At 45.6% G+C, this 67613-nt stretch overlaps 6 protein-coding genes across 6 annotated transcripts; 2 read left to right on the top strand and 4 right to left on the bottom strand.

The window, feature by feature from the left end:
- Positions 1 to 10962: 10962 nt before the first annotated feature.
- Positions 10963 to 12419, bottom strand: PtA15_7A262 (uncharacterized protein; the record flags this gene model as incomplete). The annotated part of the gene is made up of 7 exons (XM_053170851.1): positions 10963 to 11013; positions 11093 to 11356; positions 11452 to 11489; positions 11594 to 11735; positions 11816 to 11880; positions 11971 to 12112; positions 12201 to 12419. The coding sequence occupies 7 exons, from the start codon at positions 12417 to 12419 to the stop codon at positions 10963 to 10965; spliced, it is 921 nt and encodes a 306-aa protein (XP_053022091.1).
- An 11873-nt stretch (positions 12420 to 24292) lies between these two features.
- On the bottom strand, positions 24293 to 24555 carry PtA15_7A261 (uncharacterized protein; the record flags this gene model as incomplete). Its single annotated transcript, XM_053170850.1, has 2 exons — positions 24293 to 24331; positions 24406 to 24555. 2 exons carry the CDS (start codon positions 24553 to 24555, stop codon positions 24293 to 24295), a joined length of 189 nt encoding a protein of 62 aa, XP_053022090.1.
- Positions 24556 to 25522: 967 nt separating this feature from the next.
- Positions 25523 to 27652, top strand: PtA15_7A260 (uncharacterized protein; the record flags this gene model as incomplete). Its single annotated transcript, XM_053170849.1, has 2 exons — positions 25523 to 25960; positions 27626 to 27652. 2 exons carry the CDS (start codon positions 25523 to 25525, stop codon positions 27650 to 27652), a joined length of 465 nt encoding a protein of 154 aa, XP_053022089.1.
- A 9124-nt stretch (positions 27653 to 36776) lies between these two features.
- On the bottom strand, positions 36777 to 37493 carry PtA15_7A259 (uncharacterized protein; the record flags this gene model as incomplete). The annotated part of the gene is made up of 1 exon (XM_053170847.1): positions 36777 to 37493. The coding sequence occupies one exon, from the start codon at positions 37491 to 37493 to the stop codon at positions 36777 to 36779; it is 717 nt and encodes a 238-aa protein (XP_053022088.1).
- Positions 37494 to 39112: 1619 nt separating this feature from the next.
- Positions 39113 to 44847, top strand: PtA15_7A258 (uncharacterized protein; the record flags this gene model as incomplete). The annotated part of the gene is made up of 22 exons (XM_053170846.1): positions 39113 to 39150; positions 39226 to 39556; positions 39631 to 39993; positions 40062 to 40177; positions 40257 to 40356; positions 40417 to 40491; positions 40570 to 40707; positions 40769 to 41028; positions 41087 to 41235; positions 41310 to 41864; positions 41946 to 42230; positions 42294 to 42721; positions 42810 to 43059; positions 43124 to 43231; positions 43311 to 43558; positions 43619 to 43705; positions 43770 to 43838; positions 43906 to 44040; positions 44110 to 44212; positions 44277 to 44500; positions 44568 to 44704; positions 44787 to 44847. The coding sequence occupies 22 exons, from the start codon at positions 39113 to 39115 to the stop codon at positions 44845 to 44847; spliced, it is 4260 nt and encodes a 1419-aa protein (XP_053022087.1).
- A 5163-nt stretch (positions 44848 to 50010) lies between these two features.
- Positions 50011 to 52940, bottom strand: PtA15_7A257 (uncharacterized protein; the record flags this gene model as incomplete). The annotated part of the gene is made up of 4 exons (XM_053170845.1): positions 50011 to 50663; positions 50736 to 52041; positions 52123 to 52434; positions 52515 to 52940. 4 exons carry the CDS (start codon positions 52938 to 52940, stop codon positions 50011 to 50013), a joined length of 2697 nt encoding a protein of 898 aa, XP_053022086.1.
- Positions 52941 to 67613: the final 14673 nt, after the last annotated feature.

Genomic DNA, 67613 nt, shown 5'->3' with positions numbered 1-67613 from the left:
TGCCGGCTACGGTTGATTGTGTGTGTTTTTAGGGGAAGGAAAAGGGAATTGAGCTACTCCGGCGAGAGGCTCATAACCTGTTGGGAGTGGAGCTCGCAATAATGGATGATTTTACGATCATAGAGAGGAAATCAGACTATGTACTGTAGCTACATAACCTGTGACAGGTGGCGCAGTCAAGAACTACCACTGTGTCACAACACTTTTTGTGGGTGCCAGCAGCTGCGCCCTCCAGATCAAGATGTTATGTGACATTCAATCCACAGTGACTTTGCCTCTGCCTGCTGAATGAATTTCATGTAACAGCTTTAGGACAGTGCAACCTGATTACATGAAATGAACCATTTTTGCACACGGTGAGGGAAACCCCATAGACGCTCTGATGGCAGCTGGCACCCATGGTGTGTCATGGAGATGCATCCAATGGAACCTGTAGAAAGTGCGGTCATAGCAGGCCACTGAGGCGTCTTTTCCCATGCGGGGTCAATGGGGTGCCACGGTTCCCGCCACTTGCTCTGCAGTGTAACTCTGGACCCAGCCTGATCTAGGCAAAGGAGGCAAATTGTAACAAACAGATGCAGAAATTTATTCAAGTTCAAGTTCCCAGGACCATCAAAGTTTACTTTCAATAGGGAAAACTTGAGAAATACACCATTCTTGTTTGAGGAATTCCTTACTTTTACTTTATTCTATGTTCATCCTCATACTTTCCTTGTGTTGGAATCATAAGAACCCTATTAAGAGGAGTACCCCGGTGAGTAGTAATTTTGTACACTCACCAAGACCAAATCATAATGAATATTCATTTACTCTTTATATGTGAACTACAGAGACTAGACAGATCACAAGAATCTTTGTGCTCTTGTTCCAATCAATGACACAATCATTGTCAAGACTTACAACCTAGGCAATATTCAATCACCAGGTACAACGTAAGTAAAACTTCAGATCTCAGCATTAGTTAGTCAAAGAGCCAATTTCTCTTTATTCTTTCTTTGTAAAAAACCAGATTGAATAACATTAGCAACAACCAGAGCTACCATAAAAATGGTGAACACTTGCCAAGATTCTTGTAAGTATTTTGCTATATGTTTGTTGTAGTCAAAACAATAAAGATGTTAACATCTTGATATAACTTTATCCAGTTCAAGACTCAAGGACCAAATAAGTTTATCAACCTTTGATAACTCAAAACAGCAAAACTGAGAAGTAAACTCTTACTCAATATTTTATTCAAGTAAAGTTACTTTTTTTAAAACCTTTTCTTTTACTTAAAGGCATGCTGGTATGATACTGATGCAACATGAGTTGTTTACTTTTATTAAGACAGATTTTATCTAGTCTTATTATCAGATTCAATCTTTGCTCAAACTTTGGTAATTAGCATAGTAATCAATCAGCAGATTTCATCTGCCTTTTGGTAGAAAACTCTTCTCTTATTTTTATCAGAAGATCACAGGAACATTGTAATTTATTTATTTGTCATTATACTGATAAAGAAATAGTACTTATTTCTGGAAAATTCTTTAGCTGTTTGTTAGAATATAAATAATATCTTGTAACCACCAGGAAGCTCTTTTCCGTGTGGCAAAATCTTTGTATCACTGCCAATTAAATCATGTGAATATCTTGAAAAGGAATCAACCTCAAGTTATCCAAATAAAGCCCCACCATAACTTAACGCTCCCTAACAGCCTCACAAAATATTATATCAAACTCAAATCTAAGCGGGAATAGACCTCCTGTCGAGAAATTCTGCTAGCAAGTCTCTAGTTTTCCGTTATCCCATATACCTTGGGCTTACACAAAGCCTCCTACGTCTCAACTGCAGAGTGGGTGGTAACCTCCCTGCATATCTGCAGCCCGGCTACAGATCCCACCTTCTTACACCACAAAGCACACCCAACCGTGTTCTGATGTGGGAGCTATGCACCAACCTGTCTGAAAACGTGTGGTTCAGCCCACACAAATCCAAACTTGTTTTTGAGTGGTGATGTATGACAATGGGGATGGCAATTGGGCAGGAGCCCCAATGCACCAGGAAAAAAAGTAGTCACTTGATGGCAAGTGACAATGACATGATGCAGCTTTGCTTTCAGCTCCAACACTGCTCCAATGCTGCTCCTCTCCACCAGCACATCTAGGGCTCACATGACAGGTTTCAGGAGCAAAGCACTCAATGTGACAAAACCAGATGATGCTCAGCTTTTGCCCTGGCCCAGGTGATGCTCAGCTTTTACCCTGGCTCAGCTGATGCTCATCTTTTGCCCTGGTCCAGGTGATGCTCAGCTTTGGCACCGGCCACCTGATGATCATCTTTGGCCCTGGCACAGCTGATGCTCAGCCTTGGCCATGGCTCAGTTGATGCTCAGCTTTGGCCCTTGCCTAGATGATTTTCGTCTCTGGTACTTTCCAAGCTGATACCCATCTTTATCCCTGGCCTGGCTCAGCTGATACTCAGCAAGCTGAGCATCAGCTGGCTAGCTGGCCCAGGACTGGGTCAAAGCTGAGAATCAGCTGGGCCAACTAAGAAAAGGCTGAGAAACAACTGGTAAAAAGCTGAGCATCAGCTTCGCCAGGAATAGTAAAAAGCTGAGCATCAGCTGGGCAAGGACTGGTCAAAGGCTTTATTCCAATGATGAGAGTGAGCTGCATGAAAAAGCTGAGTATGACCTGGGCAAAAAAGCTGAGTATGAGCTGGGTATCAAAGCTGAGCCTCAGCTGGACAGAACTGAGGATCAGTTGGGCTCATCAAAAACTGAACAGGACCTCCTTGGTAAATTTACGAAGTTGAGGAGATGGTTGGGAAATTGGGGTAGATAGTGGATAGATATTGGATAGATGGTGGGTAACTGGCTGGAGCTGGCATTATGTCACTTGTCATCAACTGACTATTTTATTTTGCTGGTGATGGGCCCCCTGAACCCAGCCATCTTTAGGCCAGGTTTGGGTTGGCTTTTGGGGAAAACTTGCAATATCAGCCCAACCCAACAGACCCACAAACTCAAGCTTAACTAAGCCTGCACAGGGGGGAAGTGGGAGCAAGCAGCAGAGATGTTGACATCAGTGGAGGCCTATGCCTTATGTCAAAATTCCCTGCATTATAAGTTTTTTCTTTGGTCTGAAAGCCCTCTATTTTGCCTTTCTCACCCTGTAGCTGCTTTGTTTTTCACATCCACTCAATTTGCTTCACAGACAAACAAAGTACTGTGTCTTGTTGCTGTTTTGATTTTATGTAGTTTTCTTATCACTGCTCATCATTTTCATAATGAATATTGAAAACCATCAGTTTTTGTCCTGATATCACTTTTTTGTCATGCCCAGGTTGCTTGATCCACTCACTACAAGAAAAATTCAAGCAAGTGCCACCAGTTGACACATGATAACTCTAAGGCCCCGTTATTCATTGGGAGGAACTTCTCCCTCTTGATGACCGCTTGACTGGTCATCAAAAACAAAAATAGATAACTTAACCTCTTTAAACTGGTCTCTGGTGGATTTCACCCTTTCAATGACCGGTGTGAGAATAAAAGCTGGTTAGTCGGTGGAAATGTCCGCTGACTGCCTTCTTCAAGAATATTAGTGTCCGGGCTGTGTGATTGTCGGTGACTTGGCTCCGCACTGCTACTATCCGCTAGCCTTCAGCGCTCCTCACTGAGCCTGATCTATAGCGTAATGATCCGCAAGTGAATAAAGCTCTGCACTCCGTAGGGAATAACGATTTGGACCCGGGTACCGGGTAGGTTTTTTTCCCAAAGCAGGGACCAAGTACCGCACCTGGCACCGCCTGGCGGGTACCGGCGGTACTTTGTGCCTTTTTTCACATACTTGGCGTACGGGACTGGGGACACCAATTCCCCAAAGTCCAGCTTGCCAAGAGGTATGTCTCTTGGCGAGCTGGTCAAGTCCAGCTTGCCTAGATGAATACCCACCTCTCGGCGGACTGGGCTTTGACCAGCTCACCGGGAAGAACCCAGCGAGCTGGTGTAAAAATTCAGCTCGCCAGGAGGTGTGTATTCCTCTCGGCGAGCTGGACTTTGACCAGCTCTCCAAGAGACACACCCCTTGGCGAGCTGGACTTTGACCAGCTCGCCAAGAGACACACCCCATGGCGAGATGGATTTCTCGCCGAGAGGTGTAGATTTCTCTCGCCGAGCTGGTCAAAGTCCAGCTCGCCGGGAGGGACGCATTCCTCTTAGCGAGCTGGTACAAATCCATCTCGCGGAGAGGTGTGAATTTCTCTTGGCGAGATGGTCAAAGTCCGGCTCGCCGGGTGCGATGTATTAGGCACGGGCTCCAGCCCCTGCCGCATTGGGAGGCACTTGAGTGGGTACCTCAAGCGGTACCCGGGTACCCCCCCCACTTTTCACGAAAAAACAGGCACCCGGCACCGCCCGGCGGGTGCGTGGCGGGTGCCGGCGGTACCCGCCAGGCGGTGCCGGGTACCTAGAAACGGGTCCAAATCGTTATTCCCTAGCACTCCGTAAGCACAGAATCTGCAAGTAACTCTGGAAGTGGAGGACTTCCCGCCAATCTGGAAACCCAGATTTTCCCAGATTTTGCAGGGAAATCTGGGAAGATTGAGCCCAGATTTCCCCGCAAAATCTGGAAAAATCTGGGTTCCCAGATTGACGGGAAGTCCTCCAGTAAAGATAAGGTCACAAATATATCTCCTAATTCGCTAGTATGTTTGTAAGTTGGAAGTACAATAATGAGTAATCTGTAAGATGATAGGATAATAGGATAAGGAAAGAGAAGAGAAAATCTATGAGCCCCCTTTTCCCGTCATTCACTCCATGCACATTGTCGTTCCCACCCAATCCCGCACGTCGGACACTTTCCCGCACTAGTCCTCCAGCTCTACCCACTCTTCCGCATGTCACTCTCCCAGACTCCGCTCATCTCCAACGCTTGACCTCCCACCGTCCTCTGTCTAGCCCCCGCCAGTCAGTCTCTCACCACCGCCTCCACCCCGGTTCCACCCGCTTTGGCTGTCGTGGCTCACCCGCTGACGCACCACTGCTACCAGTCCAGGTGTGTAGTCCGCTGCAGTCCAGCCCTGTCTTTTCCACTCTGATCCAAATACCCGATCCAAAATCCGTGGTCCGCAATCCGTGCATTCCGGTCCGCGCATGACTTTCCGTAAGCTCTCCTAGCGTGCTTTTCTGACATCATCCTCAGTGCTTATGTCACCGGAATGCACTCTGCCTGAGCCGCTCTGTGCATTCCCGCCCGCGCTATCCCCAAGTGGACATTCTACCACGCTTGCCTATATAAATCACCATGCCAGTCAACCGGTAATTGAAGCATTGAATTCCTCTTGATCAATCTCAATGACAGGTCAACAAGATCAAACAGTTGATCTCAATTACCGGTCAAACTAGCAATCAAAGGCTTTGGGATGGCCTGTTCAAATGATCATCCAGATGAGCATGGCCTGTTCAACTGGTCATCTAGAGGAACCTAACCTCTTGATGACCGGTTGACTGGTCATCAAGAAGGAATATATAACACCTGGATGACTTGTGTGACCCGTAATCTATTAGAAGGTGTATGTATCCTACTTCTCAATGACCGGTTGACTGGTCATCAAGATCATCGAGAGGTTGTGTACACATTGAGCACCAGTCAAACCTCTCAATGACCGGTGGCAAGGGTGTATGATATGTATGTATGTACCAGGTCTGAGCTGCCAATATATTGAGGGGCAGTAATGTAATTACAGGGAATTGGATATGTTGCTTTGCCAAACACCATCAGTATTTCACCAATATAATTGTGAAATATATTGCTGATTATATAGGTGCCAAATGGGGCCTAAATAATCTTGTGAGGGAAAACCTTTGTCATAGGTTGCCTTTGGCCAACCTTCCATTCACAGTGACTGTGCAAAAAAATGATTTTTGCTTGAGCATAGCTAGAATGGAATTTACACAGTAGTATGTCACAGGTCAACTCTAACTTAGCTAATTCCCTCCTCAGGGGAGCAAAGCCACCTCCAAAGGAGGGACTTCGGGGCTATGTGGACCCCGCAGCCTGAGAGAATTATGACTTTTGGTGGGGACATTTTTAGAATCACTCTCCCTCATGAGCCTCTGCACCATTTTTGAAATTGTTTACATTTCTGGGATGGCCCAAGCTGTCCCTATCTTTCTAATATTTTTTCCCATCCTCAGCACCTCTTATTGAGCTGTAATCAGAGTTGTAACATCATGGATTCCAGATTCTGTACAGTGCAACATGTGTGATACGGGATAAAGCCAACTAGATGAAGTTGCAAAAAAAGACATTTGAATGTCATTACATATCCCTAAAAATAGGACAATAGGTGGAAAGATTCTCCTTGATGTTCTGCATCTTTTGTTCCCCTACAACTCAATCACATGATGTGATGTGATGAAGCTAGACAGGATTGAAAAAGGCCAAGTTCCTGATTCTCTCAGGCCGCGGGGTCCACTGAGTGTATAAGACCCTCCTTTGGAGGGTCCCTGCAGGACAGAGTCCCCTCCACAAAGAGAGGGACTTAGTTAAGTTAGTTTCAACTGGTGGCACTTGCTTGAATTTTTGTTCTAGTGACTTGTGCCAGTGTAAAAAATTTCAAACTGTGATTTTATAAGGATCATTAAAAACTCACAAGATTATTTACTCCTTTAGAGTTTGGGTAGGATGAACAGCTTAGCCTACATGTAGCTCTTCAATAAACCCTGAACAGACATCCTTAAAGTTGGGAGGAAAGCTTGTGATTGCAGTTCAAAGTTTTCCTCCCACCAAAAGGGTGGAAGCCCACACTTGCTCATTCAACTTTGGCTGATGTTTTTCCTGTTTGTTTTATTGAGTGGCACACTCCCAGGAACATAGTGTAGAGATGAATATTTGGTACCTGTTGGGGGGCACCATGCACTGCTTGGCAGGTACCCCTTGCACCCACCACACACACATGCGGTACTTGGTTTTGGCTGGAAAGCAGTGAGGAAGCCAGGTGCCACCCACAAGTACCCCCCACCCCACGGGGGAATACAAGACCGGGAACCGGTAGATCCAGCTCAGAGGTGGAGTTCTCCCAGCAAGCTGGAAAAATTCAGCTTTCTAGGAGTATTCCTCTTGTCAAGCTGGATACACATGTATCCAGCTTGGCAAGGGGACTCCTCTCCATCTCACCGGGTGGAACTCCCTCGCCAAGCTGGATAATAGGGGGTTTCAAACCACCTCCAGGAATCCTTCCATGTTGGGATTTCCAGGAAGAATTCCCCCCCGCCACACTTGATGGCCAGTACAAAACAGCCATTGAGAAGCTTTGAGTCATATCAACGGCCAGTTTGTACTGGTCATTGAGCAGCTTAAGTCCTCTTTCTGACCCGTTTTTACAGGTCATCAGGAGGGTTTGATTCCTCCCAATGACCAAACAGACCAGCCATTGATGATCTTGAGCTATTGGAATGACTGGTCACCATTCATCAAGAAGCTTGTGTCATCTCAATAACCAGTTTGTACTAGTCATCAAGCAACTTGGGTCCTTGAGAAACTTGAGTCCTTGTGATTGACGGGTCAGACCGGTTGTTAAGAGGGTTTGAGTTCCCATTCTTGATGACCAGTTTTTACTGGTCATCAAGAATGACCGTCCAGACTGTTCATTGAGGAGCTTGAGTTCTCTTGATGAAAGGTCAGGCTGGTCATTAAGAAGCTTGAGTCATCTTGATGACCAGCACTAACACTGGCCATCAAGCACCTTGAGTCCTTGAGATGACCGTTCAGACCGGTCATTGAGAGGGTTTGAGTCCTCCCAATGACTGTGTGGTGGGAAGATGGCAAGAAAGAAAGTCCCAGGGGGTTCAGTTCTGTTCAAGGCTAAGGTCAAATATGGTACTGTTTCTTTGTTTTGGACTTGTTTTTCCTGATTTCCTGGACCTTGTGGATGCAGGAGACATTCCAGGAGGTGTTTATTTTTTGGAAAGTGCTACCTGGAAGACTTCCTGGAGGTGGTTTGAAACCCCCTATTATGTATCTAGCTTGCCGGGAGGACCAATCCCTTTCCAAGATGGATACAAGTATCCACCTTGCTGGGAGAATTTATTGCAGTGAGCTGGATACATGTGTATCCAGCTCACGGAGGGGACTCCTCCTGACTCCTCCTGGGGAGCTGGCCAGCTTTCCAAGGGTACTCCTCCCAGGGAGCTGTATACATTTGTATCCAGCTCACGGAGGGGACTCCTCTTGGGGAGCTGGCCAGCTTTCCAAGGGGACTCCTCACAGGGAGCTGTGTACATTTGTATCCAGCTCACCAAGATGAATCCTCCCAGAAATGTATTCAGCTTGCCAAGAGGAATCCTCCCAGGGAGCTGGATACATTTGTATCCAGCTTGCCAAGAGGAATCCTCCCAGGGAGCTGGATACATTTGTATCCAGCTCGCCAAGAGGAATCCTCCCAGCAAGCTGAATATTTCCAGCTTGCTGGGAGAACTCCATCACTAAGCTGGATTGACTCCTTCCGGCAACACTGAAACAGATACTGTACCTGCAATGTATAGGCATGTATCTTTTCATGTATCTGTATCCCAATGAAAATTATTTTCTGACCTATTCAAATTAGGGCTCATTCAATCCAACAAAGATGTTTTTTAGCTTTGCAAGTTGGCTGAAAACCCCATGATACTTTCTGTGTAAAGTATTTGTTTCAGCGTTGCTTCCGGGGAGCTGGATACATATGCATCCAGCTCAGTGCCAAAGGGGGTACCTGGGGTACCTGCCAAAAGTATTGCCGGTACCTGTTGGAATTTCACATCTCTCCCTCTCTTCTTTCCCTTTCCATTGCCTGTCACTCATTCCCTTATCCTTCCAGATGCATATTCATCTCCACCTTCTGTCTCACACCTTGTCCCACATTTGTAAGAGCTTAAATATCCAGACAGACTAGGAATGAAAATCTATCAGTTCCTGCGCCTGTTCCCTGAGACCTGAGAGTCTCTTGTAGTGAGGGGCCTTTTTCCCCTTCACAGCTAATCAGCTTAGCCCTCCCAGGCTTCCTTGTTTTGTTCCTGGCCTTGAGCTTTCCTCTTGTCTTTCCCCAGCCTCAGCTAAAAATTAATCAGTACCTGACAAGTGGTGCTGGTTTTGGCAAAAAAACTAGCAGGTACCCAAGTTTCATCTCTAACATAGTGTACTTTTTGGCACAACCAGCGGTGGGTAGTTACATTACCAATAACGGTAAACTAACAGTTTTTCAGCCTTTATTGTTACAGTTACTTGTAAAAATGGCGCACTACGTTATTGCGCCACTGCTTGTACCATTTTTTTCTGTTTGTTACGTTATCCAGGCCCACGGCGCACCAGATAACAAGCTGATTTCAGCGTCAAAACGGCCCTTGAGGGCTCATTATTGTGTTATCCAAGCAATAATGTAGTGTAATGGTGTTGGAAAAAGACCTGTTATGCTATCCATATGCCACTTAAACGGCCTGTTACTTGCAACGTAACAGGGCGCTGTGGATAACGCAGGTAGTTACTTTACACAAATAGCGCGGATAACACAACGTAATGTAACTACCCACCGTTGGCACAAAACTCGTATTACGGAGTGTGCTTTGGAATAGAGATGGCACTTGGGTACCCGTTTGCGGGTACCCGGCACCCGCCAGCAGGTACCCGGAACACCCGCTCAGCACCCGCCGGCGGGTGTTCAGTTTTTGGGCAGGAAAAAAACGGGTACCCATCCGGGTACCCGCCCATCTTGGTGGGCCAGATGGATCGGAGGGATCTCTCCGTTTGAAGAGGTGGGACTGGGAGGTGTACATACCACCTCAAGCGGAGCAATCCCTCCGCCCAGAGGTGTGTACACCTCCTCGACCGGAGGAGTCCCTCCGGTCGAAAATCTTGTGCACCTCTTTGACTGGAGGGATCCCTCCGGTCAAGGAGGTACTATACCCCCGGGACTCCGGGAGGAATCCCCGCGTCGGTACTTAAGTCCATGAGCATGAGGAATGCGGACTGAGCGCATGCAGACCGCAGGGCAAAGAGAAGAGAGGCCCAAGCGTCTGCATGATCAGTGACGAGTGATGTCTACTTGTGTCGAACTCCGATGAATAGAGTTCCCTCCCTCACCGTACCACCTTCCTGATCCATATTTGTGTCCTCAGTTATTTTGTAACCAACCGAGAAATAACTCCTGTTTCAAATACCATCCCACCCACCCGGCTTTGTATGAGGGGATGGGGGGGGGCACAGAATTGTAAGGGCGGAGTGGTTTTGCCGCGCGCTCCCCACTCAATTTAATACACAAGCAAATATCTATTGCAGTTACTTCTCTAGCCTATTGAGTAGATTCTTCGAATCAGAATTACCCAACTTTCTCCCTTGACTCGGGTCGATTGAGTGAATCAGAGATTCACCTATACACCCTAGAGGAGCCGGTGAGATATAATTAGTATGTCTCAGAATTCCCTCCTTGACACGAGTACTAGAAGTAAGTACCACAAATGCAGAATGGATGGATTATGCAGCCCTGGTTAAAGAAAAATATATGGTTATTTAGAAGTGAAAGAAGTGCGATTTTGTTATACAACAAACATAGCAAGACAGAAATATTGAGGTAAACAAAAAAAAGGCAGGTTTGCAATATTGGCTGACAGACATTTACACATCTCTCTTAAGAGATCTTACTGCGCCAAAAAAAGAAAAGGAAATAAAACGAGTGGCTGGTTGGCGAAGTGAAAAGGAATAACATGATATGCACAATAAATATATGTGCACATTAGTAATAAAGACAGTAGTTGAGAGAAATAGGGGTGAGGGTGCTCTATATCAGAGAAGAAAGGACTCGAGATTCAAGTGTACAAAAGTGATCCACAAGTGACTAAAGGAATCCAACTCATGCAAAAAACCTCAAAGTAAGGGAAATCTGCTCTTAGTCGAGAATCATTTCCCCAAAAAAAAGAATGGACGTGATGCCACCATGAGATCCACGCTCGTTTAAGATTTGTTGGCCTTGTTAGGATTGTTGCGCGGGATAACATCGGGGAACTGGAAGACAGAAGCCCCGAAGGACGCTCAGCTATCTAATGAAGGAAATGGTCGGGGGGATAAAGAAACAGAGACGGACACGTTGTTGGATAGCTTTCTGCATTTCGGGCCAGATTTGATCGCTACTGTCGCCAAAGAAATGGACAAGTTTCTTGCGTTTACGGAGATCGTGATGTCCGGAAATCACGAATTGGGGGTCGTAGTAATCAAGCAGGGGTTGGTTCTGTAGGTGGAAGGACTTCAGCCGCTCCGCAAACACTTCAACCGTATCGTCCTTCCGCTTTGTCAATAATTCGCCTGTGAAGTCATCCTTTCCCTCGATCAAAGGCGGGTTATACGTTGTCTTTTTCATTTAATAGTGCAAAGGTACATAAGTTGATCTTTCTCTTGCAGACGCATGTCATGGAATGAAGGCGGCATGATTGGTAATGGACTCACATTGTAGACTCTACCAGTGGGCGCATGGATCCATCGACCTGATGCAAAGAAACAGCCGACGGAAAATTTAACGAACGATGGATCCGACAAATAGTCCCTAACATAACACAATGAGAGGCAAAGACAGAGGGGAAAAGCTGACTAGTGATGCGCTTCATGATGATTTCATCAGGGACTTCCAAGGACACGACCAAGTTCAATTGGTCATCGAGCTCTTTGGCTAGGAATTCGTCGAGCTTCACAGCTTGCGACCGGGTTCGTGGCAGGCCATCAAGAATCCAATTCTGGGAGATCCGATCACTCAGAGTTGATTAAACCAAGATTTCAAGAAAGATATATCTGGCGTCGGATTGGACTCACGTACTCTGTGCTTCAATTTCTTGATCTCGGGCTTCACAAGCTCAAGCATAATATCATCAGGCAGCAGAGCTATTTTACATATTCCAAAAAAAAGGTCAGAAGAAGGGAAAATGAGAGGGAGGAATATACGATGTGTAAAGATTGTTTGTATATACTGACCGCCTTTACAGATGTATTCTTCAGCTATCTTACCCACCTCTGTCTGATTATCAACGTTCCACCTCAACAGGTCGCCAGTACCAATCATATTGATATCATATGTTTCCATTAGCTTTGTACAATGGGTTCCTTTACCCGACCCCTGTAGCAATACAAAACCGCGAAAATTCAGGATGGATAAAGTGTTAGTGGATGGGGCCAATTATAAATGTTTGGCAGAGGGGACTGACCGGTGCACCGAGTAAAATCATCCTAATTCTCGAGCTGGGATCCGAGTTCGAAGGGAGTGAGGGTTGGACGAATCGAGACTGATGATACTCAACCGACTCATAGTAGAACTGTCTCTTGAATAATCGGCCAGTGTGGTTTGTCGCGGGTTCGGAGAACGAAAGTCCGGGGTTGAATTGTCGCAAAGTTCGGTGAATGGTCGGTAGCCTGTTTGCCAGCATGGTTGAGGATATATGTTGTGTGCGCCGCCGGCGGTTCTCTTATGTCGGATGGAAACGGGTGTTGATGGAGATGAAGGAAAGTGATGGGCAAGGCATGGCTTCAAAGTTCATAGATAAGTACCCCGCACAGCCCCGCACTCGGGGGTTTTCAAAGCTGCTCCCCGGGCGGCGACGCCTGTTGTGCCGACCGCTCCCACCCGGGGGTTCAGGTGGGGGGGCCTCTGTGGCCAACATGACTTCCCCCAAGGATACTTGAGTTCTCTGCCAACATCTCAATCCCGCTGTTCCAGTTTGCAACCTTCCAGCCAACTCGCAAGATATGGACCAAGAATTGGCCAAAGCTTGTAATTACAATGCACATCCGGAGTACGCAAAGCATCACAATACTAAGGTGATTTTATTGGTTGTGTTTATTTTATTAGATACATTGCTTAGAGCTGATGGACCATTGCTTTCTGTTGTAACCTGACATGTCAGGTTACAGTCTGTGACACTTGCCAGCCCTCGAGACCATATTTGAGCCGGGAACAAGCTGCAGAGCTTGTTCCTCATCGAATATATCAGTTTATCCGGGTTCATCCACATCAGGTTATGAGCCTGTAAATCTCGCTCTACCGTTTTTTTTCTCTCTTCTTCATCAAAAGGTAGTTTTGAATAAAACGTAATCGACCTGAATCATATCTCTTCATCATCCTACATCACTATCGGTATCCCAGCGAAGGGTATAATTGTCCGATACATATATATACTCTTTCTCTTCATCCGTCCTGCTCTGCCGTTTTCGGGTTCCTTGACTTTGTTTGTCTGTTAGTCTGAGTTCATCCATCCGATCCCCATACTTCATCTGATTAGGCTATACAAGCACATAACGATAAAGCTAGCAGCACGCCAAAACTGTGATAGGCTGCCCCCTGGCACGGAGCAGCGGCTTAGACGTTATCTTGTTGATCCAACATCTTCTCATCTTCAAACTTTCCGGAGAACTCAGGCGATCAGATAAGTGATCTCAGGTTACTTGTCTATTTCAGTTCTAGGCTCCGGAATTTTTTTTTCTTTTTATAACTTTGCCAGTTTTTTTTTTCTTTTTCTCTTCTTTACTTGTTTATGTCCGACCCCTGACCTCCTCCTCAACCTTCAGCATCTCAACGACAAACATCTTCTTCATCTGCGTGGTCCGGAAGATCGATCACCGAACTCGAGGGACAAGACCTCATCGACACGGTCACAGCATCTATTGAGAATACTCCCAACCGACTAGCTCAAATTTTTGGGGCACACGACGACATCCCCAAGTCTGTTACCCAGCAAAACCCCCTCGCTACATCGTCTCTTCACCCATACTCTCCCGGTGACGTTACTGTCATCAACCAACGCATCCCGGGCGCCTGGCAACAAGCGCGACCGGCAACACCTGGATATCGTTACTACCCAGCACTTCCTAATCTCCCAATCACCAACAACGATCCGGAGAATATTCCCCTCAGCGATCGACACTACGCTCCTCTCCCCAGATCCACTTTTTGAAATCCGCTTTTTCCTCCTCTGGCTCCCCCCCCTCCTCCCCCTCCCCCTTCTTTTGCTTCACCTATCGAATCCTCCGACTCCGATCCCTCCTCTCGCAACATTACTGTTCCTCCTTCACCACCCTCCCCCCATCATCCGCCTCCTACTTCGTTCGTCATGGATCAACCACCACACCTCTCCGCGGCCCGCAGAGCAGCTGATCTTGCAGAAGCAAAAGCGCAACTCGAAGAATCAAAAATTGTCGGACAGGCTATCCAGGCGGCGACCAGCAAGATACCCGATGAAGTCGTTCTGGCGGTGGACGGTGCCAATTTCGAAGCTTGGAGCCGCGAACTTGGCGAAAAAGGAGGCATTCATCTGAACGACAAAGAGTTTTTTGTCAAAGCTAACGCGAACTCTGTTCTTGAGAAGATCGGTCGAGCAATCTTCTTGGCCATGATCCACGATTCTCTTTGGTCCGATGTACATGACTCTCCCACCTGTCATGGCATGTACAAAATGGTTTTCAAGAAGTTCAAGTCTGTCAGTCGAGCGGCACAACTGGACGTTTTCTATCGATTCATCGAATTCAAGAGCTCTGCGAATCCGACTTCCGCCGGGATTGCCTCAAAACTTAAAGATCTAGCGAAGGATTGGAAGAATCTCAAAATAGAGTTGACGACCGACGTCTTCATGGGCTTTATTCTACAAAGCAGCATCGGGCGGGACTCGGCTCTTGGACAAGATTTCGACAGACGTGTGGAGCTTGAACTTCAATCCACGGCCGACAATGCGACGCCGACGTTTGATAAACTGGTTCAACTGCTGGCGGCCTGCAAGCTTCAGGACGATCACACGAGACCATCATCAAAGCTGGTTCCGTCCGACAGACACTCCCCGGCACTTCTGCAGGCCTCTTCTGTCTTGCCTCCTTTTGATCAAGCGGCTTTCTTGGCGGATATTCCGGAGGCTGAATGGACGGAAGCACTCGAGTTCTACCACGTGACAGCGAACCGCTGCTGGAGCTGTGGGGACAGTTCGCACTACTTAAGAGACTGTCCGACCAGAGCAAGGTCGAAACCGGTTTTTTGACGTCAAAGAGGACCTGGTGCTTTGTCATATCGCCCTGTGGTTGCGCCTCGACAGCAATTCCAGCAGGCACCGTTCTTGCCGATGATCGGCGCAGTGTACCCACCACCAGGGATTCCCTTTGGCCAGCAATCTTTTCCCGCGGTTCCCCAGCAATTCCAGTCTCGTCCTGTCTTCAACCCGAATCAGTACTTCCATCAAGGTCAACAATCCTACCCCCCCGTTCCCCCACAGTACCAACCACCGGCTCAACTGCAACCTCAAAGACAGACCTATCGACCAGCTGACAGCTATCGACCCCAACCACAACAAACTAACCGTCAATCCCAGTTCCAACCGAGATCAAGATCGGAACACCAACGGGGGGGTGGGGCTTCAGCGAAGGAGGCGGAAGTGGCAGGTTTTCCTGATGGCCTCGCCGAGGGAGATTTTGCGGCATTGACCGCGGAGATTGACGTAAGTACTCCCGCCATTCTTGACTCTGGGGCGACCCACAATCTCACAGGAGATTTAAGCCTCCTGCACAACTTTCGCAAACTCAAAGTTCCAATTGCGCTGAATGTAGCAACTGCAGGAGCTGGAGCCACTATATCAGGCGCAGGAGACCTCTTTTTCAGAGGACCCGGTGGCGCGACAATAGTCGTGAAAAGGGTGTTGTATTGTGAGCGAGCGTCGTCCACTCTCATATCACTGGCTGCACTCAGAAAGGCTGACTGGTCTTTCGTGTATGACCGGGCGACGGACTGTTTCAATATATTTGATGTTACAGATCAACACGTCTTCTGCTGCACGTTCGATCGTGAACGAAACCGGTGGTGTATCCCGTTTCCTATGGTTTGGTCGACTCCCTCGACCAAATCGGACTTCATCGTTTCGGCGGCTGTTCCAATTCCACCTTCCTCTGTCCAAATGTTTTCCTCTTCTTCTTCTACGAATCATGTCCCCAATTCCTTTCGTCAATTGCTGTCCCCAGTTTCTCATCTTCCTGATGCGAGTGGCAATAAATCTCAGTTATGCTTGAACTCAACTGCCGATATCACTTCCCTAGTGACTGCTCCTAACGATCTGTTCATCACTCCTTTTGAGAGGATCTATCCCTCGTCATGGAGACTGGAATCTCTTACGGAGTCTGAGAAGGTGTTATTATTCTGGCACCGCATATTTGGGCACGTGAGCCTCAGGAAAATACGCTCTCTGATAAAACAACGTTTAGGTTTTGGTCTTCCTTCCGACCTGCCGGCTGGCAAGATTCATTGTCCTATCTGCGCGATCACAAAGAGCACCAGCCTGAATCCGCTGACAAGCACAATGCGCAGTCCAGCTCGACTGGAGATACTCTGCACTGACTTAATGGGCCCATTTCCCAAGGAAGCTATCGATGGGTCAAAATATCTGCTCACTTTGAGGGATGTTGCATCGGGCTACTCGTATGTGAAGGGCCTAAAGGCCAAATAAGATGCCAATGGGGTCCTCATGGAGATTATCAGGAAACTCGAAAAGCAAACAGGCGACGTTGTTAAGATACTTTGTAGTGACAATGGTGGTGAATTCGCGAACAAAGCATTCAACACTTTTTTGAAAGAAAAAGGCATCATTGCTGAGCGATCCCTACCCTACCATCACTATCAGAACGGGGTAGTGGAAAGATTTAACCGGACCGTTGCGGATATGGGGCGCACTGTCCTTAGTGATAGCCAATTGCCACGCAATTTCTGGGTATACGCCTTTTTGTGGGCAAACCACGTATTGAATCGTATACCAAACAAGTCTAGCAAAGGAAAGACGCCGTACGAGGCGCTGTTTAATCGACCACCGAGCTTTGACACCTTCAGGATTTTCGGTTCAAAAGCTTTTATCCATATACCTGTTGAGAAGCGCAACAAACTTGATGATCGGGCGGTGGAAGCCTACGTTGTTGCGCATTTGGAAGCCAGTAAAGGATGGCTGTTCTATCTGCCGTCGACAAACACATTTGTCTCTTCGGCGATGGTGCGGTTCGTAGACAGCATTCCACGTGTCACAATTCAGAAGAAGGCAGCTCCAGCTCCGGCTAATCCGGACACTTCGGCTAGCTCGATAGCTAAAGAGTTTATTGCGCGCCAAATTAGTCTTGGAAACTTTGTCAATGAGATTGAATTTGACAACCAGGAGTTCTTGGTCGACGCTGTCCTTCAGACATGCTCCTTTTATGGTGTAGATATTCCGAAGACCTTCAAACAGGCGATGAAGTCGTCAGAGAAAGCAGATTGGTCTAACGCTATCTCGGAGGAACTATCCAATCTGTTGCAGATGGATGTCTGGGTGTCGCAACTCATGCCGGAAGGAAAAAGGGCGCTAGATGGGAGATGGGTATTTGCCAATGTAGAGACTGTAAAATGAAGATGTGTCTGGTGAGAGTCGAACTCACGACCTCAGCTATGCTGAGACACATACTAGAGTGCTGCCTTTACCAACTAGGCTACAGACGCTTGTGGCTGCCAGCTGGGTGGTTGGTTGGTAGTGCTCATGGGTCGATCCGACAGCCCTCCATACTGTGGTGATACATCATGGTAGCAGACTAACAGACAACTCAACACCCCCCCTTGCTACATGATGGGAAGTGGGGATTGACCCCAAGAGAGAGTGGGAATGAGACCCAGGAAAGATGATCAGCGTAGGGATTGAACCCGTGATCTAGATGTAGGCTTATAGGGGTTTGCGTGGTCTTACAAGTAAGCATTCACAAATTCATCAAGTCTCTATTGTAAGCAAGTAGCGCTCAGGTAGCTCTGGGCTCATAACCTGTAGAGACTGTAAAATGAAGATGTGTCTGGTGAGAGTCGAACTCACGACCTCAGCTATGCTGAGACACATACTAGAGTGCTGCCTTTACCAACTAGGCTACAGACGCTTGTGGCTGCCAGCTGGGTGGTTGGTTGGTAGTGCTCATGGGTCGATCCGACAGCCCTCCATACTGTGGTGATACATCATGGTAGCAGACTAACAGACAACTCAACAGCCAAAAAGTCTGGGGCAGATGGAGGTACAACGCGATATAAAGCACGATATGTTGCGAAAGGTTTCCGCCAGGTTGCTGGGCGGGACTTCAATGAAACCTTTGCTCCGACAGCTACTTTCGTGGCACTACGGCTCCTCCTGACCATTGCGGCGCGTTTCAATTGGCGTGTGCACAGTTTTGACTTTGTTGCGGCCTATTTGAACTCCCCTATAGATGAAGAGGTCTGGGTCAAGCCTCCAGAGGGAGTTGATCTACCGGCAGGGCATGCTTTCAAACTTAAGAAAGCATTGTATGGGACGCGACAGGCAGCCCGGTGCTGGTGGCTTCACTTACGCGGTATTCTGGACAAACTAGGGTACTCTCCGTCTCAGTATGATAACAGCCTCTATATCTTGCGTCATAAAACGGAGACTGGAGTAATATGGGTGCATGTAGATGATGGAGTTGTGACAGCTTCCAACGAGGACCTTCTGCGAAAATTGGAGTTAGATCTTAAGGATGTCCTGAAGATTAAGTGGTCCAATCAGCTAGACTCAATTGTAGGTGTCAATATTCAGCGTACGCCGGAAGGTTTTGTCCTCTCACAGCCGAAGCTTATCAACGCCTTGTTAGAAGAGGAATGGGATGGTGTTCAAACGGCGAAAACACCTCTGCCTCCGAATTTCAACGCAGTGACTGAGGATGGTGATGCCTCTGGTTCGTCAAAATATCTACACATCCTTGGGATGATGAGCTACCTAGCTGTAGGGACTAGACCAGACATTGCTTTTTCAGTCAATTACCTAGCGCGTTTTTCGGCTAAGCCGGGTGTACAACACTGGAAAGGTGTTCGACATCTGGTCAATTATATAGCGGGTAGTACTGAACAACGTTTATGCCTCTTTCCAGACAGAGACCCGAAGGCGCTGAAAACTTACTGCGACGCGTCTTGGGGCGGAGAGTTCTCGCGATCATCCTACGGCGTCTTGATTCTGTTTCTAGGTTGTCCGGTCTTATGGGTAGCACGTCGGCAAACTTCTGTCGCAGCTTCTACGTGCCATGCAGAATACATGGCACTTGGAGCTGCGACACGACACACGCTTTGGATCCGACATCTACTTCGAGATGTCCTGAAAGCTGATTTTGTAGGGCATCTTTACTGCGACAACCAGTCGGCGGTGCGGGTAGGTACGGATGATTCATCGAACAAGAGAACACGACACACAGACAGGGATTTCTATATTACTAATGAGGCGCTTTACAAGAAACTGACGACTTTGACTTGGGTCCCCACCGAGGATCAGAAAGCAGATGTGTTCACTAAAAGTCTGCCGCCTGAATTGTTTCGAAAAATGAGAGGACATCTTTTGCGGCCTGGTTAATTTTTTTTCTTCTCTTACTTCTCTTCTTTTTTATTTCTTATTTTTTTTATTTTTTCTTTCTCTCTCCTTGTCTCTTAATTTTTTTTTCTTCTCCTTTTTCTTTTCTCACCCATATGAGTAGACCAGTTTGTATGTAGGGTCTCGAGTCTGGGCGAGGGGGTGGGTGTTCTAACCTGACATGTCAGGTTACAGTCTGTGACACTCGCCAGCCCTCGAGACCATATTTGAGCCGGGAACAAGCTGCAGAGCTTGTTCCTCATTGAATATATCAGTTTATCCGGGTTCATCCACATCACTTTCCACCACGGGCTGGCCAGGAGACGTACAACAAGTCAACCCTCCCCCCATGGAGAGTTGCTTGCTGCCCCCAATGACAAGTTGTGTGCTCCACCCAACAAATGTTTGCACCCTTCCCCCAACCACAGGTCACAGCCTGCCCCATCACAGCCCAATGAGTTCACAAACCCCAACCAATCACTTGAAAACCAGTCCAAGCCACATTGGGCCCGACTGAAATCCTGCTATCTCACGGATTTCTCCCCCCCCCCCCCATATCCCATGTTACCTTTGCCTGGAGGCAACCGTCAGTTGTGGTCTCCAAGCCCAACCTGCTCTCAACACTGGGTTGCTACGCTAACCATAGCGGTTAGTGTAGCGTAGCGCAGCGCGAATGCGCTATTTTTTAGCGTAGCGTTAGCGCAATTTCACGCATATGCGCTAACGCTACGCGCACGCGGTGCGCAGCTATTTTAGCTGATAGCGTAGCGTTAGCGCAGATGCGCGCAATTGCGCTAACGCTATGCATGGAGGGCGCAAAAGAGCGCGCGCTACGCTGCGCTACAGCGCCTTTAGCGGGAAAAATGGGCTTTTTTTCCGCTAAAAGCGCTGTAGCGCAGCGCAGCGTAGCGTAGCGACTGTAGCGGCGCGCTAACGCTAACGAAGAATTGGCGCGCTGTTAGCGCCGCTGAAAATTAGTGCAGCGTAGCGGCGCTAACAGCGCGCTAACGCTATGCAAAATAGATGGGCGCTTTTTTGCCGCTACGCTAACGCGTAGCGCTGAAATAGCTTAGCGTAGCGACCCACTGTTGCTGCTCTGATCTAGGGATGGCATATGGCAGGTGGTGATGTCAGAAAGCCAGGCAAATGCATGCATAAATCAAGCTACTGGGACAAATTGTGGATCATGGATTGCAAGAAGGGTGGATTGGTAGCCATCTCAGATAGGCAGAGCAGAGGGCAAGAGTGAAGAGCTGGAATGTGGCGGAAAGAAATTCTGGACTGCATAGCAGCAGTGCAGCTGAAGCAAGTTCCACCAGTGGGTGGAGGCCTCCCTGAACCTTTTTAGCTGTCAGGCAGCTATGAGCTACTTGTGGGAGGCATGTAGGCCTCTGACCCCAATTAGCCTGTGGCTGCCAGCCAAATAACCAATAAAGTAAAACATTTCAGGATTAATGACAATGCCAATATCCCTGGTGCTGGAATGTGCCCTGTCATCAGGCCTCAAAAGATGTTGAAGTCAAATCATGGATTCCAGAGGGTGCTACAGGGTCAAAAACGCAGCCCTTCATGGCTGACCCCTGAACAGGGGGCTTCCGGGGTTGACTGGCTACCCAAACCTGCCCAGTTTCATTTGTGGGTCTGTTGGGTCCGGCCAACTTCACAAATTTCCCCCAAAAGCTGGTTTGGGCGGCCCACCGGCCTACCCACCCAATTGCCATGCCTAACTATATAGTTAGTCCTGCACTATCCACCATCTCCACCCAACATCTGCATTCTGCGCTCCCAGCAACGGTGTAACCATTACGATACATGTAGCGGAGCGGCCGTTACATGTATTGTAATTGGACACAATTACACACTTTCAAAAAAAGCCTGTAGCGCATCGTAGTGCCGATGCGCTACCAATGCACAGTATTAAAATCTTTGCTACATAATCTACAAGTACGTTGTAGCGCAGCGGTCAACCAATGCAATTTTGATACAGTAACGCATGTATTGGGCTTTTTTGCACCAATTGTGTATTTTTTGCAGGCAAGCTATTTACATGGGGGAGTGAGGCTGTTCATGAGGCAGTAAGGCAGAGTGGGAAGCGAGAACGCACAGGAGGAAGTCAAAGCAGGTAAAAAATGATACATCAATATTTTGGCAGCAAAAATTCGTCATTACCTTTTTACTTTTTTTTCAATTGTTCTTTTCCTCCAGTTCTTCATAGCTTTTGGTGATAAACTCCTGGGCCGCCTCGAAATTGCCATTGGCCTGATATCCTTGCTGCAGCCATTGGTGAGAACTTACAGATCTCTCAATGGTCCTGGGGGCCAGTCTCCCGCGATCGCGTCCACAGATGTCGGCCGCAGCCGAGAAGCAGTGCTCAACACTTGCCGAGGTTGCAGAGCAAGCCAAGTAGTCCTTGGCCATTGATGACAGGATTGGGAACTCTTGGTGATGATCCTGTATGAAATATAAACCCAAAGATTAACAAAGGTTACAATCACTTGATTTAACTGAGAATAACATACCTTCCACCACTTGAGGCATTCGTCTGCGTCGGCCACCAGGATCTTGTAGATACCACTGAGGTATGTGGTCAACTCGTCTTTGGGTAAGGAGTCGGTGGCATCAGGGAAGAGGTCCACGTCATTGGTATCCCGGCGATGTTTGGATGGTGGTGGTTGACTTAAAACCGGAGGAGATGGTTGTGAAGTAGGAACTGAGTTTGCCTCCATTTCGATCTTTTATTGTTCATATTCCCTTTGAAGTAAGCCCTTGGCATATATGTAGTGCGACTCAAACCATAACGAGAAAAGAGATAGTCGGAAAGCCGGGTTTAAAATTGTGGCTAGGAGCACAGGATCACAGTTCAGCGCCTCAGCAAGGTAAGTTTTTGTCTTCTCAATCATCTTATCGATCATACTATGAAATTCGGGTTCAGACGGCACACGTCGTTTTTTCAAGTAGCTGATGATGTGTTTGTATTTGCACAACATTAGGGATGCCGAGGAATGATCTCCTTCCATCCTTTTAGTAATAAAATAGAATTCCTGTGTTGGAAATAAAGGAGAATAAGTGAAATGAATTATGAAGGATGAACGAAGGATATAAAATAAAAGAAAGACGCACGCTAAGTATATCATTTAATCGCTTGACAACATCCCAGTCACTGCGAGTGATCTCGTACTCGTGGAAAAAGTTTTTGGTCTGACCCTCCTCGCGCTCTTGTCTGTCTTTTTCGTTCTTGATGAGCTTGTCGATAACCTCTCGACCTTGGTAGGCACGGTCCCGGCTCTGCCATTTTATATTCCAGCGAATCCCGTAACCGGCGATGAGTGTTGGACCACCACAGTCAAGCTTCTTGCGCCATAGGTTGAATTCAGACCTTCTGGCGGCTGAGCTAGTGATCCTTTGAATCACAGAATTGACTTTCTTCAAGATCTCCGAGACGGTCGTAGTTGGCTCCGCGCTTTGCACCTGTTCTGCATCAGAGTCGCAATCGTCACCGCCACCATCAGAACCACCCGCTGGGAGTGGCTCACCGTCTAAGGCATCACCTGGTGGAATGTCTGCTGCGGCAGCTTCCTTGCCAAGTTCATCGATTGTTCCCAGCGCAGGGACAAATCCAAGAGTCGCGTGTCTTCGTGGGGTTAAGCCCTCAGTTGAAAGATCGATTGCCTTGAGTCCAGCCGACAAGATAAGCGCAATTTTGTGACAAAAACAACGTATATGATTTGTGGCGAGGTTGAGTTCTTTGCCGGTCTGTTTGAGGACAATTTGATCCAGTGTGGTCGTCAATGTGCGGTTATTAGAGCCAGAGTCGGTTGTTTGGCCTATAATGTATGTAGATGAAGAAAAAACAAGATTAGCAAACAGACAAGTTGAATTAAATAGAGCCGAAGAAACTTATCTTATCTTGAAGGTGAAGCTTGGTGATGATATGAGCAAAAGGGATGGCAAGATACTTCCCCTTATGAGTCCAAGCGATGTACTTAAGAGATAGGTGACACACTTTGAACGTCCAATCATCGGAAATGTATGTGAAAGAGATACCCATGAACGCCTGGTGGTTACCCTTTGTAGTCCATACGTCATGGATGAGGCTGATCTTTGACTTGAGCGACTGCACCCCACAATCACAAGAGAAAATTAGTACATGCTATTAAAATATGACTGGAATATAATAAAGGAACTAACTTACCTTTAATTTATTTCTAACTTTCTCTTGAAGGTTGATGTAAAGTTGATGGGCCTCGGCGGCAGCCCAAACACGCAAGAAGAGCTTGACTCCAACACGGCAAGTGTAGTTGTACGAGAATCCAAGGACGGCGTCGCCAATTTGCATCCAAGGTTGAGATGTTCCAATGAGCCAGATGACAATAATCTGGTTGAGAGTTCGGTTGTCGAAGGCGGCACTTTCGATGTAATTCGTGAGGCTGTTTGATTTGTTCTTCTTGGCATTGGCCGCTTGTTCCTTCAAGGTGCGTCGTAAGTTAGCCCCCAAATCGATTGCAGCTGATCTTCCAGGGCAAGCTGATCGTGCGATGTCGCCGTCCCGATGTTTGAGTAAGTTAGATCGGCTATCCTTCCCCCTTTTGTAAATCTTTGGACACCACCTGCATTTGTAATGTAGTTTGGGTCCTTCGGTCTGATAGATAGGAAGTTTAGATGATCAACAATAAAACCTAACGATAATTAAAAGAATGATTGAAAAACTTACTTCACCGTGCCCTCGAGTAGGAGACTCAAAATATAACCCGACATCATCGGTTTCTTTAGCAGCTACACCTCTGGTTTTCTTTTTCTTTACTTTTTCATTTTCTTGATTGGAAATCTGGGCAAGATCAATTGTGTATGCGTCCGGGTCTAGTTCGGATTGGTAACTGACGCAACGTTGCTTCCTTTTCTTTTGCTTTGGCTGGGAAACAGAAGGTTCACCATTTCGGGTAGTCGTAGGATCCGGCGATGATAGGCTGGCAACAGAAATTGTTTTTGAAACGTGTTTGGATCGGACCGGAGTTCTCTGGGACCGGGAGGATGGGCCAACATCGGTCCAATCTTGGTCATTTGGCCGGACGTAGTTCCCATGCGTCTTGACTGGAGTGATCACCCGCTTTGATTGACGGGATGGAGGCCGAGGGGGACGTGCGGAGGATGGAGGCCGTGGAGAGGCCGATGGGCGGGACGATTGAGCCATGGTGGATGCTCCTGGGGGATCGGCGGCGGCCCTGACTAATGGTTTCACCGTTGGCGCAAGGGTTCCCCCGATTGGTTCCCGCCCCCTAGTACCCTTGGGTCCCGCGACCCAATTCACCGCTACAGCCATTACATGACCAACTGTAACTTGCATTGAAGCAGTAGTGCATCGCCGCACCCAATACAGAGATCTGAGAATGAATGTAGCGCAGCGAGCTGCCGCTACATATAATTCAAATTACCATGTAACGGAGCGGGTGCAAGTTACGATACCGTTACAATGTAGCGGCATTACACTAAGATACGTTACAGCCCATTACACAATACATGGCGCGTAATGGTTACACCGTTGCTCCCAGGCTCCATTGCTCTCCAATGGCTGACCTCCCAAGTCCTCTGACTAATCCCCAACAGTCAGTCTCTCACCAGTGGCAATTTAAGACTAGAGATGGCCCCACCACACCTGGGTACCCACAGATTTTTTTGGCAAAATGGGACACCCGCACCCACAAAGTGGGTCAGAGCAGGTACCTACGGCAACGGTGCAACAATTACATTACATGTAATTGTAATTTTGTGTAACGTCACCATCTTTGCCGCCATTACAGTGTACTTGTATCGTAATTATTTCTTGATACACTACACTGTGATGCCTAGGTATTGTATTGGCAGCCTGTTACGATACAGATACCCTGTAGACAATGTATCAAGTACGCCAATGCAATACAAACCAATTACCAATACATCTTGGTATGTACTCAATTCCGACCTTTGGCGCCGCCAATCATGACATCATCCACAAAGCCTTGCCCCTTAACTCCGGAATTGCTCTCTGTCTCAGCCTTCAAGTCCAACTCCTCCTGACCATCATCACTCTGATTCCTCCTGACGATCACCCCTCCAAACCCTTGCTTCTTGGCTGGCATCCTTTGGCCGCCAATTCTTGATCTCCCCTGCATGAGAATGTGATGGCTTCTTTGACTGACACACCCAACCCTTCCGGTACACTTCCCTCACAGTCGCAGAACCCAAAAACGGCCCCCAATGTTCCTTTGCGGCCTCAATCCCGGCAATCTAACTGTATCGTTACTCCAGTCAAAACACATGCCAATTATGTTCGAACTAGTCGTGATACTCGTCAATCTCTAACCCGCAACAACCAGTCTGAAACCTCCAACAATGAAGAATCTTCACATCGAGCCCCCAAAAAAAACCAATCAACCAGCAAAAAAAAGAGCCAGCCACGACTATCAAAATCTTCAAAGGCTGGTCCGAGTTCGACTTCAAAACAAAAGAGAACACCGGTCTTGAAGAAGAGGAAGCGAAACCTAGCAGCTGATGAGTCTGAAGATCACTCAGAATCTTCTGAGGATAAGGAGGACGACTGCGAATCAGACTTAGATGAGGTGACTGCAGCCATGAATCTTCCCCAGGACTCGGATAATGAGAACACAAAGATGAAGAAGAAAGTTAGAGGCCCTGCATCGACCCAGTACAACGCAATTGAGTGGTATTTTGAACCTCCAGTTTATGGTGAAGGCGAAGTGAGTTGAATTTATTTGTGATATGTTGAGAATACCTTGATAATCTGAGCTTATTATTGAAATTTTTCTCATTATAATCTTCAGACAACAGGACCAAAGCTATTCTATCGATGCAAATGGTGTACTAAATTATACAAAAGGGGGAAAGATACTCGCTCGAACCTTGTGAAGCATTGAGATGGAGACTCGGGGCGGATGCCTGTAAGGGTCCGATGGACCCTCACTGGAAACGACGTGGAAAGCGGGGGCGAGGGGACGAGGCCGGAGCCTGAGGAACTTTCTAGTTCCAAACGGTGGGCTGAATTGCAGATGGGCTAGCCGGGAGAGAACAGATTCTCTCCGTAAGTACAACCAGAGAGAGAAAGAGAAGGGAAATGAGAAGAAGGCTTACCTAGCCGGGAGAGAACAGATTCTCTGCCGGACTAGGGAAGATGGGGTTCGAGCACATGTATCTGTCTGCGCAGGGGTTACATAATCCTCTGGCCCTTTGTGTGAAGCCCCCTAGGATAGGGGACTTTACAATGCCTTGCAGAGGTAGGAAAGATGCGATCAATGATGGAGCGAACTTGCCGGCTACGGTGAAAGACAAGGAGGCTGCAAAGTTGAAAGCTGCTCCGGCGAGCAAGTTTCTACTTGGTGGCTTGTTTGACAACAGGAGCCTCAACCAACTTCTTGTCATGTGGATTGTTCAGTCTGCTCTTCCTTGGACCCAAATCCAGGATTTTCTGCTTGGAGTGGCTTTCAACTATGCTTGGCAGGGAATCAGGATCTATTCTCGCACCTGGGCTGCAACCAAAGCTCATCGTCTGTACATCAGCTTGCAGGAGAAGGTTTTGAATACCCTGAGAGTCAGTCATTTCTTTGTTTTTTCTCTCTTAAATTGCAATGACCAGAAGCTGACCTGATTTGTCAAAACTAGTTAAACAAATCTAAAATAACACTCATCCATGATGTATGGACGACAAAAGGTAATCACCATGCGTTCATGGGGATAGCCGCGGCCTACATCTCCGACGACTGGATATTTAAGTTATGCCACTTGGGCATGAAGTATATTTCGTGGACTCACAAGGGCAAGTACCTTGCAGTGCCCTTTGCAAACATCATTACCAAATCGTCCCTTCATGAAAAAATAAGTCTTTTTGATTGATTTTTCCATTACCACTTTCCTATCCGCATGAATGTCTTCATAACTGATGAAAATAATCTAATACGTTCTTGCTCAGACTATAGATTCTGGTTCAAATAACGGAACAATGACTTCCGAGGTTGACCGGCTAGTTGGGAAAAAAACTTGCTTCAATCTGAACCTTTCCCAAAATCACATCAAGTGTTTCTGCCACAAAGTCGCCTTAATTCTCAGCGCGGGCCTCAAGGAGATCGAAATGGCTTCGGAAGGTTTGACTCGAGATAAAGAAAGCACTCTAGGCTTTGTACCCGAGCTTACATCAATATCAGAAGAATCCAAAGATCAAAATGATTCAAGCAAGCAACCTGCAACATTTGAATCTGACGATGAGCTCATAGAATCTAGCAGCGATGAGTCTGAAATAGCACCCGTTCACATAGAAGCAGAAAGCAACCCAGCGGCCAAACGTAAAAAACCAAACATGATCTCTTCAGTATTGAAAAAGGTGATTTTTTTGTTATTGTCATGGTAATACTCCAACGCAAATGAGCTCTGAACTTGATTTTTTTTTTCTGTCACTAAAACATAGGTTGATTATGTGATTCAGCGAATCACTTCTTCAGCAGCTAGACGTTCTGAATTCAATATCTGGGCCAAGAAACTTGAATACAACGGTCCAAGCCTCATTGCTGGATACGGAATACGTTGGAATATCAAGTGGCAAAGCCGGGACCGCGCATATCAGGCTCAAACCATCATCAACAAACTCATTGAAAATGAAAAAGACCGCCAAGAACGTGATGGCGGGAAGAATTTCTACCAAGAGTATGTGATATGTCGGGGTGACTGGGAAATTGTGAAGAAGCTGAATGATATTCTTGGTGTAAGTTTGCCATCAACCCGGCTAATCTCGATGTTTCTTTGTTGATCAACTCAATTTTACTAGGAATTCTACTTCATAACAAAGAAGATGGAGGGAGATCGTTCCTCTGCCTGTCTGATGATTGCCGAGTACCTGAACATAATCAACTTCCTCAGAGATCAAATTGAATTAACAACGGAAGTCGAATTCCGAACTATGATGCGTAAGATGATACTGAAGACCAAGACATATCTTGACAAGGCATTGGATTGCGATGCTATACTCCTTGCAACCATCTTAAACCCAGCATATCGTTTATTGATCTTCAAGGCCTGGTTCAAGGAACACCATACTTACACTGAATCATTACTTCAATCTGAATACTGTGAACAAAAGAAAGAACTAGATACAAATCAAAGCTCAAAAGATAAATCTCCGCCACTTGACCGTCAACCATCATCAAAACACCATCGCCAGGCTCTCGATGACTTTGACTTTTTCCCTGAAACAAACGAAGCCCCTATTGTCAAAGAACTTGTGGATTACATTGGAGGTAAATACAACTTGCCTGCAGCAAAAGCAGACAAAGCCTTGAACTGGTGGCAGGTATGTTGTGCATTCTCTTTTTTATATCATTGACCTATAAAAATAATGCATTGAAGTGGTTTGAATTTCTTCCAGGACCATGAGGCGGAGTTCCCAGTCTTGGCCACAATTGCCCGGGATTACTTGGCTTGTTGTGCAACCTCGGCAAGTGTGGAACGTTGTTTCTCTGCTGCGACTGATGTGTGTGGACGTGATCGCGGCAACTTATCCGCTAGAACAATTGAACGATGTGTTAGCTCAAATCAGTGGCTACGTCAAGGTTTCGAGGCCGATGGAGACTTTGAAGATTCCCAAGTCTTGGTTTCTCGAGCTCTTCAGTTCCAAGAAGAAAATAATAAGAAGCAGAGTTGTGAGAAAGATTCCAAGCCCACAGAAGCTGAGACTTAGATCATCGGGTATCAGGAGTTTCTTTTCTTTGATTCTAATTAAAATGCATGTTTATCGCCCTCCCCTCAATCAATCATGCAACTGTTATGTTACATTAGCGAAAAATATCCTAACTTGGCATTTTTTAGCGCCCTTAAGCTACCCTTTTTTCTATTGTCTTGTGTATTACAGCTACAGCTAATACAAATCTCAAAATATATCCGTGTATTTTAATCGCTAGAATTATCCTTTTTTAGCAGCTATTTGCTAGGCTTCAGCTTTTTCTAGCATTGCTAAGCTATTTTAGCAACTTATTTAGCGGTAATTATTGCTAATTTATTCACTATGTTACAGGTAAATCTCATGTGATATAGGTCTTTAATGGGAATTGAACTCTTGACCTGGTGAGTACCTATATCTATTCAAAAATGGGGGCTCACACTGCGGGCATCTCAATATCGCTGCGGACCGCAGCGACATCTGACGATTCAGTGGGGATTCGAACCCCGCGCGACAAGTAATGCAGCGACACTTGGCTGTCTGATGGACAGCCGGCCACCGGGGTATGTACACACAACGCACCTCTCGATGGCCGGCACAACGACCGGTCACCGAGAGGAGTACGCACTCCTCTCGATGGCTGGCCCAAGGACCGGCCATCATGAGGAGTCCTTGTGCCGGCCATTGAGAGTTGTCCACACTCCTCTCGATGACCAGCATAACGACTGGTCATTGGGAGGAGGAGTCCACACTCCTCTCGATGACCAGCACAAGGACCGGTCATCGGGAGGAGGAATCCATACTCCTCTCAATGCCAACACAGGCCGGCGTCGAGAGGAGTACATGCACCTCGATGCCCGGTCTGTGCCGTTCATCAAGGGAAGTGTGTATGTACTCCTCCTGATGACCGGGCCTTGGGCCAGCCATCGAGAGGAGTGCGTACTCCTCTTGGTGACCGGTTGTTGTGCCGGCCATCGAGAGGTGTCTGTACTCCTCTTGACGCCGGTGTGTGCTGGCATCAAGAGGAGTGTGGACTCCTCCCGATGACCGTTCCATGAGCTGGTCACCGAGAGGAGTGAGAGGAGTGTGTTATAATCCTCTTGATGGCCGGCACAAGGACCGGTCATCGAGAGGTTGTTATGTATTGGTGGCCGGCTGTCCAAAGGCAAATCGATCAGCCGGCCAGATGTCGCTGCAGCTGACGCTGCATTCTGATATGCAGCGTCATGATGTCGCTGCGGCCCGCAGCGACAGCGAGATGCCCGCAGTGTCATATCAAAGGTGACATGCGTGGTCAGTTGTGACGAAACTTGTCTGCCTGCTGTACACAATCTTGACTAGACTCTGCTCAGTTGCATGGGAATCTGGAGATGTGTAATAGTCCCACTCAGCTTGTCAGCTGGGTAAAATTTATTTTTGCACATGTAACTATTTCATTAGCGCATGAGGCAACTAGGGCGCTAAACTACAGCTAAGTTTAGCTTTAGCAATGTCAGGAAGCTAAACTGCATTGGGAATGAAAGCATTGTAGCAAGCGCCACGATAGGCTACCTGCTAAGTGTAGTGCTGTTCAGCTAGCGCTAATGCTAACAGCTGGGATTATTAGCGGGGACCATTAAGCTAATTTATTAGCGCTGCTAATTACTTTTAGCGTAATAGTTGCACCGTTGCCTCAATCATCTCTTAACCCCCAATTCCCCTAACAGGCTAGGAGTATATTTGTAAACTTAAAAAAATGGTCTAAAATTACCCCAGATACAGTGTTGGTATTGTATTGGGTACCCAATACAATACATCTGTAATCAAATATTTGTATCATGTAATTAATACTTTGTAACTGTATTGTATTGGACCACCAATACAATACAAGTGATCTTAAATTACATGTAATGGTCAGAGATTACAATACAGTTACAGGCCAATAAATTACGTGTAACGTAATTGTTTCACCGTTGCCTACGGATACCCGCCCCTCAAAATCATTGATTACTTTCAGTTGTTTTACAGCCATTCTTGAAAAGCTTGCAGGCTCAAGGCCAATTAAAAGCTTGCGGGCTTGAGGCCATTTTTTTTATTTCAGCCACAGGCCTGTACAGGCAGTCAAAACCCCTTTGGGTGGCTGTTTGGCTCAACCAGGGTTCCCTGCTGGCCACAGGGCAGGGGAGGGGCATGCAGCAAAGGGTCCAATTGATGTAAAATTGCTCCAGGATTCCAATGGTGCAACCCTTGAGGCCCCAAAGTTAAAAACAAAGAAAGTAGTGATTTTCTTTTAATCACATCACCGTATGCAGCCTGCTGTACAGGGGCTATACAGGCTTTGAGGCTGAAAATAGCAGTCCAAAATTTGGGCCTACCCAACCGCAAGCATTTCGGGAATGGCTGTAACCTCTTTGACTGGAAGGGATCCTTCCATTCAAGAGGTTCTGTAACCCCTTTGGCTGGAAGGAATCCTTCTGGTCAAAGAGGTTCTGTAACGTTCTGTAGCCTCTTTGACTGGAAGGAATCCTTCCGGCCAAAGATGTTTTTTAACCTCTTTGACTGGAAGGAATGCCTTTCCAGTCCTTGTGGTTGTTGTGGCAGCCGCCACATGCCCAAAAAAGAGCGGGTACCCCCTAAGAATATTCGGGTACCCGCTCTATCTCTCCAGCATCCGCACCCGAACACGCACACGCTGGCGGGTACCCGCCAGCAGATGGCAGGTACCTGCGACGGGTTCGTCGGGGCCATCTCTAAATTTAAGACAAATTGACCTGGCCCAACCTGCCCGTTTATTCTGTGGCCTGAGGCCCTGACACGGATGGTCCAAACCCACTCAATTTCTAGTGGAACCTCAAGATGGTTGACAACAGGAATGATAGATTACATGTATAGAGAAGGGAAAACATTCTATATACATGTGATGACCTAAGCAGAAAGAGGGTCTAGGTGAGACTAAGCCCTGTGGCCCAACCTGGGTCACAACAATTTCTATTCCTATGAATAGTTTCTTAGTGGAGATTTGGTTGGGAACTAGAGATGCAACGAGTAGACACAGGTACCCGCGGCAGGTGCGGGTACTGCCTGTTTTTTTTGCCCAAAACAGACACCCGGACCCGGACCCGGACACGCCTGGGTTACCAGTGGCGGGAAAAGCCTGACCAGCAAACCGGTGTGTTCCCCCCGGAGCACCAGCTGGGTCTGTTTGCCTTTGGCGCGGACCCCAATTCTCTTTAACCCTCCTCAGGACCCCTCCTCCCCCCCACCAGGGGAGGTGGTATGGTGGGTACCCGCAGATGTACCTGGTTACTGCTAAAAAAACAAGAAAAACCCACACCCAGACCCATACTTGGTACCTGCCCACCTGATGAGTACCCGCCAGCGGGTGCCAGGTACCCATATTGCATATCTATTGGGAACAGAAGCAGACAAGCGTGGAGGGGAGGAGGGGAGTGGGGTTTTTTGGTTTCTCTTCCTTTTTTTTCTATGATCTATCTTACTACTCACCATTGTACTTACAAATTAAGGATGGTACTGAGAGTATTATAAGAGTTTACATTACCTTATACTTATTAGCTATCACAGACTTGGGATTAGGGAGTGTGGATCTTCATCACTTGTGGATTATTACGCTAAATTTCAGGCTCATTCTAGAGCCCTGAAGATTAGGGGAAAGTAGTGGTGCTGAGTGGAAGTCGTCAATAATCACTCAAGCCCAGAACACCATTCTGAAAGAAGCACGGGCTTTGACATTTCTTACCAAGACCAGCCTTTATTTCTACAGCGCCAGGAAGGGTATCTTTCCCAGCCGCAACCTGCAAACAGGTGTCCAATGGAGACCTTTTTCCAATCTGTAACACAAATATCCTGCAAGCCACTCATTGACAGACTGGTGAAAATTTCCCAGGTAGAAGACCTGCCTCCTAGAGTCATAAAACTGGGATTCACAGTATCAGATACTTAGATGTATTTCCAACCATCTCCAACAAATTATAACCTGCCAAGATTCAAATAATTACTCAAGGAAAATCCTACCCTAAGAGGAGGGACGGATATATAAAAAGGACAGTTTCTCCCCTCTTTCTCCTCTTCAGCCTTTTACACACGCACAATATCCTGACCACCTTCCTCTCCAAAAAATTACATTTTTTGTGTTTTTGACTTATTTTGGCCCATTTCTGGGCCATATAATTTTGAGGGGGTCATCCTTCAAACATGTAATGGTGCCAAAGGCGCTTATAATATTGCCAGAGGCATATCTCATAATGGCGGACGCACTATTCAGAGTGCTGGACGCACTTTTGATAGTGCCGGACGCACTTTTCATAGTGGCGGACGCACTTTTGATAGTGGTGGACTCACTATTCAGAGTTCTGGACACACTTTTGATAGTGCCGGATGCACTTTTGATAGTGCCGGATGCACTTTTGATAGTGCCGGATGCACTTTTGATAGTGCCAGATGCACTTTTGATAGTGCCGGACGCACTTTTGATAGTGCTGGACGCACTCTTCATAGTGGCGGACGCAATTTTCATAGTGGCGGACACACTGTTGATAGTGGCGGACTCACTGCCGGATGCACTTTTGATAGTGCCGGACGCACTCTTCATAGTGCCGGACGCACTCTTCATAGTGGCGGACGCACTTTTCACAGTGACAGACACAATTTTGATAGTGGCGGACTCACTATTCAGAGTGCTGGACACACTTTGGATAGTGGCGGACTCACTTTTCATAGTGGCAGACACACTTTTCAAAGTGGTGGACGCACTTTTCAAAGTGGCGGACGCACTTTTCAACGTGGCGGACGCACTTTGCATAGTGGCAGACGCACCTATTGTAGTGGCGGACGCACTTTTCAAAGTGCCAGAGGCAGATTTTTTTTGTGTTGCATCAAAGGGGCTGGTATAGGGCCTGTGCAAACTCATCTGGCCCCAGAGAATCTTGCATTGGCCCTCTATGCCCCCCTTTGAGCCATTATTCGAATTTTTTCGAATATTTGAGCTTAAATTTGCCCAGGCATTATTCGACTCGAATCAAATTCGAATACGAATACTCGAATCGATTCGATTCGATGTGCTATGCCCTGCAACCACCCCTGCTCAGCAGTCCCAGCTTCATCTCCGGGGGGATCTAAAACACCCCTGGCTAGCAGGAACCTCCTTTTCTTTTATGTTTTCATTATTTCCTTTTGGAAATAAAACTTAAAACCATATATGTTCTTCCTCCAGTTAACAGTGGGCCACTATGATGTGCTAGAAATCAGCTAACCGCCAATTAAAGCGGCGCAGCTGGAAACATGATTTTCCAAACTCCCTGAATTGTGCAGTCCTAATTGACTGATCCCTCAGGAAAGCTTATAGTTCAGTCCACGCAAGGCAAGCAGTTGAATGCTTCAAAACAGAACATGTTAGCTGAACTGTCCTCAAAATGGAATTTTGGCTCTGCATCTGGTAACCAGGATGTCCTAACTCCCTGATGCAACATTCCTGCTGGAACATTTTGATCAGGCAGGCTCCTAGAATATTCTCACCAGTTTAAGTGGTTCAATGCTGGGGAAAGGGCCGCGTAATCCGCTGTTAGCTCATTTTTTGGCATAGCATAGCAGCCCACCGTTGCTCCTGTCATCTCCATCACCTGGTGTTGCCAGAAGAATTTGGATCTTAACATCACTGAGACTAACAGTACAGCTCATCAATACCATTGCAAGCTATTGAAGACCAGCTATAGTACCTCTCACAATGTTGTTAGCTGGTACAGCTAATCATCAAGAGCGTGATGGCTACCTTTGATGACCGGGTCATTGGTATGGATGTGTATCATAGCAAACACCATTGCAATAAAACATTGCTCAACTGACAGCAGTTGATGTGCAAGATGCTCCTGTCTAAAAGCTTTTTTAGTGTCAGCCAAGGACTCAACATTTTTTTTTTGCACAAATGTGGATTGAAGCTTGGTGAACAGCAACCTTTGACAAATTCTTGCGTAGCAACACAACCTTCTTTGGAGCTCTTGCATGCCAAATGGTGCCAGTTGCGCGAGTTTTCCTGGCAGTGCATGTTTGCATGCCAGAGCCACACAAGTTGCAATATGCAAAACCTGAGTTGCCATCCCAGGGTTTTAACAACCCAATCTTACCTCCCCATGATTTTTACTGTCCAACCTCCAAAATTTAAGGTGGTCCATAAACCACAATAATTCCATGGAACTTTCCAAACCATTGGTTTTCCAAGCAGTAGTTAACTTGATAGGTTGTGCACATGCACAATCTGAGGTTGATTCTTTCTGTAGTTTTCTCCCATAGTATGCTATAAACCCTACAAGATCACAGTTGCTCACAAGCTATGAACTACTCAGTGAAAAAAAATCAAGGTGAATATTTGCTATAGCAGTTTGGAGAAGTTTGGGCCCTGGGGAAATATGATGTCTACCCTGACAGAGGCTTGCATCCACCCAGGTCCCAAATATCAGGGGATTTCAAAGTGGATGTAAGCCCCCTCCTTTGGGGTCTCACAAAGATGTCACATAGCTTTCACTAGATTAGATAATCCACCTGATATTTAGTCTACACTCCCTTCCATGTTCTAGCCGGTAGAGATCTTGCCGTTCACATATCTCCTGGCTAGGTATGCTTCCCCTTTTCCTTCTTCTCTCTCCTTTCCTTCTGATTTTCACAGTTGTATATACTAACAAAGAGATCTTGCCCTTCACATCTCTCCCGGCTAGCCCTCACTTGATGCCCTGGTGATACAGACCCATGATTTAGAATCTGCCTCTTGAGGCTCTTGTGTTCCCCTTTGTGCCCCTCTTGACAACCAGTAAATGACTCCCAATTGGAGGGCAAGTGACTTAAATGCATTTTCACAAGTTCCTCTGCACAAAAAACCATGCGTACTGAGTTGTCAAAATTCATGCAGGTAGCCGGTGTTAGTTACATGAAGCCTTTTAATGAATATTGGCTACTCAGCTTGAACAGCTTTGTGTGTAGAGAAACTTGCCAAAATTCATGAAAGTTGCTTGCTATACAACATCCAGTATTTGACCAAGTGGCTCAAGGTATAGCATGTAGCTGACACCCACATCAAAGCACTGTGCAATGCAACAAGTGGTTTAACATTTTGCTTGGGAGCGACGGAATCAGTTGGTTCAATATAAATTGGGAGATCATATTTTTGAATGGTTTCATCAGATCAAAAATGATGGAATCTAATGGCAGGGGAGCACCTGTGTAGACACGGGGGATCTTGAAAGCTCATATGAAAAAACTGTCAACAATCAGGAAGCATCCGTGGGAGTTAGTAAGCCTACTGTAGTACTAGGTAGTTAGATATTTCTCTGATTGCTTTGACGTGGACCCCAAGCCACGGTCAACACATTGCACTTTTTGTGCTCAAATCCTGGAGTGTATAAACTCACTGCCCGGTGGAATATCTGATTTGTTGAGTCCGCTCAGCTATTCTCATGCAGAATGTGGCAGCATGCTATCCAACTTTCCGCGGGTTCTCTAGGACTGGGACTCGGGAGAATGAGTGTGCATGATGCTCCTTTTTCTGTTGGCTCTGATCACATCCCCATTGATTTATTAAGTTAAAAAACTGAAGAAAATATTTACAGGAATGTAACGCATGAAACCAGTCACACTTTATATAACAGCTCAAAAGTTGTTTAGGGGAGGATGTAGCATTGGTAGAATGAAGAGAAACCCAAATTGGACCTGGGCGGCACTAAGGTACTACCTTATTCCTTTGCGGTATCTTCCTTCGGAGCTTCGTAGATCTCGTTCCAGCGAGAAACATCGGGACGGCGGCGCGGCGTGCTGATTCGGGGTCCAGACCAAGTAGCAGAGCTTCCAGGGGTGTTATCCCGGAAAAGTTCTTTCTTCTTGGAGCCGAAAAAGGATGGTCGGGGGGATCGAGGCTTCGGGGCGGGAGAAACCACATCTCCTCTAGCCGTGGATTTCAACTGGTCGACCCGGCTTTGTGGTCTCGGAGGTAGGTCGTCCAAGGGGGCCTTCGATTTTTTGCCCGAGGGCTGGGCTCGTTGTTCACTAGTCCCCTGACCATCACCATTCGAGGGTTGGCAGACTCCTTTGAGGTCAAGTTTGGTCGGTTTCCGAGTAACTCTCTTCGCTCCATGCGAAAATGAGGAGGTCTTGTGCCAGTGTCTCTCCACCGCCTGAGGGCGGGCTCGATTAGCTAGTTCGTGCAGCGGGACGTATCCGCTAGGAACTCTCTCAATTGGACAGTTAGGATCTTCCAGGTCAAAAGGTCTCTCAATCGATGTTCCCCACAGCTCGTCGGAGTCGGAATCATCGTCTTTCTTGAAGCTTTTGATTTGCTTACCGAGCCATCTTACTGTCTTGGCGGATCCATCACTGACTCTCCGACCTAAAGCTGGAAGTGAGCCGGTGGATCCTCTTCGCCTGGAAGGAGAATTTTCTGAAGATGAGTTCATCGTGTGAAGTGACTTTATTTGGGAGGGTGATTCTGATCTCCTTTCGGGGCTGTAAGATTTGTCGGTGAAGGGTGGGAGAGATGTGAAGTGGAAGTGTGGTGATGGACCACTTGATGGCGGACCGGGTGGCAGGTTAAGTAGTAAAGAAAAAACAAAGGGCTCACAGAGAAACATCATGCTTTCAAGACTGCGGTCATGGTCATGACTTTTCCCGAACATTTGTGTATTTTTCTTTGTCGTTTTTACCTTGAACGATGCTATCGGGGATGGTCAGTAGTGCTGAGGTTGAGTACATGCTCGGGCTTTACACATGATGAGAATAGTTGATAGTGACGATAGATTCCGGCTGCATTCTACCAAATCGCTTTTTCCTGAGGCAGCGATGCATTCTCAAGCTTTATGACCCACGAGTGCATTCATGGAGGCTGCTTTCTTGCTTGTTGCGATGCACAACGCGTCGCGCTGCTTTTACGGACGCGCTTTTAGGTACGCTCCTTTCCCTCTAATGAGTACATTTCACAACGTACACATATGGCAAGATCGATAAAACTTATTTCGCTGAACATTGCACGAAATCGAGGTGGCCCCTAGTCCTTCCTTAGGGTGGGAAAGCGGGACAAATGAAGAAACGGAGCAGATGAATATCTACCGCTGGCGCATGGTACCGCCGACCGGTCGGACTCGAGGCGAGGGAGACCGTCGGCATTGGTCAGTGCAGAAACCAGTCAACGGGTAGGAGCAAATTTTGTGGAGTCCTTTGAGCCGAGCAGAACCAAACTGAACATGTATCCAATGACAAAGGGACGTCAGCATTCATGGTTTCTGGATCCAAACATAGAGGTAAAGTGTCAGTATGCAGGTTTCGCCATTTATTGAGTGCGTTCAAATCTTTGTAGTCAGCCTAACTTAGCATCGTCGTTGGTATGTCTCCATGCCGTCCAATTTAACAATTTAAATATATCATATGAGTGGATGACTTCCCGTCGTTGTTTAGAGAGCTCTAGATGCCCCTCTAAATCCTAAATTTAGACAGCTATCAAAAACTCAACCAGTGCACATGAAGTTAGTGATCTGTAGGGTTAGGACAACATTTTCCTTTTTGTCAAAAAATAAGAATTTGGGGTTGTAAATTGAGATCTGGGAGGCCTCCAGTCTTGCAAGCCGACTTATACGGCTCAGGAGGTAGATCATTGCAGCTGTAGTCAAGTCTTCTTGCGGTGGGCTTATTCGCAAACGGATTGAATTCGAAAGGACATGCTAATCGGTAACCAGCTTGACGTCAATGGCAATGACCTCGAACGGGGCATACCCAAACACGGTTTGGGAGATGCAGTGGTTTCCTAACTTCTAATTTCAAGTCCCCTGGGCGAAGCCGCTACGGAGAGCGCTCCGCGCGGGTCCCCCGTACCTCCTCGAGTCGCTTGAAGTAAGGCCCTCCTTCGGGGAGCGCTCCGCGCGAGGTCCCCCGGACCCTCCGTTCGAGTGGTAAGCTGGGATGAATATGCAGAATCCGAATTTCTGGTCGGCCATTGCCGCCGAGCGCGCCACCGAAAGACTGACTGTACTGTAGGACAAAGCGAATCACCCATCCCAGCCGATTACCACCGAGCCAGAAGACGATGAAGCAGATCGTGTTGCAGGAAGCGCCCCAGAAGATGTGAGTACAGGACCAGCTATTCATAATACCAAATTCTCCGGAATGTATCAACTGACCATTCTCGGGTCGTTCTAGAAAACATATCCAATTCTCCGTTTTATCTTCTCAAGAAATCGTAGCAATATCCGAATATGAATCCACTCAACGCGATCTTTATAGCATGGTTGGATCCGAGAACAACGGAATCAATGTCCCTGGTGCAATTGAACCCCTCGTCAAAAAACCCGCCAAGGGCGGTGTCTTGGATAGTAGGCTGGGGACATCCGACAAATCCGGGATATGCGGAACTTGTAATGCTAAAATGGCAGACTGCGTCGGCCATTACTCCTATATCAAACTCATCCTCCCGGTATTTCATATCGGATATTTTCGGGCGGTAATCCAGATGCTGCAAGACATTTGTAAGGTATGTGGAATATATCACCTTCCCTCAGTTTCTCTAGATTTATGGCGCGTCAATTGTTTTGGAATGATTCACAGACGTGTGCTAGGGTGCTCTTATCAGAAGAAGATCGTCGGCTATATCTCATCAAGTTCCGACGTCCTAATCTCGAGAATCTACAGCGGCAGCATCTAGCCAAGCAAGTCAACACCGCCTGTCGTAAGATTATTACTTGTCCTTATTGCGGTGCTACCAATGGTACAGTCAAGAAAGTCGGTGCTTTGCGAATCATCCACGAGAAATTCAGGGCAAAGAAGAAAGCAGACGAATTGGCGGCATTCAGAGATACCTTCATCACCGCTGTCAAAGAAACTAAAGAATTGGGACCGCACCTTCACAAGGCTCAGGAAGACATGAACCCGCTCCGGGTCCTAAATCTTTTTCGAAGAATAACCCCTTCAGTTAGCACACAATCTCAGTTAGCCTAGCCTCGACTGTGGAGCTCATTTCAAAACCTTTGTTCCCATAGGATTGTGAGCTTCTTGGTTTGGATCCTGAAGTTGGACGGCCTGAAGAATACATTTGGCAGTACATCCATGTCCCACCGGTCTGTATTCGACCTAGTGTTGCGCAAGAGGCCGCCACGTATGTTTTCATCTATACAATTCTGGAAATCTGCGTTAGTATCCACCCAATGACTGTTGTGAAACTAATCTCCGCTTAGAAATGAGGATGATTTGACAGTCAAGTTGACCGAAATCATCTTCACAAATACTCTCATCAAAACTGGGCTGGTCAAAGGAGTACCAACTCAAAATATCATGGTGGGATTATGTCTTTATCCCACTTCCTCTACTACTCTGACGTCTTTTTGGCATCTCTAGGAGCAATGGGAATTCATGCAGCTCTCTGTTGCCATGTACATCAACGCTGAGCTTCCCGGAGTCCCTTCACAAATGGTTGGTGGAAGCTTCTGTTGGTCACCCCTTTTTTGCACAATGGTTTACATCCTAATGGCCCTCTTTACATTTGCTCAGGGAGTCAAACCCATCAAAGGTTTCTGCCAAAGACTCAAAGGAAAAACTGGTCGATTTCGTGGCAATCTATCTGGAAAACGTGTCGACTTTTCTGGTCGAACGGTCATCAGTCCAGATCCAAACCTTAGCATTACGGAGGTAAGGTCATCATGATTTCCAATTCAGGCCAGGTTTAAAGCGAATTGACTTCAGTATGTAGGTTGCGGTTCCTGACCGGGTGGCAAAAATTCTGACGTATCCAGAAAGAGTTACTGCTCACAACATTGATCGATTACGACAATGCATCCGGAATGGCCCTGATATTCATCCGGGTGCCAATTACCTCGTGGCAGGTAATACATCAAACGCCAGCGGAACCGCAGCTCCTTTCAAAAGATCGTTGAAATTCGGGAACCGGAATCATGTCGCGAACACTCTGCGATTAGGGGACACAGTGGAAAGACATTTGCACGACGGAGAGTGAGTCTACTTGCTTCTTTTGTATAGTCGTTGCTTCCGACTGAAAATTATACATTAGTGTCGTACTTTTCAATCGGCAGCCGAGTCTGCACAAACTTTCAATCATGTCTCATAGGGCCAAGATACGACCATGGCGAACCTTTCGATTTAACGAGTGTGTTTGTACGCCTTACAATGCCGATTTTGACGGAGATGAAATGAATTTGCGTAAATATATTTACCTGGCTCATGTGGTGCGATGAGATTACGGCTGACTGTTATCCTATTTGCGCGACCGTAAGATGTACCGCAGACTGAAGAAGCACGAACTGAAGCTACGGAACTGATGAATATCAAATATAACCTTGTTACCCCTCGAAATGGCGAACCGATCATCGCTGCTACCCAAGATTTCATTACAGCTTCTTTTCTACTATCTCGAAAAGATAACTTTTATGACCGACAGCAATTCAGTCAAATCCTTCAATATCTGTCTGATGCTACCTTGCATATAGATCTTCCACCCCCAGTGATCTGGAAACCCGTTCGGCTGTGGACTGGGAAGCAAGTCTTCAACGTTCTTATGAGACCGAACAAAGATTCACCCGTCAAAGTCAATGTCGAGGCCAAATGTGCCACACATCAAAAAGCTGCACCCGAATACTTACCGGACATGTCGCCTAATGACGGCTGGCTCGTCATTCAAAATTCAGAAATCATGTGTGGAGTAGTCGATAAGGCCATCGTCGGTGGTGGAAAAAAAGATTCGATCTTCGCAGTAATTAACTGCGACTTTGGTCCTGATGAAGCTGTCAAAGCCATGAATAGACTTGCCAAAGTCAGTGCTAGATGGCTAGGTTCGTTTGTTTCATTTTTATCTGGTCTGCTAGCTTAATCATTTGCTCGTGGCGCACACTCACGACGCTTCGTTCAAACAGCGAATATGGGCTTTTCGATTGGTGTCGGCGATGTCACCCCCGGTGAAAGACTATCTACGCAAAAAAATGCACTTGTTGCTAAAGCCTACAAAGAGACAGACGAGCTTATTCAACAATCGAAAGCTGGAAAACTAGAAACTCTCCCAGGGCGCGACTTGGATCAAACACTTGAGGCTATGATTTCCGGAGTCCTTTCAAAGGTCAGAGATAGTCTGGGAGAAATTTGTATGGCGGAACTCACAAGGCACAACGCACCTTTAATCATGGCGACCTGCGGATCTAAAGGTGCGAGCCTCGTTACATGAAACTTGGTCAATCAGCTCAATTAACATTTCCTACGAAACACAGGTTCTAAGATTAATGTGGCACAGATGGTAGCTTGTGTCGGGCAGCAGATTATCAGTGGCAATCGTATTCCAGATGGTTTTCAAGACCGGTCCCTTCCGCATTTCCACAAGAAAGCCAAAGAGCCGCCGGCCAAAGGTTTCGTCAGAAATAGTTTCCATTCTGGCCTCCGCGCCACCGAGTTTCTCTTCCACGCCATTTCCGGAAGAGAAGGTCTCGTTGATACCGCAGTCAAAACAGCTGAGACAGGTTACATGCAAAGGAGATTGATGAAAGCTTTAGAAGATCTAGCCACTCGATACGACGACTCTGTTAGAAACTCTGTTGGTGGGGTTGTCCAATTTACATATGGAGATGATGGCTTGGACCCTACTTACTTGGAAGGAGACGGAGAGCCGGTCGAATTTGCCCGCACTTGGAGGCACACAAAAGTGAGTTGACATCAAGTAAAGCATCTTGACAAAATTTACGCTACTCAATCATCCATATATCATACTATGGCATTATCTTGTGGTGCAGGCTACAGTCTCTCATCTTGATGGCAGAGGGCTGCATCCTTACGAAATTATCAAATTGGTCACCGATGGTCTAGCGCAACCTCGTTTTGCTACCGCTTGCACGCAACGCTTCAGAGACTCGGTCTTGGATTTCATGGTTGAACGGGTTGCCAAGCCCGCTGCAAATTACAGGCAGAGCTATGGTATGTATCCCGCCTTGGAGTTGGAAGGAGATTGGGACGAATACACGGACCTGTCTGCCGGCGTGAGCGGTAAGTCGAGCCTCCGGTCTTCCTTGGCTTCCCAGAATTCCTTTCTGATTTGTTGCTACGTTAGAGGCCAATAAGAAAATCGTTATCAACAAGACGCAAGTCACCCTGAAGCAAATTGAGACATTCTTGAATCATTGTTGGAAAAAATACGTCAAAGCCAAAGTCGAGCCAGGTATGATCCATACCATCAGATTCTTCTTACTGATCTAGCAGTCAAATGACATTTTCCATCGTAACTTGACATTATATAGGTACTGCCGTCGGTGCTGTTGGTGCTCAATCGATTGGTGAACCTGGAACCCAAATGACTTTGAAGACTTTCCATTTTGCTGGTGTAGCCTCGATGAACATCACGCTTGGTGTACCTCGAATCAAAGAAATTATCAACGCCTCCAAACTGATCAATGGGCCTATCATCAACGCACCGCTAGTGGCTAATCAGAACGAAAGGTCGGCCAGAATCGTCAAGGCTCGGCTGGAGAAAACCTACTTGGGTGATGTACATGACCAGTACATGGATTGTCTCGAAGATTCTCAGCTGAAATCTTCCCGTCTCCAGGTCACATCTGTCATCGAAGAAATGTATTCCAACGATTCAATGTACCTTGGTATTCATATCGACATGGAAACCGTTCAACGCTTGCAGGTAAACTACCTATGCTCATGTGGAAGATTTTTCGGGCATAAAACTCATGAAAATCCTCCTTTAGCTGGAAATCACGCTAGATTCAATCAAATGGTCGATCATCAACGCACCCAAGTTGAAAATCACGGCTGACGTACGTTTGGCCAATACATCGTTCAATTTTCCCAAAAAGCCCAAATTGACCAGGTCTGGCTCCACAGCAAATACAAGTAATTCCCCGCAAGAATCGTATCCGGGTTTATGTAGACACCGGTTTAGCAGACGGAGAGAAAGTCCTACCGTTTTACCAGAAGTTGATGTTCCTTCGTCGAGTTCTTCCAGGCGTGGTTATCAAAGTGAGTTATAACCACTCGTGGGAGGCAAACAAACATCTTGGTAGCTGACTATATTTGTTTGGTACACAGGGTCTTCCCAAAGCTGGCCGGACAGTTATCAACAAAAATAGCAAGAATGAGTACGAACTTCTTGTCGAAGGATACGGTTTGCTTGACGTGATGACGACAGATGGTAGGGAGTTTTGTGGATGATCATGATGGTTTTCAATATTGACATTTGCATGGTAAACTTTCAGGCGTAGTCGGTACACATACTATGCCCAATCATATCATGGAAGCCCAAAGTGTGCTAGGTATCGAGGCGGCTCGAAATTGTATCATCAAAGAAATCTCGTACACGATGGACTCTCATGGATTGAAGGTCGACCCCCGACACATGATGTTATTAGGAGACATCATGTGCTACAAGGGAGAAGTGCTCGGAATCACTCGATTTGGGATTGCCAAGATGAAAGATTCAGTGAGCTACTTGTTCAGTTAAAATTTGAAGATACGTTGACTAACCACACCTGCCGGGCTTCCTTCAGGTTCTTATGTTGGCTTCGTTCGAGAAAACAACAGACCATCTTTTCGACGCAGCGCTGTATAGTAAAAGAGACGCAATCGAAGGCGTGTCGGAGTGTATTATCATGGGCAACCCTGCAAATGACATCGGTACATCAGCGTAAGTACTTCTCACGGTACATGTGCCCAAACAAACGTTCATCATATCATCAATCTAAACTATTTTCTTTCTCTCAATCCAGGGCTTGTCTGGTTTCCGAAGTACCTAAACTACCTCCCAGGCGCAAAGTCCTCTTTTATTGAACAGTGCCGACAGCATGCGGGTGTGTATAGCCTCTCCATCATAGATTCTAATACTACTTTTGTATCCAATTTCACGTGCATGCATACTCTGAATTGAAATGTTTTTGTGGGAGGTTACTTGTTGCTTGTCACCCATCTTATCAGGTGTTTAGGGAGGAGTTATTGATGATCTGCCATTCAATTAGTTGTGGGTCACATTGGAATCATATGTAATATATTGTCATATACAAGCCAAAATATTATCATACCTCTCAAAGTGGTCTAACATATAATATTCCGGAGCAATGGTCCATGTAACCTGTTGTTGTGCAACCATGTACAAAGTATGCTTCATAGATGGATGCAAAAAGAATCAATGGAGCATCTACAGTTCACCAGAAACGCTCTCCACAAACAAATTCCCAAATCTGATATGAAAGATCCAAAAACTCAAAGCATCATTTTCTCTTGAGCTGATACAAAATTTCAGATGAATGTTTTGACAAGAACACACCAAATTGAAGCTAAAATCCTCCTTCTGAAAGTACTTGGATAAAGTATGATGCAGTAGTTTATGAGAAAATGAGGTTGAAGCTTTTAGATTTTTCACATTTGATACCTCCCGCCAATCACATCAATCTACAGTCAAACCTGTGAAACCACATACTTGTATAAGGGCATAACCTCCCAAACCACATACTGATTTGGGTCCACCAAAATTTAATTTTGGCCTGTAGCTAACCCTTGTAACCACACATGTAACCTGCCAAACCACATAGCAAATTCTGTCCACCAAGGGGTATGCGGTTTCAAGGGTTTGACTGTATAAGATTGATGCTTTGGCCATGGCCATAAGCCTTCAAGCAATGAATGGTGGGCCAACTATCAGTAGTTTGGTGTAGTTCTGGTGTTCAAATTTGAACTGCATACACTCATAAATGCTTCAATTTCAACTTCATAAACTCAATTTGCAGCAATTGTAAATTTGAAATTCAACTTTGCCACAAAGTTGAGTTTATTAAAGCATGATTTAAGGCTTTGATCTTGTGGTTAAAGTGGATGGGAATGACTGTGTAAATTCTCAACTGAGGCTCCAGCCTCTGCACTGAAGAGCGGGAGCTGAGCAACCGTGTGCTTGATGTCAAGCCCCCTTCTGTGCACGGCACAGGCTGCCCCACTAAACACAATAACCAGCTCTGAGCTGGTGACCAGTAGAACGGCCAGGTACCCCTTTTGTTGAAAATGTCAGCTTAAAACTCTTTGAATTCTTGGGTGCACGCACTTTGGTGCGCCTCACCTCAGGGCACCAACAACCCTACATGGGCAATGAGTTTTCCTCCAGGTGTAAAGTAAAACTGTTTTTATGTGGTCTAGTTTTTACTACTGGTCTAAATAAAAACATGGTATTTGACAAATTCTGAAGAGAAATCCCCAATCAAACTTCTACAAATAACAAATTCAAATAATTGTGGTGCTTGCATATGAAATTTGTATCTATGAATTTTAAAAAAAATCATTGGGATCTGCTTGTAATTTTACTATTTGATTCCAGATTTATATATTCCTTTCCTAGTTTATAAGCTTTCCCTTGATCAGAATGATTGCACTCCATGTATTTTGATTTACCACTAAGATGAATTAAACTCCTAATGATGAATAAAGGGAAGTTTCAGAGTGGAAGAAGTGCCCCCAACCCCCACTTGGGTAGCCCTCTCACTGCCTCCATATTTCTCTCCATCAGGAACGCTATTCATGTAACTTGTGAATGTGCCAAAAGAATTCATGGTTGACCACAGACCTTTCAAAGAAATCAATATACATATTTTCATATAATAGTTCTTTCCCATACCAAAAATATACTTGCTGCAACAAATTTGGCATGTTCAAAATACTGAAAGAATATAGAGGACTACATACAAACCAGAAAACATTTCCAACAGACAATACCCCTCATTTTTACTTCCTGTGGGTGTTGAAATTCTAATATGTATTTATTCTAACCATCATCAAGAAGCTACTGTCTTTTTTACAAATCAAAAATGTGCTATCAGGGATAATTTGTGACAATTCTTCCCATAAGCTCATAGAGTTGATTAAACAAAACCCTACGGCCGTTCCTGTTTTCAAAGTAAATCTCTCTGATCATATATTTGGCTTGGTTACTGACTTCAATTGGGATATTTCCTCCTTCTCCTTGACTGACGTGATGCAAAAGTACAACGGCAGTCGTTCTTGTTTCCGCCGATGCTTCACTATTATTGCTGATGATTGACCTTAACTCTTGAAGTCCGCGAAACTTTTTCTGGGAATTGCCTTCACTAGTAAACAATTCTAGTAAATTTGCAAATCTAGAGTCATATCTGATCAAGTTTTTGAAACTTTCAAAAGTTACTATGCCATGCAAAAAAACCAACATCAGCCCATCAGTTTATGCTGTCGCTGAGTCCTACAGAAACAAATTGGATGTCTGTCTTACTCATGTCTTCACTACGCCCTTCGCGAGGATTGAGTATTTCTGTTTCATCAAGATCATAAAAATTCGAAAACAGTGTAACAGTTTCCATGTGGGTTGAGCAGTTGGGTAAAAAGAGCAAAACAAAACAAAAAACATTGAGATTTACCAGATATCCAAGGAATCAAAGGTAACTCCGCTGATGGACTCTTGTGCCAACGATCACATAATATTTTCAATAACGCGTTAATATATCGAGGAACGACTGCGTCTTTCGTTGACATTGAACGAGGCAGAGCCAATGTGGCATACTTCGATTGTAGACTTATCAGACCATGATGTACCGCTGCTTCTAACTTATAATTCCTAGGTTTTGAAATGCCGGTCTTCATGACGTAGGCAAATGCTTGGATCCAACTTAAGATATCATCCTTGACGGAAGAGGGCACTGTTCTATTTAGGAGAAAATGAAAAGCTTTTTTCATTAAGTCAAGCTCATTTTCCATTAAAAAGGTTCTTATCGCATCTGGGTTTTCTGTGTCACTGTATTCCAGGAGTCGTTTTCTATGATCTTGAGCGTCCTTGATGAATGCCCGCAGCACCTCATTTTTTGACGACTCGTTCAAAAAATGTTTTTCTACGTGTGTCGGTCTGACCAGCCCAACTATATACCCAGTTTTTTTAATGATTTTTTATCCTATGAGTGAAGAAAAATATACGAGTGATATATTTGAAAACGTGACACTTTTGTGCTTACATTTTTCCAAAGCTATCCTCAGTTTAGTGCAATATTTTGATTGACAGACGTGTTTTCATTTTGAAAAGAAAACAGACATCATCAATTTTGGAGAAAGCCTCATACATATCAGTTGAAGTAAAAATGGGATTTCACTGACTCTTAACATTGTATCTATCAGACGAGTAAGATTCTCTAGATGATGTTTTGATGGGGTCTTTGAGAGTCTGAGGATCCATCAAGTAGGCACCCGTAAGACTATGTCCCGTCTGTGGGATCTTATACGGTTCATGGCCTAGACTGTCTGTTAGTGTTATCTTCTCATTCACAACAGCTGGCGCCATTATTGGTCGGATTTTGTATTGCCAGTCGACACCTATCAGGAGCGTCACTCCAACCCACAGCCTTTTTGTTTGCATCGCAGATGACAATTGCCTGAATTCCAGGACCGAATTTTAATAATGACCCCAAAGGATTGAATTTGATGTATTAAGGAATATGTGATGACAGAGTCCACAAGAGAATTGGTGAGCTGGAGCAGCACTCTGGAGCAAGAAAAGCTGCAGTTTTTATAGTCTTTTTCTCTGCGGGCGCGTTGTTCCAAGACGAGATGCCGATGAATGAGAAGATAGAAGCGTCGGGGATACGACAACGTCGGCGCTGAAACGCATGCAGATCGTGGAGGCCACTGGGGAGAACCGAGCTGGACCGAGTGCTCCAGGGCCAGCACATCACACAGCAAACCAGCACATGCCATCATTGATTATTACAAAAGTCGGGTTCCAGACTCGTGTTAGATCTGGCGCGCCATTGTCTGGTTCACACTGTAAGTAGAGAAGGCTTATCATGATCTCCGGAAAATGCTATACATGAATGCAGTTGCCATTTGTGAGCGCCTGAGGGGATTTCCGTGGGGGAAATACATAATCAAGTCTCACTGCCAACAGGTGCTATATATCTGTGCTATCTTTATAATCTTCGTGCACGTACAGTGATCCAGCGGCACGCATCTCGGATCCTGAGCAAATGAGTTTGGTACATAGACACGACGCGACGTGTTTCAGTGTCGATGCACAGCAAGCTAGTCTGGTGCCGAACTTAGCACAAGGTGTTCGAGTTGGAGGCCATAACATTGCAAACTGTCTATCTACAGTTAGTCGTGTCATAGTAGCTGACGTGTCCCTTATCCTCCTGCGGGCACGTGCAGCATTTGGCTGGTCGCGAAGCAATCCCTTCCTAAGACTGGGCTGCCCTCCACTCGAGTGGTTTAGTTATGCTCGGTCTGGTACAACGCTGGCCCTCCTTATATGAGCACATGGCATACATATGGATTACGAGCACGTTTCGATCCAGGAGCGGTGGTGGTGGGCTATTGGAATCAGTATGACCAGGCCGGTGGGCATGATGGTGGTCAATCCCGCTAAGCTATCTACAAATTATAGTAGAATTGTTCGCTCCACTGACTAAAAGAGCGTTCTCCCTTGATGAGCATGTTTGTCGAATCCGAAGTTTTCCATTTGCCAGCTACTATGCTCCCACAATAATCAAGCAGACGGGCCAGGGTTGATTGATGACGGAGCCCCTTGATCAGGGAAGCTTCATTCTGATGGACACAAGCTGGCCTCGGGGCAGGAAAGACGGAACAGCGGCTGTGTTGAGTCTGATACGTGTTTGCTGTCCGAAGTGCCCCCAGTCACATGTCGAAGTCCGGTTGTCTGCTATGCCGCGGCCGGTGATCTTGACCCGGGGCCGGAGGACATATTCTTGCTCCGAAGCTGCCCCCACCCACCTCAATAGCCCTCTCGTTTCTGAGTACCAGCACTGAGCCAACGACCAGTCGGGCCCGTTTGTCCAATCAGTCTTGGGGCCATTTCTGTGCGACCAGCTCGCGCGCCACGCAGTCTATCAAGCATATGGTGCACAGGATACAATATTCTGCTTTTGCATGAATGGTATTCGAAGGGTATCAACAAAGAGAGCATTATGAAGGGGCAGGCTAAGGTTTTTTATCCTTTGAAGGAAAGAAATCGAATCCGATTCGACCGGCCATGTTACCGACGGGACCGGGCAAGCCGACCTGAGATTTAAAGCTCTCGAGGAAATTGGAGATGACGGAATAGTTGGGCTGATCATGGGATTGACCGTCCAACTGGACGCCGGATTGGTTCATCAAGTCAGCCAGTTCGCTGTGGATGGCCCGGTCGATGTCGTCCATCTCCACGTCTGAGTCATCGGAATCGTCTGATAGATCTTTCATCCCCGATCGGGACCCGCCGCCCAGGTCGGGCCCAAGGGGGTCTGCCGGAATCGGCCCACCCTTTTCCCCCATTCGTTTGCCGCGTTTCTTTCGGAGCTCTTCGTCCATCCGGTTCATCAGTTTATCAAACGTGTCCAGATCCACATTCCCCTTCTTATCTTCTGTCATCTGGTCTTCGTCATCCGATGAACTCATCGGTTGATGCTCATCTTCGTCTGTCGGCTTGTCGGCTTCAAAACGAACTGTGCGTTCAGGCTGTTTTCCTTTCGATACTGAAGATCGTGTGTTGGCGCCTTTCGAGGCCATCAAAGTATCTGGGGCCAAATCGGTATGAGGAGTTTTCTTTGGACGGCTTTCTTTCTGCGAGACTTTTGATGTGGGTGGTACGTAGGCTAATTGATAAGAAAGAGGAGATAAAATAATCAGTTTTGGGTATAGGGAAACTGAGAGGAGGAACGGCTGACCCCCTCTTTCCCTACGACTATCCAAGATAGCTTCGTATTGTGCGCCTGTCAACCCGAGCGCTTCCTGCGCAAATTTGAGAAAATCATCCCGCTCTTCATCCATGTCGATGTCTTCTACCACTTCAGCATTAACTTGCTTTTCCATTCCGCTGGGGGTGTTTGAATCGTCGCTATCTGAATCTTCCTCCGACGCTTCCTCGCACACCCCATCGTACGATTGTTTGGTTAGTTTAGGTAATGGCTTTTTATTTCTAGTGGTCGCATTGATTTTATCTGAGGCGTTGGTTGGTTGTGAATCATTAACCAAGGGCGGATCGGCATATGACTGGGTGGTCTTTTCGGACGACTGTCCCCATTCAGCATCAGTTAGACCTGGTACCAGCGTGGCCAGTCTTTCTTTCGTTTCGTCATCATATTCGCCATCAGACTTTCGAGTAGGACCTTTGTAGGCTCTCTTGGCATTCTTGCGTCGACTAGGAAAGATGTCTGCACGTAGCTCTTCTTGCTCAGAATCCTCTGCGCTAGTGTCAGCCGAATCATCTGTCATTTCATCGTCAGAATGTAAAGCACCCTCTAAGCTTCCTTGTCCGTCCACAAACTTCTCCATTTGAGTAGCAAAGGATGACATCTTCTTTATTTCACCATCACTCTCCTGTTCCTGTGTTTCTATAGACGATGAGCCAAGCGGCATTGAATGGGGATCCCCTTCCTTCAGTAGAGCTTTGAGTTGTTCTTCATTTAGGTCCAGCCATTCGTCAGATTCTCCTTTGCAGTCAAGTGAGGTGCTGTGACTATCGGATAGATGAGACTGTCCGACGGCAGAATCGAATCGAGTGATGATATCATTCGGTTTGAGGCTGTCTGCGTAGGCCTTCTTGGCAATCGATTCAAGTTCAACCCATTTCGTGCTACCCTCGACCTCTCCTTGAAAATAGCCGGCCTTCTGGAGTTTATCAAGGTAGCTCTGATATCTACGAGAACGGCCATTGAACATGGGATCGCAAGTCGTTCGACTCGAATGAACTGTCGATAGCGACATCTCAAACCCGCACGAAATCTTCATCCCGACCAATCTCCTTTTCCATTCAACGCTGTCCTCCCTAGCCACATCCATCCAGCCCACTTTTTCAAATGGCTTGGGTGGGTGAAACGTCGTCTCATGGTTCAATAAAACAGCATATAGCGGCCGAGTCATTCGAATCAAGCAATAAGGCCAGTTAGTCGCTAAAGATTTCGCAACCTCGTTGTCATCGGTGCTAGGGTTGCAGGGAGTCAGAGGTGGGAATCGAATCATTTCTCGGCATGCCTAAACCAAAGAAGAACAAAAAACGATCAGCAATCCATAGGCTGGTGAAAATCGACTTAAACCATACATTTGTTAACTCACTTTGAAACTATCCGCGTCTTTCTCGCAGAATGCTTTGACGGCTAAACCTATGAGATTTGGATCAGTTTGAAGGGCCTTGGCTATGCTAATATGAAGGTAGGCTTCCGTGTTAAAAAGGTGGCTCTCAGTGAGCACTTGGGGTGATGCTCCGCGAATGCGATCAAGAATAGTAGTGTTGATTGATGCTGAAGCCACAGTTGAATGAGATCTCGCGCGAAGGATTTCCAATGCCACCTGGGTTGGCAGACCAGCTTGTACATATGGATTTGCCGCTAAAGGAATTAGATGGAGAGATCCTTCTTGAATCCAAACCTGTTGATGGTTATGAGACAGATTAGTTTACTTCACTACGGCGACTAGTGAGTAGAGTTTCTTAAAAGGCGGGACTTAACTCGTCCTTTCGCCAGATCAGGAGTGAGCCATTTGGGGAGATTGTCGGCCGCCTCAATCAGGAGAAATTCGCCATCGTTATCATGGACCTGAATTTGGCAATCAAAAGTTTTGCTAATTTCGAACAAACACCAAACCAGGAACCATTCATCCTGCAGCGAGATTCCGTAACGTAAGGTGCCATCGAGCTGGGATGGGACAATCGATTTCAAGTCGGGCGGATTTCCACTATGCCATATGAATTCGGTCTTGCTTGAAGAATACTTGAAATGTTCAGTTCCCCAGTAGGTTTCCAATTCGGCTTGGATGGCAGACGCTTGGTTTCCCGCTGAGTAAATCGAGAACTTGCAAGTATCATCCTCGAGGCCATCGCTAGATTGTTGGAGTAAGGATATTACTTCAGAGGGATCGATTGGCTCGGGCATCATTGGTTCAAGTTACGCAGGTCCAAGGATGAGCTGGGCCGCGATTCGAACTCCAAGTCCCTCGCTGCTGCGGGCGTCTGACTCGCGAAGCGAGCGGCAGGAGGGAGAATCGCGGTCTATCGACATCTTCCAACTTTGGGCGGAAGGATTCCAACCTTTATGATTTGCTTCCAAAAAAGATAATCTCAACCTATTTCAACATCCTTCCACGGTGTGTGCTCACCAACTCAGCTTCCATAGTTCCCTCTATAGTCAAACCTGCATGGGGGGGGGGGGGGGAAATGGGGATAGAAGAAGATCTACTCTTTTCTCCAGCATGTTCTGCTGAAACTGAGCCGATCAAACTAGAAAAGTTTGCAGCAAATGAGCGCTAGAATTGACAAAGAAAATGTACCTAAAATACAATCTTGCTACGCGGGGTTGGGGAGCTAGGTTAGGACCCTGGAAACCCCCTATAGAGGTGGGTAACCAAAAATCCAAGATTTGGCCAAAATTCATACATTTTCACAAGGCATTCATACCGGTTTTGTGCGTGGCCTCAGGGTTCTGCCCAAAAATCCATACAAATTTGGTGAGTACCCTTTTGCTTGGCCCAGAAACCCCACAGCGGGCCTTCTTGCGCAGCCAGCTTGCCGTTCTTTTCACTGCATAGCATCTTATAGGCAGCTGGAGCATTTTAAGTCAAAAAAAAAAAGAAAAACAAATAGATTAAAAACCACAAAAGATCAATTGTGACTGTTTGAATTGGGAGCTCGTCCGCATTCCAAGAGGGGTGACCACAAGCTTTCTTCAAGTACTCAAGCACAACTTCAATGCCAAACTTTACACGCCAGAGATTTTATTTGCAGTTTTCAACACCAAAGACCACATCCATGCTTTTATTCACAGCATACCACATTCCCTCATCTTCTTCATCTTCAGGGATTATTGGAAGAGAGCTAAACTGCCAAAAGATTAAGTCATTTTGTGTTCCGCTGTGGTAGACGGTGTGGTGCTCCATTCCAAACCATAAGTAGTATTTTATTGCTTCTTTTTACATATATTCATCATTACATAGCCCATCTCCCCTTCACCCTTCACAAATACCTTATTATTATTACATATTCAGATTCTACGCCAAATTTCACATATAGTCACTCCTACATAGTACCCCCTTATCTTCAATGGTTCAGTAGTTATAGAGGATATAAGACCTACAGACAACCTACAGTCTTAATCAGTTACAATACTCAATTCATTAGTAACTTACTTGAATCATTACAGTACATTCCTTTTACATAATTACTTTCACATACTAAACCCTTTACATACATTTCTCATTATGTACTATGGCTATTGTATACATTACATCATTTGGATTTGTGCTTACCCTTTCCAGGAGTGCTCATCATTACAAGTTGTTACTATGTTCACATCAATTTTCCCTATTTGCACAACCTTTCTTCCCATAGCCAGAACTCTTCATTGTCTGTGCTCATCCCTCCTTTCATATAAGAACTGTCCTTCCCTCCTCACTTATACCTTATGCAGAATTCTATATACAGAAATTATAAGTTAGAAATTACTCATCACCCATTGATATCAGTGCAGTTGCTCCTGAACCCATTGCTATTGAACCTTGCCATTGCATTCCCCACTCTCATCACTCCTCCAACTCTCTTACCCTCAGTAGTCAGTAGTTAAGCTCATAGTACTAGCTCCTAAGATCAAGCAGAAATCAGCCACACCTTTTCTTCTTTTTCTTAGTGTTACTCTCATCCCCTCAGCATTAGTCAGGAAGGCAGCCTCATCAGCACCCTTGCATAGCTTACATTAGTACTATTGTTGCTATCCATTTCCCTTCCAAGCTCTATTCTCCCCTTTGAGTAGTTCCACAAGTGGTGTCCCAACAGTGGCTTTTCTATACTTCAGATATCTTCAGCTCTAGTAACACTCTTACCATCAGCTACATACTACTTTTACCTACACTCCTCATACTCCTTTCTTTATAAATCAACTCCCTGCTTTTAGAATCAACTTCAACCAACAGTAACACTATCAGCATCTCCATTATCAACCTTCAACACCTTTCAGGTTTAGATTCAACTTATCTGCTTCAATCATGTCTGCCCAAGGATCTCCCAACACCAATGTTGCTCCCAGTCTTTACCCTCCAGTGGATCCTTCCAGTAACGCTGCAGTTCAGGACTCCACCACTTCCAATGCTGGTCAGACTCAGGTTCCTCCCACTGGTCCAGGTTACCAACCTTCTTCTACTGGTCCAGGTCCACAGGCTTCTTCCAATGCTCCAGGTCCACAGGCTTCTTCCAATGCTCCAGGTCCACAGGCTTCTTCCAATGCTCCAGATCCCCAGGGTTCTTCTACTCCACAAGTCAACTCCAGTTCTTACAGACCTCCACCTGGACCTCAGACTTCCAGTATCCCTAGATACACAGGATATAGAGATACCAATCAGCCTTCAGAAGATTCAGAAGATTTAGATGCACCACCACCCCGCTTTCCTAGGTTCCAGAGCCAAAGGGACGACTCAACACACTCCACCAGGTCCAACACTCACTTTTTAAATAAGGAACCAGCTATGCCTAGGTATCAGGATCCTGTCAGCAGAGGAGTAAAGATCAAACCCATGGACAAAGAGCTCTTCTTTGATGGAACCAACATGCCTGTGGAGAAATTCATTAGAAGGTATGAAAGTGCTGGAAGAGATGATGGTGCTAACTCTAAGGAACTGGCTGGACAAATCATTGCTTTTATCAAAGGGTTGGACCTTAAGGATGAAGTGGAAGACATGTCAGGCCATGAAAACTTGGATTGGGAAACCCTGAAGAAACAGCTACTCACCAGGTTTGGAACTTCTCAGCCATTGGTCAGATATACCAGGGAGGATCTCAGGAAACTAGTCTACAAATCTGCCCAGGATGGAGGAATCAGCACCTTGGAAACCTTCAACACATTCAGAAACAAGTTTGAAACCATCACTCACTACTTGGTAAGAATGGGGTACAGTACCAGCCTGGAGGAATTCAGACACCTTCTTTTGGAAACTCTTCACAAGGATCTGGATCAAAGGGTTACTAGGAGCTTGATGAAGGACAATCAAATGCTAGCCTCAAAGGACGGAGGTGATATCTTGCCAGACACTGAAACTCTTCTTACCTACATTCACCAGGAAGTTTACTCAAGATCAGTGGTCAACAGAAGGACTGAATGGAGGGCAGAAGAGAAATTCACTTTGGACAACTCACCTAGGACCTCCAAACCCACACCTGCTACTCAGGGAGCTGCCCCTACTGCTTCTACTTCTCTGGACAAACAAGTGGAACTCCTTACCAAACAACTTGCATCTCTCACTGCTGGCAAAGGACTACCTCCCCACATGGGCAAACCTGCTAGGACCTGGCCATTCAAATGCTATTATTGTCATCAGGAAACCCATGGAACCAACAGCTGCTCTCAACTTGCCCAGGACATGTCTAGTGGTGCTGTTATCAAGGATGGAAGAGATTACAAACTTCCAGACAAATCAGTTATTCCATGGATTCCAAGCAGACCAATCAGAACCCCAGTGGAAGAGTACTCTAAAACTAAGCTCACATCTTCTTTTGGCCAACTAGAGGAGGACCCAGTCTATTATCAAACCCATAGTTATGAAGCAGACCTTGGAAAGAGGACCAGAAACAACTCTAAGGATCAGGATGAAGAGGAATCAGCCAAGTCAGACAAAAGGATCAGAAAGGAAAAACAGGACCTAATGGACATGGATACAGAGGACTTACTTCACATGACACAGCCCCCCACTCCTAGTGCTTCCAAATCCCCTACTTCAAAAGGCTCCCCTCAAGTCAGATTCCAGGATAAGGACAAGGATTCAACCACTGCACCTAAGGACAAACCAGTTAAGAAAACCTATTTGGAAAAGACTTTGGCCAAGGAGTACCCAGGAATTGAAGAGGAAGTGGCTAGTAGGATGATGACTGCAGGAAAGATGGAGTTGGCCTTTGGAGAAATCTTTGCTATATCACCAGGAGTTACTGACTGTATCAGGAAGAAGATAACCAAAAGAAGGGTCTCATTGGATGGTGTCAAATCAGCAAACTTCACAGACATGGAGGATGAAGAAGAACCAGCACAGGAGCAACCCACTACTCACTACTCCTGCCCCCTTGGATACATCACCATCACTATTGGAGGAGAGAAACATCAAGCACTTTTGGATACTGGCTCTATGGTCAACATTATTCCTGAAACTCTTGCACATAAACTTGGATTGGTACTCACTGCTAAATCTATGAAGCTCAAAGGAATTGGAGGCCACCTTACTGATATACCTGGAATTGCTGAAGATGTGGAGGTAACCATTGGGAAAGTAGTCAGGACAGTTCATTTCTGGGTAGCCAAAGGACCAGTTCAGATGATTATTGGAAAGCCTTTCTTGATGGATGTCTCAGCTAACATCAACTACAATGGAGCCAGAGGAGAAGCACTTTCAATCATGGATTCAGCTGGTCAGACTTTTTTGGTTCCAATCATACTCCCCAGTAATCAGAAGTGGGAAACCAGCATACCTTCCAATTCTGGACTGGTAAATTTTTTAGATTGAGACCAGGTTTTCAGTTCCCTTCCCTTACAACTGCAACCCTGGAAAACAACCAAAAGCAACAAACTGTAGACACTCATTCAGCAAAATATAAATCAACTCTAAAAAAAATAAAACCAGTAAACCAACCAATGCCATTATCTCTCAATCCCCCATTATCAAGGCCACCACTCTCCAGAGATCCTTACCTCACTCCTTTGAGCCCTTTTCCTCCACCATTCACTCCTACCTCTAAGATTACTCAAGAAAGGCTGGACCTCATCAACTTTGGACCTCCTGGATGGCTCTCTCCTCAAGAATATCTCCTGCTGGTATGGGTAATTGTGATTAGACAAGGTGCTTTGGCTTTTGTGGAAACAGAAAGAGGCCTTCTTAAACACACCTATGGACAGCCTTATATTATTCCAGTCATTCCCCATGAACCTTGGCAACAGAAACCAATTCCAATCCCTGCACCCATCAAAGACCAGGTTATAGAATTGGTAAGGGAAAGACTCAGCACTGGCCTCTATGAACAATCCTTTTCCAGTTATTCCAGCCCTATATTTTGTGTAAAGAAGCAGGATGGTAAGCTCAGAATTGTACATGACCTTCAGAAACTCAACAAAGTCACCATTAAGGACGCTGGACTACCACCAAAGACAGAGGAACTCATTGAATCATTCACTGGAAGGGCTTGCTATGGACTAGGTGATATTATGGGAGGATATGATGAAAGAGAATTAGCTCCAGAATCCAGACCTCTGACCACCTTTGAAACACCCCTTGGAAGATTTCAACTTACCAGATTACCCCAAGGAGCCGCCAATTCAGTTGCAGTTTACCAGGCCCAAATGATGTGGATACTCCAGGATGAACTACCTCAACATATGGGAATCTTTGTGGATGATGGAGGTATAAAAGGACCAACCTCTGACTACAATGAAGAAACTCTAAAGGACAACCCCCAGATCAGAAGATTTATCTATGAATATGCCATTACTCTGGAAAGGATTCTTTTCAGGATTGAAGAAGCTGGACTCACCATCTCTGGGAAGAAATTTGCTTGCTGTGTACCTGCTCTGGATCTGGTAGGCCATGTGGTTTGTAAGGAAGGCAGAAGGATATCCATCAAGAAGCTCAACAAAATTGAAACCTGGCCAACTCCCACCACTCCTTCAGATGTCAGAGGATTCCTAGGTATCTGTGTATATGTTAGAATGTTCATTAAAAATTACTCAACCCTCACTGCTCCACTCAGAAGACTCACCAGGAAGGACTCCTCTTGGGATTGGACTGAAGATTGCCAGGATGCCTTTGAGGACCTTAAAAGGATTGTTGGAACTGATATCACCCTAAAGAAATTGGACTATGGACCTGATGCTGGCTTAATCAAACTCTCAGTGGACTCCAGTGTTATTGCTGCAGGTGCTGTTCTTACTCAACAGGATTCTGATGGATTGGATAGGCCTGTGTTATATGAGTCAGTAGTCTTTTCACCCAGGGAATCAAAGTACTCACAATCCAAATTAGAACTCTGTGGTGTTGCCAAGATCCTCAAGAAACTTCAAACCAAACTGTGGGGCCAACATTTTCAACTCAGAGTGGATGCCCAGTGCCTTATTGGAATGATCAACAACCCTTCACTTCCCAATGCCCCTATGAACAGATGGATTGGATTTATTCAGTTATTCTCCTATGACCTTGTTCACACTCCTGGAAAAACTTTCACCTTACCTGATGGACTTTCAAGAAGACCCCCTGATTCTGATGAAGATGATTGTCCTAGCTTTGATGAAGATGAAACCTGGATCAAACCTCACCCTGGATTTGGAACTAAACATTCTTCTTTTGGCCTGCTTCTGGGGACATCAGCTAAGTTGGGGGAGGGGGTAAGTAACTTGCAGCAAGGAATTTGGAAGCACCTCCAGGAATACCTTTCAACCATGAACAAACCTCCAGGATGCAGCAGCCTGGAATTCAAGCAAATTTTGCACAAATCAGCCAACTTCTTCCTTTCCAATGAAGTCTTGCACAGGATCAACAAACCATTCTCCCAGATAGTAGTCACCTCTCCTTCAGCTCAGAAATCCATCCTCAATTCCCTTCATGAATCCTTAGGCCACAGAGGTATTGCTGAAACCTACAGAAGGATTAAACTCAGATTTTGGTGGCCAGGTCTCAAGAGAGGTGTTACCAAGTGGGTCCAGTCTTGTGAAACTTGCCAGAAGAGGAGTTCAAAATTGCCAATGGAACCCAAGAAACGTACAGGAGCAGCAACCATCTTTGGAAGAGTCAGTTTGGATACAGTTCACATCAAAGCTGGCAAATGGAAGTACCTGGTAATTGCAAGAGATGACCTTTCTGGATGGGTAGAGGCAGTTGGACTAGAAAAGATTCAGGCAAAGAAAATCTCTCAGTGGTTCTTGGACAACTGGATCTACAGATATGGAGCCCCTTGGTCAGTCACAGTGGATGGAGGCTCTGAATTTGGACAGCAATTTCAAAAATCCCTTCTGGAATCTGGAATCAAAATCAAAGTCACCACTCCTTATTATCCTGAAGCAAATGGTATGGTAGAAAGAGGACATCAGGCAATTAAGGATACCTTGGTCAAGCTCTGTGGAAAAGAAGGCAAGAAGTGGAGGAATTATTTACCTTTAGTTTTATTTGCGGACAGGATTTCCACCAAGAGATCAACTGGGTACTCACCTTATGAACTAGTTCTTGGACAGCCCCCCATCTTACCCATTGATTTAGAATTGGAAACCTTCTTTGGAGTGGATTGGTCAAAGGTAGAATCAACTCAGGATCTTTTATTGGCTAGGACTCAGCAGCTTGAAAACAGGGATAACATCTTGCAGCAAGCACACCAGCAGCTCATGGATTCCAGGAAAAACTCTGTGGATTATTGGAACAAGAAGAAAACATCAAGGCAGCCACTAAAGAAAGGTCAATTAGTAGTAGTGTATAACAAATCTTTGGACTCTCAGTTTGGCAAGCTCTTTGAAAATAAATGGAATGGCCCTTACAGAATCAAGGCTCAAAATCCAGGAGGGTCTTACATCTTGGAAGAATTGGATGGCACAGAATTGGCCAGAAGGTTTGCTGCAACTCATGTCAAGGAATACCACTCCAGATAAAAACAATAAATAAGGAATAATCAATTCATTTCTCTGCTCTTTTCTCTTTCTCATCTTCTTACACAATAACATAAAAACAAAACAAAATCAAATCTATAAAATCAGAAACAAATCAATATAAATCAGCTTCAAATACACTCAAATAAAAATAACTAAAATAAAGTCAAGCTCACCTCTTCTTCTTTTATCACTACATCATCTTCTTCCATTTCTCCTTCTTCTCCATCTTCCTTTTTCTCTTTTCCCTTCTCCTTATCTGAAAATTAAAATTAAAATACATAAAAGAAAATTAAAGCATAGCATTAGTAAAATTCTAAATAAAGAAAAAAAAAAAAAATAGAACTTACCCTCAGCTCTTATCCTCTCCATTTCTGCTTCTACTCTCCAACCATCTTCCTCTTCTTCCACTTGGTCCCTCACCCTTAATAACTCCAGGGCATTCCTTTCCTCAGTTTCCTCTATCATGGCATCTATGATTGAATGGGTATCCATCTATAGAAACAGGGAAAAATATCAGTATTATAATCAATCTTCTTTTTTTCAAATTCTTATTCATATACATACAGAATCCATTCAACATACATGTGTAAAAGCGTTGTGGAACCGGCTATACAATTTAAGGCGTGCGTTTCGTGCGGCAACCGGGTCGTCGAGGTCCTCACGAGCGAAGGCAAGGAGTCCTTGTTGGATATAGTGGCGCAAGGCATTGACTTCTTCGGGCTTAAAAGAGTCTCTCATACCAGTGTTGTACGCGTGAACGTTGTCGACGAACGAGTGCGCTCTGCAAATGGAGAATGGGATTTCGTAGGAAGGCCTAATAGCGGCCTCTTTGTCAAGTTGAGATGAAGTTATGGATGTGTTTGACAAATAATCTAATGAGTTATCAAGGTTCTCTTTTGGTGACGAGGGCGTGGAAGTGGCGCTGGAGGAAAACATTACGGATAACAAACAGCGATAACGGGAACTTTCTGTTGACCAATGACCTAGACATTATAGAAACTATTCCTTCCTCACTTCATGACGTCACTATGGACGCATTCACCTTTCAGAATCGGTTGGCGCGGTTATTCTTTCATTTCTTTAATTTTGACTCTGGTGTTCGACCCAGTTTAATCTACCTTTTCCGATATCTCTTGGCGCGTAAATACCGCGATCATTTCATCTAACACCCTCTTCAGACGATTGGCCAGCCTCAGGAGTCCATTTGGACAGTCCCTTGGCGGTACCTTTGGTTCATTTCATTATGTATCCCTTGGATTTCAAACTTCTTTGCGGCGGAAACCGCGGAAATCGTAATGAAACTTTGGAGTGTTTCAATAACGATTTGGCTGGCCTCAAAATTCATATTACACCTTTCCAGTTTCATCTTTCCGATCTTGGCCTTCGTTTGAACTTGGTTTTAGCCGATTCTATCGAGCGGTTTTGGAATTATAAGCGCTCGAAGCTTTGTTAGGATTTACGCGGCCTCATTTACGGTTTTCATTCAGCGTTCACGGCCGCCCATTGGCCGAATTAATCTTTCATAATGATTGGTTTTCGTTTCATCTCCTCCTTCTTGCCTTTCTAATTAACTCAGAATCAGAACTTTTCATCAACGGAAAGCCGAGTTATACCCAAAAACATATTGCCTTCTATTTACGCGGTGTTATTACTACGCGCACCTGCGGATCTCGCTTGGATCCTTAACCTACCCTACACAATCAAAACTAAATAAGTAGTATATACCATTTTAATCTACGGAATCGGCCCTTTCGAATGAGCTCAGTTTCAAGAAAATTCATCGAGCCGTTCCGAAGATACAGGTCGACCATTTCCTTTCTTTTTTTTTTTTTGGCGTTCCGCACGCGCGCCCCCCGCTTGGAGCCCCCGCTCAGACAACAGGACCCCTCTTTCGACATTACACGCGCATGGACACATGTTCCATTCCCCATCTGGACAAAATTCAGCCATTGATCCATCCAGTCATTCATTGAATTCCTCGATCATCATCATCATCATCCTAAATCATTCTTTCTGAAAAATCATCATTCATTGATTCCTAAACAATCAATCATTCCTCCATCATCATCTTCACCCTGTATTCTAGGAATTCTTCAGCCAACAAACCAACCTTTCATTCATTCACCATTATAATCAATTTCTTCCAACACATTGCAGCTCAGAAACCACCCAATTAGAGCAAGAATATTCTTTTGGACAGCTTATCAGCTTCCCTGGACTTCAAATTCTCTTCACAGAACTCTACATTATATACTCAGATACTCAGAAATTCAGCCATTCAACCCCAAATCATTCACAACCTTCAGAAACTACAATTATCAACCCCATCATTCATCATCAATCATTGCATTCTTCCATTGGCCTCAGTTAGGCAGGAAAATTATTGTATTCTTCAGAGTGGAATTTAGTCTAATATGTGTCTGTCTCAAGGATATTGCCTTCAGCAGAGTTAGATCTTCTTAAACATTCACCCCTCATTGATAATTGGACCTTCTTTTGGATACTGGACTCTTTGGATTGGATACTGGACTATGGATACTCTGGATACATAGGACTATTGGACTTTGGATTGGACTTGGATACCTTGGACTCAGATATACTGGACTTGGATTATACTTGGATTCTATTGGCTTTGGACACTGGACTCTGGATTTGGACTACTACTCAGGACTTTGGACTTCACCTTCTGGAGAAACACTGGACTTTGGACTCTTGGACTCAACATTCTTCAACTCTTTCTGGATCACTCTTCACTTTGGTGCATTGCCTGGGGACAGACAATAAGTTGGGGGAGGATGTGGTGCTCCATTCCGAACCATAAGTAGTATTTTATTGCTTCTTTTTACATATATTCATCATTACATAGCCCATCTCCCCTTCAACCTTCACAAATACCTTATTATTATTACATATTCAGATTCTACGCCAAATTTCACATATAGTCACTCCTACATAGTACCCCCTTATCTTCAATGGTTCAGTAGTTATAGAGGATATAAGACCTACAGACAACCTACAGTCTTCATTAGTTACAATACTCAATTCATTAGTAACTTACTTGAATCATTACAGTACATTCCTTTTACATAATTACTTTCACATACTAAACCCTTTACATACATTTCTCATTATGTACTATGGCTATTGTATACATTACATCATTTGGATTTGTGCTTACCCTTTCCAGGAGTGCTCATCATTACAAGTTGTTACTATGTTCACATCACTTTTCCCTATTTGTACAACCTTTCTTCCCATAGCCAGAACTCTTCATTGTCTGTGCTCATCCCTCCTTTCATATAAGAACTGTCCTTCCCTCCTCACTTATACCTTATGCAGAATTCTATATACAGAAATTATAAGTTAGAAATTACTCATCACCCATTGATATCAGTGCAGTTGCTCCTGAACCCATTGCTATTGAACCTTGCCATTGCATTCCCCACTCTCATCACTCCTCCAACTCTCTTACCCTCAGTAGTCAGTAGTTAAGCTCATAGTACTAGCTCCTAAGATCAAGCAGAAATCAGCCACACCTTTTCTTCTTTTTCTTAGTGTTACTCTCATCCCCTCAGCATTAGTCAGGAAGGCAGCCTCATCAGCACCCTTGCATAGCTTACATTAGTACTATTGTTGCTATCCATTTCCCTTCCAAGCTCTATTCTCCCCTTTGAGTAGTTCCACAACGGAAAAGTGGAAAAATAAAAACGTTTTTTCTATGCCACACAATTACTCGGCCTCAAGATACCACCAAATAGACCCCAGAAATGGATTCTACGGCCAATTTCGCCCCCAGTCACCACTGGAAGCACCCCTGGGCCCTCACTAGTGTGCAAGTTACACCTCATGGACACCTATCACACGGCCAGCCCCAGTAACCCAGCTGTCACTTGCCTCAACCCAAGTTTCACAGTAGTACACTTATACGTATCACATGATACAAACATAAATCTTCCTGTCAAGCTACACTCATTACATATTACCTAAATACACTCCTTCATATACATAGTATGACATCATTTACACTGTTTCTGCAGCCTCAGACTTTGTGTAAAGACTAATTACCCCTGTATGACAGCTCATGCAGTCTGCTGTCACCTTATGCATGAGTTAGAATGTTCTTTTGTATATTCTGACTTCATGTATGCACCCCTGGTATATTTAGAATGTTCTGTGGTATATTCTGACACCATCCATGCGCCCTTGGGGGGTCATGACATCATTTGTATCTACTCTCACCAGCTAGAATCCCTCACCCTGTTGTCTAGATTAGCTGAAACCCTAACCCACAAGCCCCTTTGGGGCTCCACTTTTGTCTATAAAAGGAGCTCTCTCCACCCCCAGTGGTCTGCTCCCCAGTCCCTCACCCAGAATCCACAAGTCACCCAACACTCATCCACACTCAAATCCTAAAACCCTTATAACAATAAATCAACCCTTATAACAACAATTCAACCCTTTTAACAAATTAATTAAAACACTTACACATTGCCAGTAAAACAGATTTCATCTGGAACAGACCAGACCTATCACTTAATAAAACTTGCCAAGCTGAGCTTGGTGGGTCTTGTTGACTGATAAACAGAAGGGCAGAGCTTGCAACTCCATCATACCCTTTGAAATTCAGCCAAAGGGTTTCATTACCACTTTTGAGTCTTACACCGCGAGGTATCTGTGAATCTGATAGAGACATTGAGAAGAATTTGTCAAACAGATCTGGAACAATAGTATTGACCAACATTTTTACAAAGATGAATTAAACTTAGATGAGCTCTGATTTGCTCTGATGAGCCTGGATATGTTTCTACCTTTTTTAGAATTAGCTTGAATTTCTGTGTATTCAAGTAGAATCTAGATTAAACAGGATTAAGCCAGCTACTAGTTGTGGGCTCTCTAACCCCCTAGAACCCCTCCTCCTTGCCGGCGGGCAGTTGAAAAAAACAAATTGTTGGCTGGCCTTGGCTCGCTGCCGAGGGGGGGGGGGGGTTTCCGGGGTTCTTTTCTGCTCAACCCTGAACTTTCATACAATCTTCGTTACCAACCCCCAAAAAAAGTACATTTTCCGTGTGTACCCTCATGCCAAAAAACAGCCATTCATACATATTTGGTGAGTACCCTTTTTGGTTTTGGCCAAAAAATTCATACATTTTGGTTACCCACCTCTATAGGGGGTTTCCAGGGTCCTGCTAGGTTCTAAGTTTCTCCTGATTGAGGCTCACTTCGCCAGTTCCAAAGTCTCAAGGGACTTTTTTAAGTTCGGCCGCAATGCCATGTCCACGGATCACAGTCCAGAAGAAATTGCTGCAAATTTTGTTCGTGGTGGCTATGCTGCGGCTGGGCAGGAGACTGGCCCCTCAACAGCCCACCGGTTGTACAAGGCTGCCTGGTTTCAAGCCTGGCGGCATCAGGAAATGAGCATCTCCACCGCGGGACCTATCTTGCCAATAGGACCTGCTGGCCCAAAGGCCGCTGGCAAAGTAAAGATGCTGCCACAAGTTACGTTGAATCACGTCTTTGCCATGACCATCAACAAATGCCAAGGGCAGTCACTTGAGACCATGGGTGTTTTCTTACCTGGGCCTGTTTTTGCACATGGACAACTTTATGCTGTCAATGAATTAGGTATAGCTTCTGTGCCTGAAGGCAAGGACACTGTCAATGTTGTCAATAAATCTATATTCGCTGAACACTTTGATGATCTGCAATATCATTGTTCACATAGGGCCTTTCTTTGACCGTTAAAATTTTAACAACCACCAGCAAATTTGATAGATCTATTTTACAAATGTTTATGTGGCATATGGTTATATCATATGATACTGGGCATGAGTGTCTGTGGAATGACTTCAGATTTTTCTGCCTATTTGTTAGGGAGTTGAAAAATCGACTGCCAAGAATTAATGAATTGACTCCCAAAAGTTGTTTACGTCGCACGGACCGCCTCTGGACGTCTGTCCCCGGTCCGCGGGACCAAAGTTTGACCCGCGCGCATTTTGGGAGTCGGAAAATTAATTCTACCCTCCAGAATGGGAGTTGGAATTTCAATTTCACAAAAAATGACAGAAAAGAAAGAAAAAATTATACCTCCGCACTGGGGCACCTAAAGCCCCGCAAAGTTTTACAGCGGCCATCAAGCACTCTGAATAACACCTGATGAGCCTCAAGGCATTGGCGCACCCCAGGAAAGGGGTGTGCTACTGTGGGTCTAATTTGGCAGATTTCCTTAGTAGGAAATCCGCCAAAGCCTTAGCTAAAGTGCGCCAAAGCCCTCCAAAATTTTACAGTGGTCATAAAAGCCTCTTAATGGCACATGGTGAGATTCTTGGCAGTAGGAAACCCCAGGAAAGGGGTGTGTTACTGTGGGTCTAATTTGGCGGATTTCCTACTAAGGAAATCTGCCAAAGCCTTTGCCACAGTGCCCCAAAGTGCACCAAACTTTTGGATCATGAAATAAAATACTCTGTAAACAAATGGTTAGCTGCAAGGCAGTAACAAACCAGCATAGAATAATTTTGAGGCAGCAGGGGCTTTTGGTTATATCTGCTACTAATTGCCTCTTGTCAGCTGGCTGGGTACCACAAGCCATCGTGACAAACTTGTAAAAAATTAATTAGAGACATTATTACTTATAAGTTAATAAGCGCCTAGCGCGCGCAAAGCAGAAATACCTTAAAACTCTCTGACTTACCTCTTGCGCACCGCAGCGAACACCTCCTGCGCACTGTGGCAAATAAGAATAGAGCTCTTGCATCATAAACTGTCACAGCACTGTAGTACCGAGGACACTAGACAAACAAGTGACATATAATCAAATCTAATGACAGGCCTCTACACCACCTGTCATCAAAAACCTTAAAAAACCAGTCATACTCCCAAGATCAGAAGGAGTATGACTTATTTCCAAATAAACATTCTTCCGGCTGAAACCTCCTCCGCAAGAAGAATCTCTCCAAGGGA

Source organism: Puccinia triticina, chromosome 7A, assembly GCF_026914185.1.
Source record: "Puccinia triticina chromosome 7A, complete sequence".
Lineage (NCBI taxonomy): Eukaryota > Fungi > Basidiomycota > Pucciniomycetes > Pucciniales > Pucciniaceae > Puccinia > Puccinia triticina.
This window is presented reverse-complemented; position numbering and strand designations above follow the sequence as displayed.